Genomic DNA, 52,319 nt, shown 5'->3' with positions numbered 1-52,319 from the left:
CAGTACCTGGCACACCACAAGCTTTTGATAAATAGGAACTGATGATTTTGTGACCACTGAGTGACAGCAGATATTGGAGGTACAAATACTATTGCATTTCTTTGATTTGTATAATTTTAATTAAAACCATCCAGACCTAATTTACTATACTTGAAAGAAAAACATACCTTCCTCTGGAATCTTCCTCTCTTTTCAAATTGCCCAAGAACCTCCAGGTCTCATGTACTCAAAAAGTGGAAGGGGAGGTGGAGGCTCCAACTTCTGCACCTCGGCCAGAAGAACAAGGACGCTGACCCATTCCCACTGAGGTGGCACCTGTTGATAACTGCTCCCACGTGGTCAGAAGGCAGAGTGTCCCGTGCCAACCAGAGCACCACACAGGCCACGTGCATCTTCTGGGGGCTGACTCCAAGGATGGCTGAGGATGGCTGACAGTTTGCTGGGGCTTCTGGGTCCACCCCTTGCGGTCAGAGTCTGGGTCCCTTTTCCTTCCCCAGGATCCACACTGGGGTTGGGGCTCCTTCTTTACAGACCCCAAAACACAAATGGCCTCCTTACGCCTGTGTCTGAAAGTCCCCAGAAAGCTGCTCCCCTCTGCCACCCCCAGACCCACCCTCCACAGTAAACCCCAGTGCTGAGTCACCTAACTGAGGACTACCAAGGTAACTCTTGCACAGAACAGAGGGAAAAAAGATGGTCTATATGGGGCGTCCTGCCGTATTTTTTTCTTCTCAGTAACTAGGCAGCGGGGAGAAGCCAAAGTGAAGCCGGCATCCAGCGGTGGAGTCTTTGCCTTTTCTCTTTAAGCTCCAGGTGCACCAGAGGTGAGCAGGGGATGGGAGGGTTTCATTTCTGTAGCCGCAGGCGTCAGGCTTCAGAGCCTTAGCTCTCAGCCAGGATGTCTCTACAGTTCAATGGATGCTTGCTGACTGACTGAAAGCACAGTGATCTCTCTGAGGGGGTGGGATCAGGCGGAGATGCTGGGATGGGCAGAGAAGGGGAAGTAGACCAGGGAAATGGTCAGGGGTAAGGGAGATAGGTCTGCAGAAGGGCCGGGAGCAGCCTTGTAGGAGCAGAGGAAAGAGGGTGCAGTTCTAGGGTGGCCTGAGGGTAAGGGGCAGTGAGGGAAGCGGCCACTAGGGTTGCTGCAGGACACCAGAGGCATCTCTGGGAAACCTGTGGAACCTGCTGGATGCCTCCAGGTGCGCAGTGGGGGCCGGGGAGCAGAGGCCTTATGGATGTAGCAGCACCGGAAGGGCAGGTGCATGGGGGGTGGTCCCCGGGGGAGTTCAAAGGCAAAAATCAATATGGCAACTCCCTCTGTGAAGAGACCACTGGGTATGGTCCAAACTGATTCAACAGCAAGCACATTGCCCTTGACAATGTCCAGAGCCCAGGTTCCCACCACCTAGAGGCCGCACCAGCACTCTCTGGGCCCATCTTGGTGCCCTATGCCCAGACGCAGGCCCCTGGAGGCATAAGCAGCCTGGAGCTGACCTGGGCTTCCTCAGGAGCAACGGGTACATGGAGTGTCTGAGAGGCACAGGAGCAACAGCCAGTGCCCCCTGCAGAGGACTACTGGGGTCACGGACTTCAGACCTGATGACCTGGGCTCAAATCCCAGCTCTGCACCTACCAGCCGTGTGACCAGGTGCCCTCTCTGAGCCTCAGTCACACACTGCCTTAACAGTTGGGCCTCATGGAGCTGTTTATGAGGATTAAATGGGAAAACATAAAGCACTTAGCACAGAGCCAAGGACATGCTGAATAGTATAATAGCGGCCTCCTTTGGCATTGTGCTGGTGCAGGTGTGCCGAGGAACTGGGCAGGGGTGACAGACACCTCTTCTAACCTAGTTCCTTTCCAATAACCTAATTGGTGTCTCTCCCTCCCCCAGGCAATTGAAAGGAGGAGGCTGGGCTCCAGCCCCGGAATATGGGAGGTTTCTCACCGTGGTAGGGAAATTGCTGGGTTGGGGGTGTGGGCAGCCACAGTGACCGTCTCTCTGCAGGACGGATGCGGCTTTGCTGACAGAGAGTCTGCGGCCTGGACATGCCAGCGGTGCAGGTCTGAGGTCAGCACTGGGGAGCCGGGCTGGGCCCCACCAGGGCGAGACATCTGCTTTCAATCAGCTGCCCTTCTGCCCGAGAAGGGAATGGGGGCTGAGACCTCCCCCCAGCTCAACTTCTCACCACACAGAATGGACACTGAGGGCAAAGGAGGCAGGAGAAGCTCTAGGGACCCAGGTCAAAGAGATAGAGGTTATTTTTGTGAAGCCACTTAAACTAAATCCTTCAATAGCTCTCTTTTGCAAGGCCATGCCCTGTCCGGCCATTCAGCCCCCCAGCCTCCCCCCACACCGCCCTGGCTCATGCTGCCTTGTCGCAAGCCTCTGGCTTGTCCCCCACTTGAGGGCTTTGCACTCACGACCTGGGGGCCCCTGCCCTGCCCTGCCCTGTGCAGGCTGACCGGTCATCCTTCAGCTGAAATCCCGCTTACTCAGGAAAACCTGTGGACCCATGCTCCATCCCTGTTAACAATCTTGTTGAACACAGTTTGCTTTGTACCTATGTGTTCATCTGCATGACTACTGAATGTCTGCCCCCCACCCTACTCTAGACTGTAAGCCCCATGCATGCAGGAGCTAAGGCTGTCTTCCTTAGGACAATATCCCTAAAATTCAGAGCAGGGCCTGCCACAGAGTATGCCCTCAATAAATACTTGCTGAATGAATGAATGACTCAAGCCTCTAAATATTTATAGTAGTTTCCTTCTGTAGTCTTCAAAGGTTTGAGCTCCGCTAGATCCCTGCAGGATAATCAGTGCTTACACCCATTTGACAGGCCCAGGTGAGTTAATGACCTTGGCTCCCAATCCAAGCTGACTCACAGTATCAGGCTACCTTTGTCTAGGAGGAGGAGGAGGGGGGATAAACTGGGAGAAGAGAGGCACGTGCCACAGAGTCGGAGACCAGAGAGGGGGCTGGGTGAGAGCCCAGCAAAGGGTGGGGGTGCCACGGGGCCACACACCAGCAGCCAGGCCCATCACACCCCGTATCAGCCAGTGCAGAATCACTCCCCATCCTGGAGAAAGTCCAGGAAGATGTCCAGTGGGGATGTGCCCCAGCCACTACCCCCCATCCCTGCCAGTTCTCACACCCTACTCCTGAAATGGCCGTGCACTAAGTGGGCTTGCAGTCAACCACCCCAGGGTCAAACCAATGTGCTGCCTCTGACAGCTAAGCAATCTCAGACAGTCTAGTCAACTCTCTGAGCTTCAGTCTCCTCAAATGTGAAATAGTACCATAACAGAGCTGGCTTTAATGGGCGGAGGTGAAGCACCCATGAGCCCATAAAAGTTAAGCACGCAGCACTAAGAATTGGGTCTCTATGTTTCCACGGCCCCCACTGGCTCATGGGGACTATCCATCAGGTATTGAGTGGTCTTGCTCTTGGTGGTAGACAGGGCTTATTCCCCTATACCTGGGAGTGCCTTGAGGACAAAGACCCTTGCATCCTGCAGGCTCCCAGGCCAGCCCAGACCCAGGTTGGGCTCTCAGCTAGGTGCATGAACACATGAGTGTTTGTTTGGATCCAGAGTAAAAGCTCTGCAAATTTCCTGCTGATGACAAGAGCAGGAGAGCTGGGGAAAGGAGAGCTCCTCTTCTGCCACACCCAGGCACTGAAGGATGGGGGTGCAGAGGGCAGAGCTGTGAGGAGCAATAAACGCCAGAGAAGAAGAGGACAGAGCATGACTGGAGTGGGGGCAAAACCCAGAAAAAAGGCTGCGTTGGAGTTCAGGAGGCCCTGCAGAGAGCAGATTTGGCCTGGGACTGAGAAGTGTAGCCTCAGAGCCTGGGAAGAAAGGACAGGAGGCCTGGGAAGGCATGGCAGAATTAGCCTGGACCTTGATCTGTGGGTTGGAAACAGGCTGGGTGTTCTTTAATAGCACCTGCTTACCACAGTGCCTGGCACACAGCACATGCTTAATAAACACTTGTTAAATGAATGAATGAAGAATGAGATTTTCCATAACTTCTGTACTGGTCTCTCCAGCTCTGTCCATCCAGCTGTTTGTATAGCCTTCCTCAGAATGCCCACCACAGGAAGCAAACTCTAACCCACCCACTCCCACTTGGAAGCTGTGGACACATCCCCCACCATCACAGGCAGTGGCCACACAGGGCCTGGGCACCCAATGAGACACCCAGACCTTTCCTGGTGGGCCTGAGCCATGTGTTTTGTTTTGTTATATATTAAATTTGAATTAATTGCTAACGTTTAAAAATAAATGTGCCCATGTAAAAACCCAGACTGCCAGCTTCTCTGTAAGAGCTAGTTAGGTGACATATTACTCTGGGCCTGTCCCCCCAACCTGGGACAATGACTGAACAGAGGGGACAAGGCCTGCCTTCCCCAGGGTATCCTCTTTCTGCACTGGCATCTTCATGCCTCTCCTCCTAGTCTGGTCCCTGCAGACAGCTGAGTTTAGGACCCCTGCCCACAGGCTAAAATCCAAACTCCTCAGTCAGGCCCCCAAAGCTTCAGTGGTGACCCTCAGGATAAGCTTCTCATCTCTCCCCACTGTCCTTGTCCCCAAGGTTCTGGCTACCCCATGCTACATCTGGTTCTCCAATCACCAGTGTTCTTTTATGCCTCTGAGTGTTTGCACCAGCAGCGCTATGGCTTGTGGTGCCTGTCCCCACTGTGGGGACTGCACTGGTGCCTACCTGGTCTTTGGTGCAAGCTCAAGCCCTCCTTAGCAGTGGAGCCTCCTGCAGCTCCTCTCTGGGCCACCACAGCCCCCAACCCCACAGCCACCCAGGCATAGGACTCCCCACACTCTGCATTGCACCACGGGGCCGTGGGCTCGGGGGCATGGAATCACGTCTTATTCTTACTTTATCTCTGGTACCCAGCACAGGGCCAGCCTCTGGATGTAGAGCACGGCCTCCTGGGCCCAGCTCAATACATTCCTTGAAAGAATGAATTAAATAGATGCCCTTGGTTTTGTGGATGGCAGAGGCATAAAATATCCGTAAATAACCCCAGAGAAATTGAGAAGCCTTTGTTTTATGGCTTTTTCAAGGGCTACGTTTTGTCACATCTACCCTCAGCACGCACAAACAAACACACACACACATGCTCCTGGCAGTCCTAAGACAAACCCTGCTTCAATCCAGCCAGCTCTAGAAAAATAAGAAAACGAGACAAATGTTATTTTGAAAGACTACTTCTCACTTCACACACACACACACACACACAAACACACACACACACACACACACACACACACCATGTCAACTACCATCAAGCACCTCCTCCTCTCTCACTCCCAGCGGGAGGCCCACACCTCTTCCATGTTCCAAGCCTTTTCCGACCCCTGTCCTACCAAGACAACTGTGTCCTGAGTTCTCGGCATAAGCCTACTCCTTGAACCCAGCCTGCAAAACTATGAAGTTGGACAACCCAGGCCTGAGTCAGTGATCAAACTTCAGAGCTGAAAGGGACTTCAAGACCCAAGTATTTTATGAAGGGGAAAGAAGGTCAGCCACGTCATATCTAGAGGGGCCTGATGGTCAGGCCTGGCTGGAAGGACTTAGCTCCCAGAGGAGGCGAGAGAAGGGCCTCCAGGAGAGTGAGAGCATAGGCACTGAGCCATTCCTGACTGCAGCACTGGTACACCTGCTGGAACTTCATCTCTGCAGCAACCTGAGCAGAGCGGTTCCCACTTACAGATGGGGAACCAGTCCATGAAGCCAGCTCCTATGTGTGGCCAAGTCTGCCCTTCATCCGCTTGGCTCAGAAGCCACATTCTTCACTACCATGTCCCAAATATCAGGACTGGTGTTCCCTCAGTCTGGCTGGGATGGTTTTGCCAGGGCCCAGGATAGAGGAAACGGGAATAATACACCTATTGCATCGCACTGTACATGGGAGGGCCATTCAATTGCATTGTCAAGATAGATTTGTGTATTTAGTGAGACAATTTTCCTGCAGACCAAAGCAGAACATTTGGAAGAAGGAGCAGCTCTTTCTTGCTCCCTTCTCAGAGACTCCATTTGGGCTCAGGCGGGGCAAATGGAGCCAATGAAATAAGGTTTCATGGAAGTCAGAGCAGGCACTGTCTATGTCATCTCACCAGCCCTGCTTTAAAGAAAAAGTAACATAGAAATTAAAGTGAAAAGACCTTTACATGGAGAAGTAATTTGCATGTGTAATATAGGAAGGTGCTCCTTAGGTATGTTACAGGATTACTTTAAATCATTTGACTTATGCTCCAAAGTAACTGTAATGTTGGTAGTATAACAAATTCTGATGAATAGCTTTAATTGCATGTTTAAAAGTCTCATCATGTGTTCACATGCTTAAATCCGGGTATCAGAATTTAAGCAATTCTTGAAATGTATCGTCTCCTTAAGATACTAATTACAAAAACAAAGAAAAAGAAAGAAAGAAAGAAAGAAAAAGCTCAGGCATCTCTGGGGAGTCATTTGCCACTGAGGCATATTTCCAGGGGACAGACCCAGGTCTGCCAGCCTCAGCCCTTACCCTTTCTGTGCCCACTCCCAGGCTCGGGTTGCCCCAATGGGGCAGGAGAGCTGTGCCCTGAGGCAGAGAACAGGGCAAACCAGAAAGGCTGGAGGATATTCATGGTTAGAGACAAGGGGATTTTTCAGAGCCCAAGGTCTCCTTCCCCACCCACTAGGGTCAGCGGGGGTACCAGTCCTCCGACAGGACGCGTGGCCACAGCACTGGGAACCTGGGCTCCCGGGTGTCAACTTCGAGTTCTTGTTGACTTCCTCAGACTCTGCCTCCTGCCAACCCCATTCATCACCTTCACTTGCCAATCCCTTAGGAATGTGGCAGTCTCTTAAAAGGCAGCCCTGGGTTAAAACAACAAATAAACCTGGAAGCCTCTAAGTCAGCTGCAGAGGCTCAGACAGGTCAGGAATCAGGGGCAGGCTTCCGGCCTCTCTCCCTCTCCTCCCACCCCAACACCTGCAAGCTCAGCACTACCACCCTCACCCCACACACATTCCCGAACAAAGTGAAGCTGCTTTTAGATTGGGGGTGAGTGTCCAGAAGCCCGAAAGCTACCTCCCTTCCCCAGGACACCCCCTCCCCACCACCCATCTATGGCTCTAACTCCTACTTAGGACACACAGGCCCATATTTGAAGAGTGGTGTCCAGCCCTCCACTCTCCAATGTGGGGCTCTGCAGACCCCCTCCCAACCTGCCTGGAGGCCTACACCTACCCTCAAGGGAATAGAACATGGGTCTGGCAACATTTCTTCAAGGAAGTAGGGAGGCTGAAGGATGGGCAGCGGGGGTGTGGGCCAGCTGAGCAGCTCTAAGGGTGAGCCCCATTCTGTCCGCCCCACACTGTACTCCTCCATCTCCTCCTTAACCCCCAGTGAAGTCCCACTGGGCCTGGCCTAGGGCAGGTTCAGTGCTGCCTCAGGGACCATCTGCTAAAGGGAAAAGGGACCCACACCTATAAGTGCCTATAAACAAAGGGGAAAATATGCAAACACCCGGCCCATTCACCAGAACAGAAGAATCCACAGCTGGACAGTGGGGTGCACACAGGTGCTGACCACACTGCTGGCTCAAGTGAGCTGGGCTGGCCCAAGGAAGTGCCAGCTAAAGAGCTAAATCAGAGGCTGTGGCTCCCACTCCAGGGCCCCAGGCCTCTAGGGTTCCTTGAACCACTTAAAATATTTCAGAAAACCAATGGATACTCTACATTTAGCCATGGTGAGATTTCTGGGATTAACAAAAATTCCAGTGCTTTGCTTTTGGCTGGAGTTACATCAACTCAATGCAGAAACATTGGCTATCTGAGCAGATAAATATTTGAGGTTAAGTATACATGGATCAGATGGAGAAAACAGAAAAAGAACTAGTAACTTGGCAACTGCTACTTAACAAAACCTTTTCAAACATAGAATTTGTAATGAAAGAGCTAAGAAAATGAATTTTAAACACATTTCCTTAATACACAAAGAGCTTCTACAAATCAATGAGAAAAAGATTAGCCATCTCAAAAAATCCCTCTGCACGTGGGTTTCACAAAAAAGAAAGAAAAAGAAGTTTAAATAGCCAAGATATATTTTTTTAAATGCTCACCCTCACTTTTAAAGGCATTTAAATTTTCAAAATTTAAAAATTTTTACCATTTTTCATCTGTCAAATTAGCAAAGATTTAAAAGTTTGATAGTATTAATGTTGGTGCTAATATAAGGAAATGGGCACTTTCATACACTGTTAGTGGAACTATAAATTGTTACAGTGTTTTTGAAAGTCAATCTGGGAACACATGTTCACATTTTAAATACACACATTATTAGTCAGCTGGCAATTAATCTACAAACATAGTTGTTCATCTTAGAACTGTTTGCCTTAGCAAAACCTAAGCAGCATAAATCTCCATTAAAAAAGGAACTGGTCAGTCTTATCTTTACAATGAACTTTTTGTAGTCACTAAAAAAAAAAAATGAGTAGATCTACAGATATCAACATGAAAAAGAGGTCCAAGATCTGACATTAAGTGAAAAAAGCAAGCTGCAAAATAACATGGTTACATTATGGTTATGATATGATCCCACTTGTATATATTTTTTACAAAGCACATACAGTGACTTGTAGCTATATGTGCTTCTCTATATATATAGAAATACCTTAGGGATAACTAAGAAGTTGTTAAGAGTGGTTCCTTGGGGAATAAGATGAGGCAAGGGAAAAGGGTAGAACATTTCTAATTTTTACATATCCTTCTCTGCTATTATGGTATTTACTATAATTTTTATTATTTTAAATTGCTTTTTTTCAATGATTGCTGGCAAGAAAAAGGTGAGTGTCCCAATTTAAAAGGACTGGATGATTGCTGAGAAGGTGTCAGCTTTGGTGTAAATGTTTGTGTCCTCCTACCCCCAAAATCCGTATGTTAAATTCCCAATGCCCAAGATGATGGCATTAGGTGGTGGGGCCTTGGTGAGGTGATTAGTGACCATATAAAAGAGACCTCAGAGTGCTGTCTTGCCCTTTGACCATGTGAGAACACACCGAAAAGGTACCATCTATGAACAAGAAAGCATTTCCTCACCAGACACCAAATCTGCCAGGGCCTTGCTTGTGGACTTCCTAGCCTCCAGGACTGTGAAATAAATTTCTGTGGTTTATGAGCTACCTAGTCTATAGCATTTTGTTATAGCAGCCTGAATGGACTAAAACAGAAAATTAGTACCAGGAGTGGGATGCTACTGTAAAAAATACCTAAAATGTAGAAGTGGCTTTGGAACTGCATAATGGGTAGGGGCTGAAGGAGTTTGGAAGTGCATTCTAGAAAAAACCTAACCATTGCCATGAATGGACTGTTAAGAGCAGTTCTGGCGTGAAGAGTTGTAGAGAAAGCCTCAATCTTCTTAGAGGTTACCTAAGTGGTCATGAACAGTCTATTGGTAGAAATATGGATGATAAAAGCCATTCTGATAAGGTCTCAGAAATGAGGAATGTTTTATTGAAAACTAGAGGAAAGACGGTCCTTATTAGAAAGTAGTAAAGAACTTGGCAGCATTATGTTTGCATCATTGTGCTTTTGTGGAAGGTAGAATTTGTGAGCGATGCAATGGGATATTTGAATGAATAAATTTCTAAGCAGCGTTGAAGGTGCAGCTTGGCTTCTCTTGAGTGCTTATAGTAACATTTGAGAAGAGAGAGATGATCTGAAGTTAGAATTGTTAATCAAAAGGGAAGCAGAATTTAAAATTTTGGAAAATTCTCAACCTACCCATATTGAAAAGAATGAGAAAGTGTGTTCAGAGAAAACACCAAGAATGTGGCCCCACAGTGATTTGAGAAAGGGATTGGGATGGATGGGCCATCTCAAGGGAAGCCAGGTGCTATTGATGAAGGCAATGGAAGGCTGTCCCCCAAAACATTTTGGAGATTATCAGAATTGTCCCTCCCATCACAGGCTCAGAGTGCAAGGGCCTGGGGGACAGAATGATCTCAAGGCTCCACTCCCTGCACTTTAGCACAGTACTAGTTGGACACCCCAGGTATGGCTCCAGTGGGCCTAGGTACAACACAAGCCAAGGTGGCCACCCCTCTGGAGGGCATAGGTGATAAATCTTGGCAGCTCCGTGAAGTGCCATCCCTGTCAATGTGCATGAGCTATGGGGGCGTGGCTACCTTCACCTAGATCCTGAAGATTGGAGCCTCCAGGAGCCTCAGTTATGTGACCCAGGCAGAGAGGTACGGCAAGGGTGGGGCCTCTACAGAGAGTCCCCACCAGGACAATATCTAATGGAGCCATGAGGGTGGGCCAACACCAAGATCCCAGACCACAGACCCACCAGCATGCAATTCCAGCCTGAGTGAGCCACAGGCACCCAACAATAACCTGTGAGAGATGGAACATAGGCAGTGCCCAGCAAAGCTATGGGGGCAGGGCCACCCGGAGCTCTGAGGGCCCAACCCCCACCCCAGTGTCCAGAGGGCAGAGCATCAGCCAGAGATTATTCTCCAGCCTTCAGATTTCATGTTGTTTGCCCTGTTGGGTTTGGATTTGGTTGGGACCTGGTATCCCTTCTTTCCTTCCTATTGCTCCCTTTCGGAATGGAAATGTCTATCCTCCACCTGTCTCCCTGATTGTATTTTGAGTACATATAACTTGCTTGATTTCACAGGTTCATAGCTGGAGAGAAATTTTCCTCAGGATGAATCATACCTTGAGTCTCACTTATATCTGTTTTAGATGATAGTTACATGAGACTTTGGATTTAAACTTAAAGTTGATGCTAGGATGAGTTAAAACATTTGGGACTATTGAAATGAAATCAGTATATTTTGCATGTGAGAAGGACATAAATTTTGGCAGGCCAGGGCAGAATGCTATGGTCTGAATGTTTGTGTCTCCCCAAAATTCATATGTTAAAACCTTAACCCCTGATCCTGGCTAACACAGTGAAACCCTGTCTCTACTAAAAATACAAAAAAAAAAAAAGAAAAAAAAAATTAGCCGGGTGTGGTGGCAGGTGTCTGTAGTCCCAGCTACTGAGGAGGCTGAGGCAAGAGAATGGCGGGAACCCAGGAGGTGGAGCTTGCAGTGAGATCACGCCACTGCACTCCAGCCTGGGCGACAGAGCAAGACTCCATCTCAAAAAAAAAAAAAAAATCTTAACCCCAAGGCAATGGTATTAGGCATAGGACCTTTGTGAGGTGAGTAAGTGCTCTGATAAAAGGGATTAGTGCCCTTATAAAAGAGATGCCAGAGAGCTGTGTTGCCGTTCCACCATGTGAGGACACAGTGAGAAAGTGCCTTCTATGAACTAGATAGTAGGCCCCCACCAGACTCCAGATCTACCGGTGTCTTCATTTTGGACTTCCCAGTCTCCAGAACTGTGAGAAACAAATTTCTGTTGTTTATATATTACCCAGTCTATGCTATTTTGCTATAGCAGCCTCAACAGACTAATGCAGGGACCTCTGGAAGATGTGGGAATGGCTTTACTGAGACCAGGGAAGGGAGGTAGTTCAGAGGATATTTTGCAGAGGAGGGGAGCCCTGGAGGAGCAGGCCTCTCTTCCATCTGCAAGAGGAAGTTCATGGCTGGAGGTCTGCCCTCTCAGCTACTCCATCCCACCCAGACAGAGGAGACAAATGGAGAGTGGGAAAAGAAGCCAACCTTTGTTTTTATTTATGTATCTGTTTTAGAGACAGGATCCTTTGCTGTCCCCCAGGCTGGAGTGCAGTGGCATGATCACAACTCACTGCATCCTCAAACTCCTGGGCTCAAGTGATCCTCCCACCTCATCCTGAGTAGCTGGTACTACAAGCATATGCACCACCACGTCCAGCTAATTTTTTTCTTTTTGTAGATACAGTGTCTCTCTTCATTGGCTAGTCTCAAATTCTTGACCTCAAACAATCCTCATGCCTCAGCCTCCCAAAATGCTGGAATTATAGGCGTGAGCCAATGCACTTGGCCGGAAGCCAACCTTTAAATACCAGCGCAAGGCTTGCAAGGGCAGGGTGATGCCCCCTGGGGGTCTGGCCCAGCCCCTCCTCCTTTCACCCTATTTCAGGGCCCCTCCTTCGTCAGTGACCCAGACCTAGACAAAATCTCTGACCCGCAAGAATAAAATTTGCATAAGAACTTCCTAAAAGGAAAAGTGAAAAGCTGTTTGAGAAAAGGTTTCTGACCAGAAGATCTTACAGCCTGGCCAGAGATGCTAGGGCCAAGGGTAGAGTCCCCTGGGAGAGAAAGACTCTCCCAGGTGGTCTTTGTGGCACTATCAGCCCTTCCCACCCACCCCTGCCCTGCACACTCCTTAACTTCCATCTTTCGGAGGCAGAGTGGAGTCACATGGACCGGGACTAGCATGTCAGCTTCTATGCTCTTTACCAGGGCTCTCATGCCACTTCTCTGACCCTCAGATGCTTTAACTGTAAAGAGGGGATCATAACACCTTAAGGGTTGATTTGAAAATTGGAAATATAAATATCATAGCACAATGTTTGTCATAAGACAAGTGGTCATGGAAAAGCATATAGAGCTGTATCTTTTCACCGATATTATCTAAACACAGCCCCACTCCTGTGCCTTTGCTCACGCTGGTTCCTGCATGGAGATGCCCCTTCTTCTTCCCCATCTGGTAAAATCCCACCCATGTTTCAAGGCCTAGATCCAGCAGCAGCTTCGTCAAAGCCTCCGCAGCCCACACTGTGCAGGGGTGTTCCCTCCTCCTCGGGGCGTCCACGGCACTGTGTTCATAGCACCTTCCAGCCATTGCCAGCTGAGTCACGGAGTTGTTTACTCTGTGGCCTGGGGACCCTGAGTGTAATGGTGCCTTGGCCTGATGCTCTTCTGTCTTCATGTCCCTGTTCTTAGCACAGGAGCTGCTGAATAATGCCAGTCAAGTACCAACATGCATACCTTGTCATCAGCCCGACAACCTTTCCTCGTTCTCTCTAGGGAAGGGAGTGAGCAGAGGAAAGAGACTCTCTTTAGCCACATTCCTGGATTTGGTTTGCTTCTAAAGGAGCTGGGGTGCCGGAAGGCCCAATTCACCTCACGGTGCCATGGGTTCTTCTACTGGGAAGGAGGGGCTGGGAAAGCAAAGGCAAGGGGGCACAGCTGGAAAGCAGCACTAGTGCCAGGGAAGGGTGTATGCCCACCCCAGGGCTGTCCAGGTCAGGTCACCAGACCACGCAGCTTCAGTGGCCACAGACCTCCCCCGGTCCCCCATTTATGCACAGCTGGCCTGTTTCCTCTGTGCCTGGTGCTCCTCCCCACTCTCCAAGAGACACCCAACCCAGGTCTCTCCCTGGACACAGCCCTGACGGGAAGGCCTGAGCTAAGGGAACGTGAGCGTGTCCTGTCCCCTGCTGGTCACTGTAGGGAATGGCTCCTTAACTGGAGAGGCGGGGAAGAAGCAGCCAGGGGCTGCCTGGCTGGCCCCGTGGGATCCACCCCAACCCCATATTTCATCGTTCTGGTTCAAGTTCAAACTTTTTGCCTTAGCAAATTCCCCCAGGACCCGGTTCCAATGCCTCTTTCCAAATCTATTTCCTACCACTCCATCCCAAAGCCTCAGGTCCAAGTAAACCAGCTGTTCTTTGTCCCTGTGTGTCCTGACTTCCAGCCTCTATACAGGTCATCCCTCCTGCCAGCAATGCCCTTGCCTTTCCACTCTGCTTCAAGACCCAGTCCAAGTTCCACCTCCTTGCTGACTGCATAGCCCTGGCATCCTCACCCTTGTCCCCTGACACTCATTGCCCAGAGTTCACTCCAGCCACCTGTGGTTTGGGCCCACCTTAGTCTCATCTGAAACTAAGCCAAAGAATGGTGTCACATTGGGATGTGCACAACCTCAGAGTTTCAGTACAGGCCCCAGAACACAGCTGGTGCATAATCAGTGCTGGGCAGGAAAGGTGATCGCATTCCAGCACTCATGTTTCCATGCCATCCACCAGCCTTTGGGTAGTCTTCTTGCAGAGGCTGGCAGCGTCCCTTGGGAAGGGAGAAGGATGGTCTCTGTGTGGGTTTCTGACCAGCCTCCAGGCCCCTTGCCCTCCCAGTACTGGTGTCCAGGAGTCACTGGTCTGCCATGGAGAGGCAGGAAAGAGCGGAGAGTCCCCCTAATGTGCAGCCAGGTAGGAGAGAAATTTGTGTCTAAGGGATGCTGACCCCTCCTCCAGGTTTCCAGGCCACTGTCTCCATTCCCAGCCACTTCTGCTCTCCTAACTTCTGTTTCCTTTCTACCTTCTTCATTCATTTGTTTACTTATGTACTCAGTCAGCAATCACCTATTAGGTGCCAGGCACTGGCCTGACTGCGGGTATCACATACAAAAAACGTAAAACCTGCTCAAAGTAACATCATTTAGTGGAAGAGAAAATTAAGGTATTCACCAATGTCTTACATTAAGGTTTTGGACAGAGATATAAGAAGAGGTGTGCTGTCTCAGATCACAACCCCCGAACCAGCTGAGGAGTGAGGGGAGTCCAGGAAGCCTTCCAGAGGCAGAGATGATTGAGGTGAGATAGGAGGGAAGAGGAGGTTTTGGCCAAGCAAAGAAAGCAGGGAGGCCGACGCAGCAGCAAGGTGTGGAGAGGCAAAGTGCTGCAGGTGCCTTCAAGGAGCTTTGGGTTGTCTTTGCGTCTGGGTTTGCAGCAGAAAGGTGAGACCTGGTAAGGCAGCAGAGGCAGAGCTCAAATGCCATGTGCAAAGTCAAGGTGTATGATTTTCTTTTAAAGCTTGGGAGCAACTGAAGGATTTATAAGCCAGGGAGTGACATGTACAGATCAGAATTTTAGAAAACTCTGTTGGGCAAAGCTGGAGAAAGATCAGAAGGGAGTATCCCCTGGAAAGGAGATGGCGGGAAAGGCTCGAGAGGGTGTGGGGGAATAAGGAGCAAAGGATTGTGGTGGGGGGTCTGAATTAAAGCAATAACAACAGAGAAGTAAAACAGTCAGCACATTCTGGAGATTTAAGGAACAAAAATAGAGGACTCAATGGCTGCACGTGGGGAGTGGATAGAGGGACCAAGGACTGAGATGGGGACACAGGGGAAGCGCGGTGTTGTGGAGACAGCAGCCCCAGTCTGCAGCATGATGCACTTGAAATGTCTTAGGGACAATGGCCAAAGGTGGGCAAGAGATGGTCATGTAGCTGGATTAGAGATGCAGAGACAGGGTGTTGGAGGCATCAACACAGGCATCTTCGGCTCCCAGACTGTAGCCAAAGCACTCGCTGAGGGGCAGTAGGCGAGGGAGAGAAGGCAGGTCAAGTGAAAGCTCCCATTCTTTCTAGGAGCTCCATGGCTATTCACTGAGGGTACAGAGACAAGAACAGACGAGAGGCAATGCAGTTAGTGGAAAGCCATTCACGTCAGAGGACGTGGGTTCATGCCAGCTCTTCTAAATACCTGACCATTTCTTATGTCTCCAAGCCTCAGTTTCCCCATTCATGAAATGGACTAGTTTGGGAGGCCAAGGCAGGAGGATCGTTTGAGGCCAGGAGTTCAAGACTAGCCTAAGCAACATAGCAAGATCCTGTCTCTACAAAAAAAGTTTAAAATTAGCTGGGTGTGGTGGTACACCCCTCTAGTCCTAACTACCCAGGAAGCTGAGGTGGAAGGATCACTTGAGCCCAGGAGTAGGAGGCTGCAGGGAGCCGTGATCACGTCACTGCACTCCAGCTTGGGTGACAGAGCAAGACACTGTCTCAAAAAAGAAAACAAAAATGATAACCATAAAGCATATCACATAGCTCCTAGCAGAGAGCTACTACCATGAACAACAAGCACGGAGAAGCTACAAGTTTCCAGAATCTTCCAAGTCTGCCAGTGTCCCCACTGGAAGTCCCTTTGGACCTCTCTATCCATCAGTCATATTACCAGCTGGATGAGCAAATGCAGGCTGGACCCAGACATCTGTGCAGCTCCCTTTTGCTTCCCTGAATGGCACCGGCTGGGAGACCCCAGCTCTGTGGGCTCTGTCCTTCCCAGGCATGGTGTGGGTGGGTGGACGCCATAGCCCAGCCCTCCTGATCCCCCGCCCTCCTGACCTCCTGCCTTGCCCTCAGGACCTTCCCTGGAACTGCAGCTTGCTGGGGGAAGGAAGTGCACAGCTGGAGCCTCTGCCCCTGCCCTGTGCCTGCATCCTGGCGGTGTCCTTCCCACCACTCCACCGAGTAGTCCCAGACGGATGAGGTGGGTTGGAATGGAAAGTGAGATTCAGAAGTCAGGGCGCCCATTAGAATCAAACTGCCCAGCTCCTCTCTGCAGCGTGTGGTTGGCGGGCGGGAGAAAGTGCCCCAATCTGGGACCCACACAGGCACACTTCAAAGAGGTCATCCAGTGAGGTGGCCACTCTTGGCCTCAGTTTCCTCATTTGTAAAACACCAGGTTGGGTCAGGTCATCTCTGAGGTCCCTCCCACCTAGATTGCAATTCTACATTGTCCTCTCCCGTCCTGACTGCGATTCACCATTTCCAGCAGAGGGAGCCCGCACCTCTCAGCAGACAGCCAGGAACCAGTGCCGCTGGTCTGGCCAAGGATCTGGAAGCCATAATAAACATCTATGTGCTGGGCACGTGACATGCTTAGTGCAATGCCTGGCCAGGTCACGTGTTCCATAAATAGAGGCCATGGTTGTCTCCATCTCATAGATGAAGAAACTGAGGTTCCAAGAGTTTAATTTGAACCCGGGGGCTCTGGCTCTGATGGTGCTCTGGGCGGCTCCAGGAGGGTGCGATACCATCTCTAAATATCTGAAGGGCTTACCATCAGAGACGGGCACATTGCAGGGACGCTCCAGGAAGGCAGGTCTGCGCTTGGCCTACGGAAAAATGTTCTAATGGTCAGAGCTTGCCAGTTGAGACAGGGCCTGCCTGGGCTGGCTGTGAGCACCCTGTCTGAGGAATGGCCTCAGGGCATTGGGAATTGAGGGATGGTGGGTCTCCTTTGTCCCCCTCCAGTCCAGAAGGTCACATTCTGAGAGGACGGAAGGGCCAGACACAGTGGATGCCTGCCTTGAATCACAGAGGTCACCGCCCTACCCATGGTCTCCCAGCTGCCTCGGGGCTAGAGAGGCCCAGCATTTTCTCTGAGGGCCTCTGGATCTCAGATCACTGGCAGAGGGGCGGTCCCCTACCCACTGTTCCACAGTTGCCTACTTCCACTGGGGACAGTTCTGGAATTCTGGGTAGGCCTCTCAGGGCAAGATCTTTGGTGGCCTATGTTCTTCACAGGGCGGGACCCCTTCAGCCTGATGGGAAGGTCAGCAGAGTCACAGGCCAAGCTCACCAGCTCCTCTTGGGAGCCCTTTGGGCTGTCTGCACAGGCCTCTATATGGACACATATTCCTGGCACAGAATCCACTGAGGGGCAGAGTGGGGGAGGCCAGGGCTCCTGGCTCCAGCTGCTGCCCACTTTCAGAGAGAGCACTGTAGAGCAAGAGTCTCTGGAGTGACACTGCCTGGCTGTGACACAGCACACCCCTGGGGCACCTAGGAGGCTGGGTGGGGAGAGCAGGGGCAGCTGCAGGGATGACTTCTCAGGTTCAAGCTGGTTGGGCGGCAGCCTGGCACTGGTCACTTCTGGGTGACACTTAAGGCAGGACATTGCCAACTGGAAGGCGGTAGAGCACGGGCTCCCATTAGAACCACTGGGAGATTATAAAAATTTAGATTCTGGAGCTCCTTCCTGAAACTCCTAAATCAGACTCTCCACGGATCGAGTCTAGAACTTTGCATTTTCAACCAGGCTTCCCAGGCAGTCCCATGGAGCCAGGCATTTGAGAAACTACTCTAGAGAGATGAAGATGCAGTGAGCCTGGGCAGCCTGCTATCCGGGGTGGCAGAAGAGCCGGGGGAAAGCCTGCCTGGGGAAGAGGTGCCTCAGAGGGATCAGATCTATTCTGGGCAGCATCACAGGGACGGCTGGCAGCAGAGGAAGGCTTTACAGGGAGGTCGACTTTCAGGAGCCTGTTTATGGAGCCTCTCCCCTGCTCCAGACATGTGACCAAGTTGTCTTATGTAAACCATGCAGTCATCATCAGCCCTTTTGACAAATGATGTACCCGAAGTTCAGAGAACTCAGGTTCCAAGGCCACATGGCTAGGAGCCAGAGATAGGATTCACACCCTGTGTTCCTGACGCTGAGCCGCTTCCTCTGCACGATGGAGAGCGCTCCCCATGGCCTGCGTTGCTGGGGAGGTGATGAGCTTCTGGTCTGCAGGGGGAGTCTTGCTTTGTGCTGACCTGGGAATATGTGTGGGGTGTGGTGCCAAGAAACCAAGGAGGGGCTCCCAGACTCCTCCATGCTGGCTTTGTGCACACACCTACACACACAAACGCACACACACACACTCACACACACACACACTCACGCACACACACACACGCAGACACACACCTCCCCGAAGCTCAGGAAGGCTAGGAAAACTCAGTACCAACCGGGATGAGGCCTGGCTCTGGCCTGACACCTAGCTCTGGCCTGAGACCTAGGAATTCCTCAGGGACATAGCCCAGAGCCTCTGGGACCACAAAGAGGCCACACATCAGACAGAGGGGAGCTGAGCCCTCCTACTGGCCTTCCCAGTCCTGGGGCCACTGTTCTCACCCTTTGACAACCCCTCGGGAGCAGGACAGAGTCCCAGGGCTGCAGAAGGAGTTCCTTTCTGGGACATTTTTGTCTTGTTTTCTTACTTGAAAAACTACCATTTATTTTGTGTGGGGTGACGTGGGAATGGAGATGCACTGATTACAAAAATAGCATAACATGTTCTTTGGGGAAGAGTTGGAAAATATAGAAAAGCACAAAGAAAGTAAAACCACAAAGAAGTCCCCTCATCCCAACACAGACACACGTCTAAAGATAACTAACATTCTTTCTGCTCCTGTCTCTTCTTCAAGACAGGCTGCTTGGGTGCAAACCACAGGTCTGCTATTTTCTGGCTGTGTGATCCGGGACAAGTTACTTAACCTCTCTGTGCATCTCTGTGCCTCAGTTTCTTCATATGTAAACCGGAGATGAAAATAACAGTGCCTATCTCAAAGGGCGGTTGTGAGCATTTGATATAAAGACTTAGATGGGTGTCTGTCACTGAGCAACTGCTGGATAAATATTTATATTTACAAGGTTAACATTTTCTGTTTAGATTTTCTTTACAACTTTTCTTAACAAAATTGAGTATTACCAACTTGTAAGAAGCTTGTTTCACCATATACTACATCATAAACGTTTCTATGTTTGGGTATTTACATAATTGCAATGTTTCCTGTTTAGATGTCTATGATTACAGGTTTCATTTAGATTTTTCTGTTTCATTTTATATGATTTCAATTTCCCCATTTGTTTGTGTGTTTGTTTGTTTCACAAAACTAAGATCTACATTTTGTAACTTGTCTTTTTCATCTACTGCTAATGGGGAGCTTTTCCACATCACTGAACATCCCTTCACTACATGGATCTGAATGGCCGCACTGTTGGTCTTGGGAAGTGGTTTAAACTGGGGGCAGGAGCAGAAGTGTCTGAGGGAGCGGGCAGCATTGGTCAGGCCCTCTCCCCTCCATACCCATGGCTGCTGGCCAGGCCCGGCCCAGGAAGAAGACTCAGTGCCACCAGCTCCTGGAAGGGGGCCCAGGGCATGGTCCTGCATGGTGATAGGACTGCCTCTCCCTGTCTCTCCCCACTTGCCCCACAGACTGAGCTGGGCCCAACTAAGCCCCTCCCCTGAGATCCCCAAGGGCTTGGGTTTCCCAGAGGCTGCTCTTTCCTCAGCAGCCACCTCCCAGCCTGGCCCTGGGTTCCTCTCCTCCTCTCCAGCCCAGCTCTCCTGAGAAGCCTGCTCCAAATCCCAACCCAAGGCTGGCCTCTGGTGAAGGGCTTTCCAGATGTCCTTGAGGTCCCTTCCTCCAGGGCTGTCAGGGCAGTGGGGCCAGGGTAATCCAGGCTCCTGGGACTGCCTACCTGGATGGGATGGGATGCAGAAGAGAGGGAAAGAGGAGGGGGCGTGTGTAGAAGTCACCAAGGGGATCCAGGGCTGGGGAGGTGGAGAACCAAGGCCCAGAATCAGGAACTGAGAGACATCTGGACCGACACCAGCTGCCAGGGCAATGAGGAAAAGGCAGGAGAATTCAGAGCCCTGAGCACTGGCTTCAGGTTTGGGGTTTAAACAAACGGAGGCACCCAGGAGAGCTAGGAAAATGGTGGTGGGTCTGAGACCCCAACCCCAGTCCGTCCCCAGACAGAGCAGCTTCCAGAAGCACGTGAGGCCTGGCCTTCTTTCCTGAAAACTCAAGCCACTGAGCCTCTTGTAATTGTGGGACTACAAATCACCCACCTGCCTTCAAATCACCCACTCGTGCTTCATCTGCCTTTATCGGGCAGGGCAGGCAGGTGGACGGGTGGGCAGCATGGCAGAGTCTAGCCCAGGCCTGACCAGAGGCTCCAGAGACAAGCCCGCCTTCTCCCCTGCCCTCCCACACAGACTGCCCTCCTGCCATGCACCCAGGATCTCTGTTGTCTCATCTGTCTCTGCAGTAGCGTGTTGTTCCCACTAGCCGTTATGCCAAGATGTCTTCCATCCTGAACACATCTGAACAAGTTTCTGGTATCTCATCCCTGGCCCATCCCATCCCCAGCAAAGCCTCCCATGCCCTCTGTCTACACTCGGCAACTCACTCACAGCCCACCTCCTCGCCCTCACACTCTTCAGCCGTCCCAGCTGGCTCCAGCCCCTACCACAAACACACAGATGGTAGCCATGCCTCCATCTCCCAGCAGCACCTGGCCCAGGCTCCTTCCTGAAACACTGTCTTTTCCCAGCTCTCCTTGCTGTTCACTGGCGGCCCCTTGGTCTCCCCTCATCCTTCCCAATCTCTTAATGTTGGAGCACCTAGGTTGAGTCGTGAGCCCACTTCTCTTTATCTATACACTTTTGCCCATGTGGTCTCACGAGTCTTAGGTCTCTGAATGTTATTCATGTATTTACAGCTGTCAAGTATCTACTGTTTTCTACACTGCAAACGTTCCCCGCATCATTGAATCATCTTTCTCTACATGCTTCTGAATGCCTGCAGGTGGTCATCCCGCTCTGCTGAGCTTCTGACTCACACCTGCCCTGGCCTTCCTGCTACTTCCACCCAGAGGCCCAAAACGCCTCTCAAACTAAGGCCGTGCAGAATGGAACAGAAACTCTTCATCTCCAATCGCCTCCCAATCCCTTTCGTCTTCGGTTTCTCCATCTCACCAGATGTCACCATAACCCACCCGGTTGTCCAAGCCAAAAACCTGGGTCCTAATAGGTCCTCTTTCCCCTCTCAACCCCCATTCTAATCCATAGCATGTCCTGTCCGTTCCACCTGCAACCGAAGTCTCCATCCTCACGGCCCTGCTGTGTCCAAGCCCCACCGCCCTCCCTGCAGCAGCTGCTTGTGGTCTCCCTGAGTCTGTCCCCACTCCCACCACAGCCCATTCTCCCCACTCCAGCCAGAGTTGTGACTAGAACACAAATCCAATCATGCCACTCCTCTGCTTAAAACCCCTCCGTGTCTTCCAACTGCCCTTGGAATAAAAGCCAGGCTCCTGGCCATGGTCTACAGAGCCCTGTGTGCTCTGGCCCTGTCCACCCCATCTCGGTCACCTCTCTGCCAGCTCGTTCCTTCCCAGCTGCAAGCCCTTTACATAGATGGTCTCCTCTCCCAGGCTCCTTCCCATCCCTGGCTCAGCTTGAAGCTCCCCTCCTCAGAGAAGCCTTCTTCGACATCATGCTTCCAAAACACCCACCCCCATGCCATCGTCCACTTCACTCTCTTTATTTCTCTTGTGTCACTTGTCAGGACCCTGATTATCTTCAGATGCATTTGTTTCTTCTACCTCGGCACGTTAGCTCCAGAGGGGAGGACATCATCTCTCTTGTTTATTTCTCCATCTGGCTCATAGAAGCCACTTACCCAGTGTCAGGGCTGGGGAAAGCAGGGGCAGGGATGGGGGCTGTCTCTGTGATTCCCCAGCAGCCCCAGGGCCAGGTGTCAGTCCCTGGACAGGACCACCATGACTCAGGGAATGCAAGGACTGGCCCTTAAAGGACACACAGGAGTTCAGTCAAGGGGTGAAGTGGGCAAGGAATTGCAGGCAGAGGGATTGCAGTCCTACTGGATGAAGCAGCCTGGGGAGAAGATGGGTTGTCAATCAGCCCCTGATTGCCATTGAGGCTGCGCCTCATCCACGCAGTCCACCAGCAAGAGGTTCTGGCTGGACCCTGCTCTGGGGTCTGGTTCTGCGGGTGAGGCGGCAACCACTTACCTCTGAATGCCAGAGCCCTGCCCTACCTCCTGCATGGTCATCCATGAACACGGAGCTCTTTTCCCCAGAGCCCTCCAGAGTTTCCCAGCTCTGACCAGGGCCTGCTCTGGAGCTTCCAAGGAACCCACCCTGCTTCCTGGCCCAGGCCAGGGTGGTGGGAGGGGTTCCTTGGCCCCTTAACCTAAAGCCTGTGCACCTGGGTCCATCCGACGCCCCACCCCACAGAAGCCTTTCTCTGTATATGTTGAGAACCAGCAAGCAGCAGGGTCTTCCAGAAGACAGAAGACCCAGCAGCCTTCTTGTTGCTTCTCCGTGCAAAACCATTCAATGGCTCTACTCACCACCAGGTGATGAGGGCATACATATGCTGTCATCTGCCACCACCTCCCTTCTACACACACATGTACACGCACACACACACGTGCATACACACAGTTTACGCCATACCCATCTTCTCCCCAGGCCGCTTCATCCAGTAGGACTGCAGTCCCTCTGCCTGCAATTCCCAGCCCACTTCTTGGCTGAACTCCTGTGTGTCCTTGAAGGGCCAGCCCTTGCATTCCCTCATCTGAGAAGTCCTTCCTGACACCCCCAAGCCGAGTAGGGTTCTTTCTGCCTGCATACTACAGTGCATGTGTTTACAAGGCCTTCTCTCCTCTAGACAGTGGCAGAAAACAATCTGGGTCCTCAGGGACCTGAAGGGGGCCTGTCCCTCCACACCTGTGGGTATTTCTCATCAGGTGGGATGAGAGACTGAGAAAAGAAATAAGACACAGAGACAAAGTATAGAGAAAGAACAGGGGGCCCAGGGAACCCGCACATTCAGTATGTGAGGACCTGCACCGGCGGGGGTCTCCAAGTTTCCTCAGTATTTATTGATTACTATTTTCACTATCTCGGCAAGGGGAGCGCGGCAGAAGAGTAGAATGAACAGGGTGATGGTAGGGAGAAGGTCAGCAGGAAAACATGTGAATAAAGGAATCTCTGTCACAAATAAGTTCAAGGGAAGGTACTGTGCCCAGATGTTCACGTAGGCTAGATTTATGTTTCTCTTTACCCAAACATCTCAGTGTAGCAAAGAGTAACCGAGCAGTATTGCTGCCAGCATATCTCGCCTCCAGCTACAGGGCGGTTTTCTCCTATCTCAGAATAGAAGGACTTCGGCTTTACACCGAGACATTCTGTTCCCAGGGGCATGCGGGAAACAGAGACCTTCCTCTTATCTCAACTGCAAAAAGGCCTTCCTCTTTTACGAATTCTCCTCAGTACAGACCCTTTACGGGTGTCAGGCTGAGGGATGGTTAGGTCTTTCCCTTCCCACAAGGCCATATCTCAGGCTGTCTCAGAGGGGGGAAACCTTGGACAATACCCAGGCTTTCTTGGGCAGAGGTCTCTGCGGCCTTCCGCAGAGAATTGTGTCCCTGGTTAATAGAGAATGGAGAATGGCGATGACTTTTACCAAGCATACTGTCTGCAGACATATTGTTAACAAGGCACAGCTGTAAATCCCTTAAACCTTGATTCAATACGGCACATGTTTCTGTGAGCACAGGGTTGGGGCTAAATTTACAGATTAATGGCATCTCAAAACAGAACAATTTTTCTTTGTACAGATCAAAATGGAGTTTCTTTTGTCTTCCTTTTCTACATAGACACAGTAACAGTCTGATCTCTCTTTCTTTTCCCCACAGGGACCTTAGTCTCATGGGGGTATCCCCTTCAATGTGATACATGCAGTAACAGAGGGACTCATGTACAAGGCGTCTGGAAGCCACGGGCCAGCTCCACCAGCCCTGGGCAGTGGGAAGGCTACTGAAGGAGGCTTACTGGAGACATAAAGGCATAATGCTTCCCCCAGGGCATTCCAGACACAGAACAGTGGCTAGCCAGGTACCAGGGCGTGACTCTTCAAGGAATTACAAGCCATGCCCCAAGCTGAGTATAAAGTACAAGGGGCAGGGAGTTGGGGGGAAGATAAGGCCAGACTCAGAAGCAGGAGACTTGAGTTCATCAAGGACTTCAACTGCCCTGAGAAGGAGTTTAGGTTTTGTCCTGTGAGCAGTGGGAAGTCAGTGAGGGGTTTTAGGCAGAGGAGTGGACAATCAAATCTCCAGTTAAGAAAGCTTCCCGACCAGCCACCGGGAAGGATCAATGAGAACAAGAGTGAGGCGAGAGCATGGGTGAGGAGACTGCCACAGGGTCAAAGATAGAAGGTGTGATGGGGTCTGAGGAAGACAGTCGCAGTGGGGTGGAGAGGAGGGGGGACCCTTAGGGCTTACCACAGAGCTGAGTCTGCTAGGAAGGGTAGTCCATCGGGTGCGAGGATTGAGGGAGGACTCAGGGAGGACTCCAGCTCCCTGCTGGAACACATGGCTGGTGGCTGGTGCCTTCCCTGAGATGGGAGCATGAGAGGGGAGATTGTTTGCTGAGAAATAATGAACTAGCTTGAATTCCAAGGTGTCTGTAAGCCCTCCAGAGGGATCCTAGCACCTCTCACAGTGCCTAGCAGGCAGAAAGCCCTCAATTCTACAGGAAGCTGTGTAATGAATGAACGAATGTGGTCCCACAGCCTTTTAACCCACAATTTCAAGGATATGTGCTTCGAGTCCTGCTTCCTGGTGTCTCAGCTGGAACTCCTTTGCAGAAGAACTGCTGTGGCACCCAGAGCTTTGTGCAGAAGCTTTAGTTATGGCCCCAGGTCCCCAGGTATGGGAAGCTTGGCCTCTCCCTGTTCCCTGAGGGGGCTCCACAGAAGCAGAAGTCCCCAATACCTGGCCCCAGGCCCCAGACCCACCCAGGTCACAAAGGGTTTCTGTCTGAGGAGACCCACACTGCTCCCAGGGGCATCCCTAAAGGGCACTGCAGACAGCCAGGTGCTGCGAATGCCACTCGTTGTTTTTCTGCCCCTGCCCATCCTGACCCAGGGGCCCCCATTGGAGTCCCTGCTGTGCTCACACTGACTTGAGGAGGGGCCTGTGGGAAGGATGGGCCTGGCCTGAGCTGGGCAGAAATGAGGTTTTGCCTGAACCCCAAGCTAGGGCTGGGGTGAAATATGACTGTGGCCTTCATGGAGCTGGGGGAGGCAACCAAGGTACAGGCTATGTATCCCAAAAGAAAGTGAAGGGCCACAAGATGGAAACCCAGGGAACAGAACCCCAGGACTGCTTCCCATGGGGCCATGGCTGGGTGCCGGCCTCACAGGCACCTGATCGCTGCGCCCCAGCAGCTGGCTACACGCTGGACTCTCCCAGAGACACACACAGCCCAGTCAGGGAAGGCATCTCCCTAGGAACTGACCTGTGGACTCCAGGCCATCCAGGGCAGCGTTGGTTGGGTGGTGATGGGAGAGAAGGCTGAGATCTCCTGGGATAGTTCCAGGGAAGCTAAAGATGGGAGTGCTCCAGCCCTCAGACTCCACAGCACACTCCATCACAGGGCCCAGCACTGGGGCCCTGCACTCTGCTCACAACGGTCCGAGGCTCACCGACACTCCCCTGCCCCCGCCTCCCCTCCTGCCCTGCTCCCTGCTTTCTGTTTACACCTGGCCTCACTGGTTAGACTGTGAGTTCCCAGAGGGCGTGGGAGCCTGGCCCACCCTGAGTGCCAAAAAAGAGTTTTCAATACCATGAAGTGCAGGAAGTGGGTAGGTTCATGACTACAGATAGACGCAGGTCTCTGTTTCCCATCTTTGCTGAAGCCGGCCAGGCATCCACCAGGGGTCTGGGCACAAGATGGGGTAGAGAAGGAAAGAGAGTAGAAGAGCAAGAATGGGCTGGTACAGGGGCTCCTGCTGGAAGGGACAGCAGCAGGGACAGAATGAGGGCCCTGCCGGAGGGAATCTGAGTCCTCCATGTAATGCCCCATGTGGCTCTGTGCCCCAGTTCCCATCTTCTCTGAAAAGATCCATGTCTTGCTCACAGGCACCACCCAGGCACACAGGATCACACATCTATGGGTGCCACCCACGCACAGGCACAGCACACACACCAGCCCACAGCTTCCCCCAAGCCTGGAGTCTACCTCCTGCCAGCCTGTGCCCTCACCACAGAACCCAGACTCTGGGCCATGCATACTCTCTCCTTCTGGTCCCAGGCCCATGCCTGATGCTGATCTGTTCCCCAGAGTAGGCACGCAAAAGGCAGAGGGAAGAGGGGGCCACACCCCAAGGCTAGAAGTGGGGAAACAGGGAAGCAGTAGCCTCTAGCTAAGCTGGGGACACCTGTCAGCACAGACACTGCCTCAGGTCCAGGTTGATGTTGAGTGGTTAGTGGCCAGGAGGCCTCCCCACCCGCCAGAGTCCAAAGAACACAGGCGTGGTTGCCTCTGTAACCTCATCAAAGGCAGGCTCTGCCTGTGGCCACTAGCAGAGAAGCTGCTGTCCTTCTGCCACCAGCACCGGACCACCTGCTCCAAGACCAGCCTCCTGGGAGAACCAGGCACCTGGTCTTCACTGGCACCCAGGTAAGGGCCTGGCCCCCAGGGAAGATCGGGGCCCAGCCCAGTCACAGGGGATCCCAGGGCAGGTGGGGGCAACTTAGTGGCTTCCCAGGCCAAGTCTCCAGCCTGTTCCCAGCTGCAGCCCAGGGGATCAAGCCCGAGGAGGGGCTTGGGACTCAGCAGCTGGCTGGTGGGCTGGAAAGCAGAGCAAGGTCCAGGTTCCGGAAGGACCTCTGGGATGCTTGCCCCAGGGTGTGTGAGGTGATGGCCTTCCCTGCTCCAAACCCCTACATCTAGGGCTTAAAGGGGGAAACTGGGCTGTCACAGCTCCCCTACCCCTAAGGGGCAAGGCAGGCCAAGCCAGCCCCCTCTTCCCTTCCTGGGGTAGGGAATCTTTGGAGGCAGCTGTTCCCCACCTTGACCTACCTACCCACAGGGCCCTACAGGGCCCACCCTGGTGCTGAGGGAGTGGGGAGTGGGGCTGACCAGGGCCAGACCTCACTTCCTCTTCTGCATGGAGAGCATGGAGAAGCAGGAAGTGTTACAATGGGGGTTGGGGGAGGCTGGGAAAGGGGAGCAGGCTTCTAGCCCAGCCTTACCCCTGGAGAGAAAAGCGGTCCTCTCAAACAAGGAAACCAGAGATCCAGCCGTCCCTTCCACATTCCCTTTATTGTTCACTGGCAGCTTATTTCCTTCAACACTGAGTCATCTTATCAGATCCTACGTCATTTTCACAACAGTCCTAATAAACAAGGGTGTGGGTTGCTCTCTTACATGTTACCCGGGGTATTCCAGTATCTCTGCACAACTGAGGTGTACCATGAGGACCTGTGGATATCCACAAACCTCATTCAGATTAACACATACCCTTGACCTGCACAGACTAACTCCACTCCCAGCCGGCACACACACACCACATTTAATTCCACTCCATTTCAACATGTATGTTCTCTAGACTCCCTCCATGACTGCGCACAGCCCAGTGGCAGAGGCATGTTTACAAACCATTAAAACATGAAGCTTGCAATCAGACAGATCTGGGTTTGCTCTCTATTAAGCACTCATTTGTGACCTCAGGCCTGTTACCATCTTTGAGCCTCAGAGTCCTCATATGGTAAATGGGGACAATACCAGTACATGCCTTGTGAGGTTGTTTTGAGGATTAGAGTGACTGAAGATAAAGCTGTTAAAACAGTGCTAGGCACACGGCACCAAGTAAGTGGACGGCAGTCAGGAGGAACTGATAGGATGCTGGTAAGGGGCTTGGCACCAGGCTCACAGCACCGTGGTGGCTGATATGACTATCGTTGCTGGAGAGAAATGTACAAGGTCCAGTGCAGCATTCCAGCGCAGCTGGAATTTAAAGGGTTGGGGCCAGGAGAGGACCTGGGCAGAGGATACAGAGTACAAAAAGCAAAGAGCCAGGAGGCCTGGGGAGACACTCGTGGAGGTCAGCTCACTGGCGAGTCCTGCAGTGCCATCGTAAGTACACACACGCATGCATGCAGTCTTCCCAGAGGGTCTACAGCTGAAGAGCCAGCATCAGTGTCCTCTCAGTTTGCAGAACTGTAACAGGGTTGAACAAGAGGGCCTACTCTGGCAGAGTCAGCTACAGAACCCTCAGCATCTTTCATACCCAGGCCTAAGATAGGATCTGAACGCAGGTCCCTATCCATCCAGGTTTCCTGGGCTCCTTGGCATGAGCTTTATTGGCCAAACAATGGGAGGTCTGAGCCTTCCCTGGGGCCCAGCCATGCTGTGGCCTCCCTGGCCCTCCCTTCCCTCAGCCTGGGGCCTCCAGGCCCAGCCAAGACGGAGGGCTCCTCAGTGGAGGACACTGGCTGCAGATGGCTCTGGAAAGGGCCCCTGGAGCCAGGGGCTTTGGGTCTGGTCCCAGAGGCCTCCAGTCAGAGCAATAGCAACTGTCCTGCCCTGCTGTGCCTGGTTCCCCTTTCCCCAGCTCTGAAGGCTGCCTCTGGTTCACTTTGGGTTCTAGGGAGCCGTCCTCAGCAGCGTCAACATGTCAAGGCCCAGCAGCAGAGCCATTTACTGTAAGCTCCTGGCAGGCCCCTCTCCCCTGCCCTCCCACTGAGCCCCCTGAACGTCCCATCCTCCACTCCCTCTTCCTCACAACAACTGCCCCCAGCAGTTGCCTGAGTCTCACCTCGCTCTTCTGCCTGCTTCCCACCCCTTGCTCTGTGCCCCTGTAGTGCACCGGAAGGAGTACTCCCAGAACCTCACCACAGAGCCCACCCTCCTGCAGCACAGGGTGGAGGTGAGTACTTCTGCAGCCCTGGGCAGTGTCCAACTAAACCCAAGTGTTCCTGTGTGCCCACTGCCCTGCCAGAACATGGACACCTCACACAAGTCCCTGCCCTGGAAGCCAACAGCCTGTCCCAACCATGTCCCATGGATTCAGATCCAGCAAGCCTGCCAGAGCATCTGCTCAGTGTCGGGGAGTAGGAGGGGTGGTCGGAGTGGGCAAAGCAGGCCTGGCTGGAGGTTGAGCGGGTGGGTGTCCTGTCCCCAGACAGGAAGAAGTAGCAGCGGGATGGGATAGGAAGCACTCGCAACCACCCACCAACCTACCCTCACCTGTCTCCCAACTCCCTGCTGCCCGAGTCCCCAGGGCACTGCTCCATTGCCCAAGACCTTGCATGGCTGGAGGCGGGAGTGTGTGAGGTCTTTGGGCCCTGTGGAGGATTGAGATGGCCACTGTTGGAGAGGGGAGCCACGTGGGCCCAAGCCTCCAGGGTGAGTGTGAGCAGCTCCAAGGCTGCTCCAAGGCTAGAAAGGAGTCTCTGGCTCTGCCAGGGAGGATGACGCAGGCACTGCAAGATTTAGGTGCCTGAAGGGCTGTCGACACCAAGGTGAAGGCGAAGCACAGGCTATAAGGGCGTGGTGGGGAGAGCAGGCACAGGGTCAGGCTGGAGCTCTGGGGTAGAAGAGCTCCACTGTTAGGACTCCAGTGGAGAACAAGCAGGGAGGGAGCTGGGGAGATGGTCTGGAGGTCCCACAGGGCAGCAGAGGCAGGGCTCCCACAGCCAGCTGAGGAGAGGCCAGGAGGACTCAGCTTCTCTGTAAAGTGAAGGTTGAGAACAGGCTTACTTTAGGCCCAGCAGGCAGAGCAAGAGGAGACATGTTCAGGAGGATGGAGTTTGCTCACGATGCCAGGGTCCCCTGAACATGCTGGTAGTGTGAACACAGGGAGAGGAGCTGGGCCCTGGGCAGGGGTGGGGGTCAAGGGGCAGGAGGCAGGCTGCATCTCCCCCTCACAAGAAGCCTGGGTGGAAGGGGCCTTGTGAAGGCAATGTTTGACTGGGAGAAGGGAGGGGCTCCTAAAGGAAACTGGATAACAGCAAAAAACTCCTGAATGGTCAGCCTAGCAGTAGGCAAGGACTTGAGCAGAGACTGAGATCACAATGGATGTCTCCAGGCATGAACCAGGGAGAAAGAGACAGGAATTCTGGGTGAGTGAGGAGGAAGACTGGGCTGAGACTGAGTTCCCAAAGGGAACAAAGGAAGCCAGGGACAGAATCTGAGGGTCCTGTATCCCCTCCAGAGGAGCTATTTGTTGGGTGGCTGGATCGCACATCCACCACCACCCAGCTGCCTCACCTGGCCTGGACTAGTAAAGGCCATGCCTGTCCTTCCTCTAGAGTCCTCAAACCCCTCCTGCAGCCCCTCAGACTCAGACTTGGAGCCCCCATCCCTGGCCCCAGTGCTTCGACACCGGCCCTCACATTGGCCCTGGAAAGTTGCTTTATCTGATGCCTAGAACCTCCCACCTCAAGGGGGCCGAGGACACGTCTTCTTCCTCTTCTGCTTTTCTCTAGCCAGCATGCCTGTGGTCCCCCTCTCTGAGCTTTCTCCCAGTCCTGCCCCTCTCCCTGCAGCACTTGATGACATGCAAGCTGGGGAGTCAGAGAGTCCAGGGGCCCAAGGATGCCTTGCAGAAGCTGTTCGAGATGGATGCGCAGGGCCGGGTGTGGAGCCAAGACTTGATCCTTCAGGTCAGGGACGGCTGGCTGCAGCTGCTGGACATTGAGACCAAGGTCAGCCCTCCCAGAAAACCCAGCCATAGCCAGCGTGGGCTATGGGGAAGCAAACACTAGCTCTTGAACTCCACCCTCCATGCCCCAAAGGGCAGCCACCCTCCCCAAATACAACACACACCCAGGCCTAGGAAGAGACAGGGGACAGAGGCACAAGAGTCAGGTAGATGACACCCCAGCCCCAAGTCACCAAAGGGCTAGGACGAGCTGGTCAGGAGCTCCCAGAAGCCACACCTGGCTCTTGGTGGCCTCACAATTGACCTCTCCACCTGGCCCAGGAGGAGCTGGACTCTTACCGCCTGAACAGCATCCAGGCCATGAATGTGGCGCTCAACACATGTTCCTACAACTCCATCCTGTCCATCACCGTGCAGGAGCCAGGCCTGCCAGGCACCAGCACTCTGCTCTTCCAGTGCCAGGAAGTGGGGGTGAGTGGTCAGGGGTGATTGGTCAGGGGTGGGGTTCATCGACTATCACCCCACCACACACACACACACACACACACACACACACACACTTAGCCTGCCTGACTGCTGCTTCCCAGGCAGAGCGACTGAGGACCAGCTTGCAGAAGGCTCTGGAGGAAGAGCTGGAGCAAAGGTAGGCAGCCTCGGCCCAGCCCACCTATGGGGCCTCCCAGCTCAGCCTCGAGGGCCAGACCCTGACCCCATATTTTGGGGGACCCAGAAGGTTGTGGCCCAACCAACCTGGGCCTGGACTGAGGAGGAGCCGGGACAGAGGTGGTCATAGGGAAGGAGCTGGGCCCAGGGGGCACTAGAGATTGTCCTCAGAGACTGAGATAGGACCCGAGAGGGCCCAGAGGGTAGGCAGATGAGGCAGGGTGGAGTCAGGGGTGGGTCCAGAAGGAGACCAGGGAGCAGGCGGTAGGACTCCTGGAGAGAGGTGGTGGTGTCCCTGGGTCCTGGAGCAGAAGTGTGGGGAGGGCCTCTCTCCCAAGAACCTTGTCAAAGATGTGGCCCCTACCATGTCCTCAGCAGACCCCAACTTGGAGGCCTTCACCCAGGCCAGGACAGATGGAGGGGGCCTCCTATGGAAAGGCCACTCCCTCTGGAGCAGGCACTCTCTCTGGAGCGGGGGCTCCCTCCAGAACAGCCCCACCAGAGGACCCTAGAGCACAGTAAGTTTGAGGCATGGGGGCAGGTGGAGGAGAAAGTTTCGATAAAAAGTCAAAGATCTAACATCTAGATCCATGGTCCCCTTACATTGCAGGCCTCCCGCCATCCCCAAGGCCCCTGCCACACTACCCCAGTGCCCGAGAATCAAGTGTCTTTACTCCGCCTCCTCCAAGGCGGCCCTCTTCCCCCGAGGACCCAGAGAGGGACGAGGTAACTGCAGGTGGTCTTGAGCTTGCTGAGGCTTTCTGGGCCTGGGAAAAGGAAGGACACCAACCCTCCCTCTTTTTCTAGGAGGCCAGGGTCCCAGGATGGCCAGGGCCTGGGCCAGGAGGCCAGAGAAGCTTGTTTATACTCCAGGCCCGGCCTGAGGCTGGGGCTTGTGGTGGGGAGGGGTGCGGGAGGCATGTTGGGAGTTCTAGAGCAGGCCCAACTGCCCATTCAAGGCCATGCGTTTTTTGGGGCCCAGGAAGTGCTGAACCATGTCCTAAGGGACATTGAGCTGTTCATGGGAAAGCTGGAGAAGGTCCAGGCAAAGACCAGCAGGAAGAAGAAGAAATTTGGGAAAAAAAGCAAGGACCAGGGAGGTGAGTACTGAGGGCCAGGAGAGAGGAAGAAGGGTGTCTTGGGGTGATCTGTGGCCCACTGCCTTGCCCCTTCTCCCAGGTCTCACCCAGGCACAGTACATTGACTGCTTCCAGAAAATCAAGTACAGCTTCAACCTCCTGGTAGGTGGCTCCCCACAACTTCACCAGGCCTCTCCTCTTCCCCTTCCTCCCCACTAATCCTCTGCTGTCTGGACTCAACCATCCCAAGCCTTTTTCTTCTCCATCTACTCCCCCTAGAACCTCCCCTCCCCTCTTGGGACTTGTGGGAAGTGCCAGCCTTCTAGCCAAGGCATAAAACAATTGTGGTGCCCTGGTGAAGATGGGGTGGGGTGAAGGGTGGTGACAGGCATTGCCCTGTGTCCCCAGGGAAGGCTGGCCACCTGGCTGCAGGAGACAAGTGCCCCTGAGCTCGTGCACATTCTCTTCAAATCCCTGAACTTCGTGAGTCAAGGGAGGACAGGGTGGTGAAGAGGGACAGGCTGAAGTCAAGAAGGAGTAGAGGGAGGAAAGGAGGCTGGTGGAGGGGGACGGGGGAGCAGGGGCCAGGGTGGAACCAGATGGGCTGGGGTCAGAGCCAAGGATGCCAAGGCTCCAAGGGAGACAGGAAGGAGCAGCAGGCCCAAGGCAGATGGGGACACTTGCAGGAATTAACATCCTACGATTGCAAAAGTGGAAAGCCAGGGACTCTGGGCCTTTCCCACCCACACTGGGCCCTGTGGGAGCCTAGGCTTCCTGACATTTTCCATCTCTCCCCTAGATCCTGGCCAAGTGCCCTGAGGCTGGCCTAGCAGCCCAAGTGATCTCACCCCTCCTCACCCCTAAAGCCATCAACCTGCTACAGTCCTGTCTAAGCCCACCTGAGAGTAACCTTTGGATGGGGTTGGGCCTGGCCTGGACCACTAGCCGGTGAGTGAAGACAAGGCCTGAACTGAATTGGGGGTCGGGCATGGAGGCATCAGGCAGGACATCAGAGGTGGCCAGGCTCTACGTTGCCACAAACCAGAAATATTTCAGAGCTACTCGGGGGACTCTACACAGAGCTCCCAACTTCTTATTTGGCTAAGTGCAAACAGTTTATTAACAAAAGAAAAGTGCACATTTGCCACCACCCACTACTGAAACATGTTATCTCAGAAAAAAGAACAGTTTTTCCCAAGAAAAGGGAGATGGCAACCTTCTACTAAAATATTTTCTCATTTTTGTCAAGGACAAAGTGAAAACTTTGTCTCAATCCAGCCCCAAATTTAAGAATTACTGACGTAAGAGATGCTGCAAATGTAATATCAGTAAGACTTGGCAACCAATGAGCCAGGGGTTAAGAAAGAAAGAGATACTCCCTGCAGGGGTAACTGTGAGATGGGCAGCTGGACAAAAAAGCCAAAGGAGGCCAGTGCGGTGGCTCATGCCTGTAATCCCAGCACTCTGGGAGGCTGAGGTGGGTGGATCACCTGAGGTCAGGAGTTCGAGACCATCCTGGCCAACATGGTGAAACCCCGTCTCTACCAAATATACAAAATTAGCTGGGTGTAGTGGTGCATGCTTGTAAACCCAGCTACTTGGGAGGCTGAGGCAGGGGAATCACTTGAACCCAGGAGGCGGAGGTTGCAGTGAGCTGAGATCGCCCCGCTGCACTCCAGCCTGGGCAACAGGAGGGAAACTCCATCTCAAAAAACAAAACAAAACAAAAAGCCAAACGGATGAGAGCCAGGGGAGTGGGAGGAACCAGCTTGGGCACGCTGATCTGAGGCATCCTTGGAACATTCCGCAGAGGCCTGGTGGCTGGGCAGCTGAGAGGGGATGCACGGAAGTGATGGCTGGAGGCACAGCTACTGGGGAGCACTCCAGAGGGAGCCCCTGAACGTACCTTGACAAGCATAGTTTGTTCTATTCCATGAAAGAAGAGGCAAGGGCCTTGGCAAACTTCTACATGGCGAATGCAAAAAGGGTTAAGAAGGCAGAAGAGTTAAGGAGAACCTGAAGAGCAGAGGGATGAAAACCAAGAGAAAAGGCTTTAGAAAAGCAGAAAAGCCAACAGGGACATGAATCTTTCCTTGGAGTTATTTGCCTAATAACCACTTTTACTTTGTTTGAGACAAGATCTCACTCTGCCACTCACGCTGGAGTGCAGTGGCGTGATGATCTCATCTCACTGCAGCCTCCACCTCCTGGCTCCAGCAATCCTCCTACCTCACCTTCTTGAATAGCTAGGACCACAGTGTGCCACCTGTGTGCCACCACCATGTCTGTCTATTTTTTGTATTTTTTAATAGAGATGGGGTTTCGCCATGTTGCCCAGGCTGGTCTTGAACTCCTGAGCTCAAGGGATCCGCTCACCTCAGCTTCCCAAAATGCTGAGATTACAGGCATGAGCCACCGCACCCCACCATGATCAGTTCTTTTCAATTCAGCCCCATTTACAAAATTTTGTGTCCAGTTTGTCTGAAGACATGAATTATAGTTCAAAACTATCTATTTTTTATTATGGTATAATATACATAGCATGAAATTAACCATTTTTATCATTTCAACCATTTTAAGTGTCTGATTCAGTGGCATTACATTCATTAACAATGTGTGCTACCAACACCATTATCTACAGTACTTTAATAACTTTTTCATCATCCCAAATAGAAATTCTGTACCCATTAAATAATAATTCCCCATTACCCACTCCTCAGCCCTTGGAAACCTCTATTCTACTTTCTGTCTCTATGAGAAATATGTTGCCTGTTCTAGGAACCTCATAAAAGTGAAATCAGACAATATTCATCCTGCCGTATGTGGCTTGTTTCACTTAAAATAATGTCTTCACGATTCTTCCATGTTGTAGTATCTATCAGAACTGCCTTCCTCTTTATAGCTGAATAATACCCCGTTGTTATGAATATGACACATTTTGTTTATTCATTCATCTGTTGATGGACACGTGGGTTGTTTCCACCCATAACAATCTATTTTTATGCACCCTCTGTGCAGTCACTAAAATGAAATTACTTATCAGTTCTGGACCTCCCATCTCATACCAGTGTTCCCTTGTCCAAAACCCTGGGACTAAGAGTACCTCAATAAGCCAGTCTCACAGCTCTTGGGGCTGTGCTGGGCTCTCACTGTCCGTGGGAATAGCTCTGGTATCTGTCTAGCACTAGCAGGAGAGGAAAACAGAGGTTCTACAATAGACTCAAATAAGAGGGCCTCAAATTCCTTCATTCAGCCACTTTAACATTGAATAATCATGTCGAACACACTATTTTGTATTTCAAAACCCAGCCTTACTTCTACAATTTCAGTCCTTATAAAAACAGATTAGCACATATAATTTTTCAAATACCCACAAAGATGCAAAACAACTTCAGTGTTCATAAAATGATGTACAATTGATAAATACTTCTAAATGTAATATTAAGTCAGATGTGCCCTTAGATGTTTTCTAATTTCTTAACATAACCAGAAATAAATGAAAGAAACATAGAAAATAGAATACCTAAAGATATGTAAAAACCCTCAAAAGAGTTCAATTTCAGGCAAATTATATTTAGATAACTTGATTTTTGGCAAATTGACCCAAAGCTATAAGTAACACTGAATGTTGTGGTCATCCAGAAGAACAGAGACCATACAAGGCCATTGGATTTGGCAATCAGGATTTTAAATGGACTAGTTTCAATAAAGTAATGGCAGAAGTAGAAACCAGGTTGCAGGAATAATGAAAGAAACAGAGATAAGAATATATAGGCAGAGGATATAGGCATATTCTCAAAAAACTTGGTAAGAAGAAAGTAATAGGATGACAGCTTATAAGGAGTAGTATTAGGGTCAAGACCCAAGCATGTTTCTAAGGCACAGAAGGAACCAATTAAAAAGATTCAGACGAGGGAATCTTTCCTTTGTTCCCATTGAATAAACACTTAATAGCTGCCTCCTGTGTATCAGCCACTGTACTAGGGGTACAGCCCCCAAGGAGATCTATATATAGTAAGAAACAAAGAGAAAAGAATCATGAGCAATGCAGTGTGAGAAGAGCAATAACCCAGGGATGTACCAAGTTCCGCAGAATATTTACTTCTGCCCCAGTGAAGCAAAGAAGGGAAATTCTTCAAGGAAATGAATGGGCATTCCCTGGACAGACAAGAGGAAAATATTCCAAGCACGGCAAGCCTGAAGGCCACAAACAGCATGGTCCTCCTGGGCCCTGTGCAGTGGGAGAGGGGGAGGCTGAGAGGCAAGGACCAGCCCATCCCAGAGTCAACGGGAGCAGCTCAGCTGCAGTCTACTCACAAGGTGGAAATCCACAAACAATTTAGCTAGAAAGAAAAGGATCTGCTGCCAGGAAACTAAAAACAGCCTAGAAAAATACTGCACAAGCCCCCTGGGGTGTTGACCAGCCCAAAAGCTTTTGTAGTTCCACTACTTCAATCCAAACGCCCAATCAGGGCAATGAAGCGTCCATCATGTTCTTACGGAGGTGGTGTATCTTTACCTCACGGGCAGAGGTGAGGCTGGCCCCCAGACACCTGCTCTGTGGGATGTGTCCAGGCTTAGCTGTTTGCTCCTTTGTGGGTGTCGGGGCCTTTCATCTGTGCACATGGACCATGTCACCTATTAGCCAAAAGATTCCTGAGGCTAGGCCCTGTCATCCCCTCCCTCTCCACATCCCACAGCCTGGCATCAGAGTTCACAGAGTGGATGTGAACTCAGCTTTGTTTCTCTCTTCAGGGCCGACTGGACAGGCGATGAGCCGCTGCCCTACCAACCCACATTTTCAGATGACTGGCAACTTCCTGAGCCCTCCAGCCAAGTAAGGGGAGCTTGGCACAGAGCCCTACCCACAGCCCTAGTCCCTGGCTAGTTTCTGCCCTCCCCATCCAAACCATGGTCACACAACTAGTGTGACCTAACACTGGCAAGCCAGCAAATTCCATGGAAACCCAAAAGTCACCACCAGACTACAAACAGGAGATATTTGGGGAGACTCTCAGGGCTGGGACATAGGCTCAATTTCTGAGGCCCCATCTCCAAGTGGTGGGTGGGTGGGTTCATGTGGGCACCTGTATCTGTATACTGGGGGAGACAGGAAAAGGGACAGGAGGCAGCTGTGTGTGAGCTGCTAATGCCTGTGGTCAGATACCCCAGCTCCCTCCCACCAGGCTGGCTGCCTCCTGCTCTTACTCACTCTCTGTTCTGTCCCTTACAGGCACCCTTAGGATACCAGGCCCCTGTTTCCCTTCGGTATGCTTTGGGCTAAGTAGGGACCGTGTGGTCCTGGGGAGGGAGGGACAGGGCTGTTCCTTTGGATCTCTGGCTCTCTATATCTCAAGAGAGCCAACAGGGTCTCTTTTAGCCAGACAAACATGTACAAGGACATCCCTCTCCTACCTTGGGGGAAAATCAGTGTTCTACCCTCCTAGGCTCCCATAGCTTCTTCTCATGAGACTACCCACACATGTTTCTGATCTCCCAAACTCAAGTATAAAGTGCTTAGGGCAGAGCTCAGATGTAGAAAATTCCACTCCCGGAAATGTCTTCAGAAATCAATGACATTTCAGACCCCTCCTGCCGGCAGAAAGCCCCACTCCAAGCCCCACCTAACATTGACCTGCCAGCAAACTCTAAAGAAACCCAAAAGTCACCATCAGACTGCAGGCAGGAGATACCTGGGGGGACTCTCAGGGCTGGGACATAGGCTCAATTTCTGAGGCCCCATTCTCCAGCCATCCTGACTCTGTTTCTTAGGAGGGGAAGTCATAGGTTAGGGAGCACCTCACACTTTCCTCAGGAGAAGACACACAACGATGACCCTCAGCCTGGGGACCCCAACTCCAGACCCTCCAGCCCCAAACCTGTCCAGTCAGCCCTGAAAATGCAAGTCTTGTATGAGTTTGAAGCTAGGAACCCACGGGAACTGACTGTGGTCCAGGGAGAAGAGCTGGAGGTGAGGCTTGGGCCAGAGGCTAGAAAAGGAGGTGGTGGTTAGTGGGAGCTACAGGCAGCCAAGGGTGGGTGGTCCAGGGAGGGGACTGCCAAGGTGGGTGGCCTAGAGAGGGAGAAGGAGGGTAGGAAAGGGCCGGAGGGAGAAAGCCTTGTGTGGGGAGGGCAGGCTGGCTGGACAGAGGCTCAGGGGACTGAGATGGTGACTCTTGGCAGGTTCTGGACCATAGCAAGCGGTGGTGGCTGGTGAAGAACGAAGCAGGACAGAGCGGCTACATTCCCAGCAACATCCTGGAGCCCCTGCAGTCGGGGACCTCTGGGACCCAGGACCGGTCACCCTCTCGGGTACTACCCAGCCTGGACTATCCAGAGCCCTAAGTTGGAGGTGGGGGTGAGGAGGATTCAGTGGCAAGTGGAGGAGATAGTCTTGGTTTGATTTAGACCGTATTATTGCATGCTTAGTGTGTGCCAACTTTATCATGGGGCCAGAGCAGAGAATAAGACCAGCTCCCCGCCAGACCAGAAAGCCACAGAGTAAGAGAAGTGATTTGATGGGAACCTAGAGAAGGGACCCAGATGTTAGGGGCTGTGGTTGACTGTGAGATGAGATGGACTCTGACCCCGGTTCCCCCTGATTCTAGGTTCCAATGCTTCGACTTAGCTCGAGGCCTGAAGAGGTCACAGCCTGGCTGCAGGCGGAGAACTTCTCTGTTGTGTGAGTGCCTGGCCCTACCGGATGTGGAGGGAGAAACTTTATAAAGGGCTAACTAAGGAAACCCAGAGACCCAGAACATACAACCTGGCCTACATTGTACATGACCCCGATCCAGCACTGTCTCTGCTGAGTTAGAGGACAGAGCAGAGGCGTGTTCAAGCCTAGATTAGAGATTAAGTGGGGAACCCTGCTGTGGCAAAGGCAGCAAGGATCAGGGGAGTGGACTCAGGAAGAACCCCAGCTGCCAGCTCAGTCGCCCCTCCCCAGCCAGAAGATTCTCTCCCAGAGCACTTCTTTCAAGCCTGGAAGTTCTGAAATTGGCTGAAGCCAAATGCTGACTTTACTCCTTCACTCCCAGACAGCCTACTCCATGAATTTTTCTGTAACCCCAACCTCCAAGCCCAAAGAGCCCCTTTTCTACCCAAATGCTCAGGCCTACAGTGCTTCCAGCGCACCACTGATGGCTTTTGCCGTTTTGTTCACAGCACGGTGAGGACACTTGGGTCCCTGACAGGGAGCCAGCTACTTCACATGAGACCTGGGGAGCTACAGATGCTATGTCCACAGGAGGCCCCACGAATCCTGTCCCGGCTGGAGGCTGTCAGAAGGATGCTGGGGGTGAGGACACCCGGGGGTCCTGACACCCATTGGGACTGTCTGGTGCTCCTGGGTGAGAGAGAGTGCGAAGTTGACAAGCCTGCCGGCCCAGCCCTGGGGCAGAACTGAGTGTGGCGGGTGCTGGGCACAGGATATTCCCCCAGGGGCTTAGCTTCATGCATTCAGGCTTACCTTGAGGCTCCAAGCTTATTGGTGGCATAAGCTCTGCAGATCCCTCACCTGCCACCAGCCTCATCTGAATCTTTTTCTTTCCTCAGATAAGCCCTTAGGCACCAGCTTAGACACCTCCAAGAACCAGGCCCTGCTGATGCAAGATGGCAGATCTGATACCCATTAGAGCCCCGAGAATTCCTCTTCTGGATCCCAGTTTGCAGCAAACCCCACGCCCCAGCTCACACAGCGAAAACAATGGACAGGCCCAGAGGCTGAAGCAAACAGTGCCAATTCTGGCTGTGTTGGAGTCTCCCCAGTAACCACCTATTTATTTTATCTCTTTCCCAAACCTGGAGCATTTATGCCTAGGCTTGTCAAGAATCTGTTCAGTCCCTCTCCTTCTCAATAAAAGCATCTTCAAGCTTGTCATGTGCCTCCCTCGCGGCTTCTTCTGGGCCTGAGGGAGACCAAAGGCAGGGAGGCAGGAAGGGCTGGAACACTTGGCATGAAAACAGCAGCAAGCCTATATCCATCACTGAGCCAGATTGTTTGAATGTGAGTGGACATTCACACAGCAACCTGGAGCTGGGAATCAGAATTTGAGAATCATGGTCCAAGCTCTCCTGACTCTCTTTCCAAACAAACTCCAAAATAAAGCTATGCTCACCATCTTTTTCACACACGCGTCTCTCAGTATATTCCAAGGCACCCAGCACAGCTGCAGGCACACCACTTCACAGTAGCAAAGAGCACAAGGACCGACAGCTGTGGGCTTTGGTCAGTTGCACCAGCTGGCTGGGTGAACTCCAGCAAGTCATTCCACTCTTTGGGACCCTGTTTTCTCAAGGGTTAAGCAAAGAATCTGGACTGTCCATAGCTTTGTATATTTTTTAGTAAAAGTAGCTTTCTTTAATTTCAAAGGAGTCCCCTCTCTACATACCAGTAGCTATACTTGTATTGATTTAGTCAACAGATAAGGCCCAATGTACTTATGGATTTGAGGGTTCTTAAGATGTTCCCTTAAATCTCTCTTAGCTGAATTTGTCCATGACCCTAACATTGTCTGGGCCCCAGACTGCCCTATTTTTAGACTGCCTATGTCATTCCCTTAAGTTCCTGGCCTCAGAAAATCATCTCTCATAGCTGTTAACAGAATAGGAAAGCAACAATTTTCCTTCACAAAAGAGAGAAAAGGTGAGACCCTTTGGGTGTGACTTGTCAAGGGCAAAAGTTACCCAGAAAAGTTAATTTCTTGGGATGAGGGAGGAGGTATTAACCCATCACCCTCCATTGCCTCCCAGAGCTAAAGGAGCCTAGAAGCAGGGAAACTGTTCATGACCAGAAATAAGTGTTTTCACCTGGTGTTCCCCAGACTTCCCAAGAAGACTGCCTTGCAGCAAGAGGCTGTTTAGATGGCCAAGTGCAGGGAAACTAGCACCAACTGTGTTATTAGACAGATCTAGGTTTGAATCCCAGACCATCTGTGGGACCTCAAGCTTAGAGGAGCAACTCCCCTAACCGCTCCAGGAAGTTTCTTCTAGAAAATGGGCGTAACACCTACTTCCTAACGTTGTTGTGCAGCTTAAATTGGAATAAATTAGCTAACATACGTAAACACTTAGATATTGCCTGGCATGTGATAGGTACTCAATAAACGCTAATCTTAAACCTCAGGTGAATTTGTGACTGGCCTTTTGCTTTCTTGGGAATGAGAGACACAGGCATTATAAATTTCACCTGTCCCTGTGGTTTGTACTCTTTTCCTTTCTTCTGTTTAGCAAAATGCCGTTTTTAAAAGTCCCAACCTTGCTTCAGTTGAACTGATGGGCAAATGTGATTTCCCACACCCAAGCTAGGGGATCTAGGAGCTCAGAGTGCCCTGAGGGCTGTGCTGTGGAGGCCTGGCTAGAACCCTCAGAGCTGCTCAGGACTCCTTCCTCTGTCACTCCTCCACAGTCAACTAGAACCCTATCTCTCCCGAGTTGCCCCTGCTGCAAATCTGTGCCCTGTTTCATTTGCATGGGCCCTGCTGAAATTCAGAAGCTTAGTTCTTCCCATGACTATAGGGGCCTCCTGCAGGTCTCTTGCTCTGTCAAGGTCAAAACCTCTACTTTCCTAAATTCAACCATTGATTCTCCATCTTCATCTTACTTCATCAGCCACACTTGACACAGTTGATCACTTCTCCCTTTAAACATCTTCACTTGGCTTCCGAGGCCCTTTGTTTTCCTCCTACCTCCCTGGCGATTCCTTTTCAGACTACTTTGCTGATTCACTCTCATTTTTCCCTAATCTTTACATGTTGATATGCCAGAGCACCTCAAACCCTTAGACCTCATCTCTGCTACTCGCGCTCCCATGGTGATCTCATTTAGTCTCTGGTTTCAAACGCAATCTACAGAGTGATCACTCCTGTACTTGCTGTTTCCCTTTTCCTGGAGTTCTCCCTGCCTCCTGCAGGTAGGAAGTGATTCAAGATAAGAGATGGAGAGAGCTCTTCTGGCCAGGATAGAGGGTGATTCTGAGAAGGCTTCAAGGAATAGGTGAGCTTTTGAGCAAGGCTACATGAGGAAGGGTAGGCCGTGGACATTAGGGTGCAGGCAGGAGCAGAGCAAACATGCTTGTAAAAGGAACAGCAATTATTCTGTTTTATATTTATATCAGCCCATGGTGGCCCCTACAGCAGAGTGGCTTGATCTCTCACCTCCTTCAGGTCTTTGTTTAAAGATTAACTTCTTCATGAGGCCTTCTATGAACATATCCTTTAAAAACACAAATCCCCTTCCTACTAGGACTCCCCCAATTCCCACCCTGAGACCCCCCCTTCTCGATTTTATTTCTCTCTATAGGATGTGTATCACCATCTGACTTACTAGATATTTACTATATATTAGTTTATTTATTCCCCATTAGAATGTAAACTTCCTGAGGGCAGGGATTTTGTCTGTTGAGTTCAATTCTGTATCCCCAGTACCTAAAACAGTGCCTGTCCATAACGGGCATGTTAAACATTGTTGGACAGATGAATGAGTGAATGAAAAATGGTAGTACCTTTCCTCCTCCAGTCCATGCTACACAAAGAGGCAAGATTAATTTCTCTAAATGCGTGAGCATTAGGAAGTGGGAGGGGTTGGAGAAGGAGGAAATTATAATAAGGAAACCATAAACTACTTAAGCCCATGAAACAAAGGTAGGAAACATTCAAGATAAGAGACCTCTTCTGGCCAGGATAGAGGTTGGTTCTGAGAAGACTTCAAGGAGAAGGCAGACATTTGAGCAAGGCTGCTGAGGAAAGATAGGCTGTGGATATTAGGCTGCAGGCAGGAGGATCACAGGGCAAACACTCCAAGACGGGAAATGCAAGTGTGTGTAGAAGGAACAGCAAGCATTTTTGGGTTGGGCTGGCTTATGAAGTTGTGACGGGCTGACGGCGAGATAGGACTGGAAAAGCACGTTGGGGTCAGGTTGCAGAGGTCCTTGACTGACAGAGAGGGGAGCTTGGTCTGTGGGGAATCCTCTGCTCTGTGTGGTCAGAGGCTGGTCCGACTCTCCCGCCTTGCCCCAGTCTCCCTATCCCACATTCCAGCCCCGGCTGGCTCGGTAAAAACGGCGCGAATCTCGCTCTCCCTGGGTAACTAGGGTCCCAACTGCCTGGCTAGTGTTGCTTTTCGCGTCTTCACTGACACCATTAATGAATGAAGTCTGGCTCCCACCCGTGGGGAAGGGAGGAGCCTCAACCTCCGGTCCGCTTGCTCGCCTCCAGCGCTCCCGCCCGTGTCCCGCCTCGGCTTGCGAGGCCCTGAACCCCAACACCGACGGAAGTCGCGCCTGCGCACGGCCCTGTGGAGCCGCGGAGGGAGGGGACGGAGAACGGGGCGGAGGCGGAGTCAGGACGCCAGCGCGTGGGCCCCGCCCCCTTATGTCGGGTATAAAGCCCCTCCCGCTCACGGTTTCCCCAGTCCGCCAAGGCTCGGAAACTCTTCACCATGTCGTGCGAGTCGTCTATGGTTTTGGGGTACTGGGATATTCGTGGGGTGAGTGCTGTCTCAACGGTAGAGCCGCTCGGTCGAAGAGACGGACGCGGAGACGGCGGGTCTCTGGGTTCGGGGTCTCCGGTAGGAGCAGCTCTACGCGGGAGCATTTTCGAGCTGCCGAGCCACAGACGTCGACCCCTGCCCAGCCTCTGGGATGGCGGGCCCTGTGGGGAGGGGCCGAGGAGACCACGCCGGGGCCGGGCTTGGGGGGCAGCTTAACCACCGGCCCGGCAGGATGCAGGGGCTCGGCAGCCCTGGAGCCGGGGACGTTAGCGGGCGGGCGTTGGGAATGGGTGGGAGCTGCGCAGTCGCTGAACCGCTGTTTCCCCCAGCTGGCGCACGCCATCCGCCTGCTCCTGGAGTTCACGGATACCTCCTATGAGGAGAAACGATACACGTGTGGGGAAGGTAATGCCGCTCTGCGTGCCCTTGTAGCCAAGCTGGCCCTCCACCTGCCCAGGTCTTCTTAGGCCCAGAGGGTGGTGGCGTCGCGCCAAGGCCGGGTGGGACGTCTGCCCCAGTCTGGATGGATAGCGACACATCTTTTATCTGGAACTCGTAGTTCTCTCTTTAACATAGCCCAACCGCATCTTAATGCTTAACCAAATAGGGCTCAGAGGCTCAATGGTTATGCGTTTGGGGCCCGGGAATTTGAGGTATTGGGACTAAGTCATTTCTTTAGATCTTTCGCTCTTGTCAGGTGAGGTATTAAGGAGGTTGGGTCCCACTTAATTCTGTCTCTTACAGCTCCTGACTATGATCGAAGCCAATGGCTGGATGTGAAATTCAAGCTGGACCTGGACTTTCCTAATGTAAGTGGCTTTAGTAGAGGTGGCGGGCAGAAGGGAAAGCCTTCAAGTGTATCCATCCTTGCCTCTTTCCTGCCTGGTACAGAAGGATGCAAAATAGGGGATCTTAACCTGGATAGAATAAATAGAATTCAGGGGTCCTTCAACTGGATGGATATGTATTTTCATTCCCATTAACCACTAGCAACAGTGATTTCCTTTTATTGTGAAGAGAGACAATAAGTGACATTGGTTATTAGCCATGTCTGTCACTTTGTCACTAGTAGAAATCAGGTATTTTCTTTTTTGTGTGTTTTTTGTTCTTTTGTTTTGAGACAGGGTCTCTGTTGCTTAGGCTGGAGTGCAGTGGCACAATCGCAGCTCACTGCAGCCTCAACCTCCCAGGCTCAAGCAGTCCTCCCACCTCAGCCTCCCAAGGAGCTGGGACTACAGGCACAGGCCACCATGCCCAGCTAATTTTCGTATTTTTGTTAGAGATGGGGTTTTGCCATGTTACCCAGGCCGATCCTGAACTCCTGGGCTCAAACAATCCTCCCACCTTGGCCTTCCAAAGTGTTGGGATTATAGGCGTGAGCCACTGTGGCCAGCCTGAAATCAGGTAGTTTTATATTCTATTAAATGCATTGCAGATATTTTAAGTGATATTTATATACGTGTAAATAAATATATACATATGTTATTTACTTTGAGACTATGTTAGTCATTACATCTGCTTACTATTTAATGCATTAATAAGCATGTTACGCTATTTGAATTTTTTAAAATATTTTTTGGTTGTGTAAATATTTTGCTTCATGCTTTTAACAACTTTATTCTGAGAAAAGGTCCATGGCATGCACATACACCCACACATACACACACTGATTTAAGAACCCCTGTCTAGAATCTCGTGGACCCAGTTGCTGCCTTCTACTTATTTTCTTTTTTCTCCTAATGCAGCATCTTCTCTTTCTTGTTCACTGCCCTGCAAGTATTCTTTTCCCCAGGAGAGAGAGGTAGGGAATCAAGAGAGAGGTAGGTTGTTCATCTGGCCTGTCCTTTTCCTTTCAGCTGCCCTACCTCATGGATGGGAAGAACAAGATCACCCAGAGCAATGCCATCTTGCGCTACATCGCTCGCAAGCACAACATGTGTGAGTGGGGTAGGGCTGAGGAGGGACCCCAGGCTGGTAGTTTGTCTGAGAGTGGACAATGCCAAGGGTGATTTGTTATCATTTGGCCTACAGGTGGTGAGACTGAGGAAGAAAAGATTCGAGTGGACATCATAGAAAACCAAGTAATGGATTTCCGCACACAACTGATAAGGCTGTGTTACAGCTCTGAGCACGTGAGTTTCTTTAGCACACATCTGCTGAATGGAGTATCAGAAAAAGGGGTATTTAGGAACCCAAGGGTTATCTCTGTTTCATTCTGCTGCTGCTACCTTCCCACCAACCCAGATTATTAGAATAAGAAACAGAACTTATAATTTTTGGTTTGTTTTGTCATGTAATTCCGGTTCTGGTGCCTCTTCTTTCCAAACTCCTCCTTCCCACCCTGCCATCCTCAAGTGAAGGCAATGAGAAGCCACCTAGAGAAGGGGCTACTAAATGTCCATCACTGGCCTGTGCCCTGATTAACTACAAAAGTGATCACCACTATTCTCATTCTGTTTTTTCCTCTTAGGAAAAACTGAAGCCTCAGTACTTGGAAGAGCTACCTGGACAACTGAAACAATTCTCCGTGTTTCTGGGGAAATTCTCATGGTTTGCAGGGGAAAAGGTAGGAAGAAGGGAAAAGAAGAGCATACCTTCTCTCTCTGCAGGCTACTACTCCTCAGATCCAAGCATCTTATTGCTTTTCTTCTAGCTCACCTTTGTGGATTTTCTCACCTATGATATCTTGGATCAGAACCGTATATTTGAGCCCAAGTGCCTGGATGAGTTCCCAAACCTGAAGGCTTTTATGTGCCGTTTTGAGGTGATGTTTCCTGTACCTTTCTCTTATAAAAACACTCACAGGCTTCCCTGGGCCCTGTAGGATCCCGTTGTGGTGGATTCTTGCCTGGCTTTTGCCTAAAGGGATCAATGGTTGGACACCTCTAGACCTTTAAGTCTTGGGAAAAGCCTGACTTCTACACCTTGAAGGCACTGTCTACAAAAAGTGGAGGAGGTAGACATAGGCAACATGTGAATGTTGCTGTTTTGGTATGCATCTGTTGGACTGGATTGGGGTCTTTATAAGATTTGGTGTATTTTCCTTTCAGGCTTTGGAGAAAATCGCTGCCTATATACAGTCTGATCAGTTCTTCAAGATGCCCATCAACAACAAGATGGCCCAGTGGGGCAACAAGCCTGTATGCTGAGCAGGAGGTAGACTTGCAGAGCTTGTTTTGTTTCATCCTGTCCCTAAGGGGTCAGCACTCTTTCTTTGCTCTTTTCAATAAATAGCATTTAGGTTACTGGTGTCCAGCTGAATTTCTCTTGGGTATAAAGGCTAAAAGGGAAAAAGAATATGTGGAGAATCATCAAGATATGAATTGAATCACTGCAACACTGGCATCCCCCTACTCCCCAACTGAGTTCAAGCACTGTAGGTTCATGGCCAAGCCTTGAGAGTGGGTACTAGAAAAAGATTGCACAGTTGGAGAGAGCAGGTATGTTAAATGGGACTGGAGTCCCTGTGAAGACTGGGTGAAGTAAAACTGTGGTACTGATGGACTTAACTGGAGTTCAAAAACCATCCTGTGTACACATGGGAGTTTAGTGTGATAAAGGTAGTATTTCAGACTGGTAGTCTAGCCAGTAGAGTTGGGACAATTGCTTACTCATTAAAAATAATAGACCCCCCACTTGACACTATTCACTAAAATCTGGAATTTAAGGCCCAACATTAAACACAGAGCTGTTGAAGTATTGATGAAAATGTAAGAATTTTTGTGATTGTGGGGTAGGAGAAGTTTCTTTAAAGACATAAGAAAAAACCATAGGCTGCTCTGCCTGTGGAGTAGCCATTCTTTATTCTTTTACTTTTTTAAATAATAACAAAATCACAAAGGAAAGATTTACCAATTGAATAGGGTCAAATTCTACAACTTTTCCTAAGGCACACACAATAAATGACAAGTGAGACAAAGAGCACTAGTATAAAGATTATATAAAGACCTGTAAATCATTAAGACAACTGAGTTCTTAAAAATGGACAAAATCAATGAATAATTTGTAAAGTAGAAATGTGACCAAAAACATCTAAAAGATGTTTATAATGCAAGGAACTATAAATTACAACAGTGAGAAACCATATTTCCTTCTATCCGATGAGTAAAAAGTTTCTAAAGTGTTGGCAAGGCTTGGGAAAGTGATATGCATTTCCTGCTGGTCAACTTGTAAATTAGTATAGCTACTTTGGAGGACAATTTAGCAACATCTGCTAAAATTTAAATCATATCCTATGACCCAGCAATTCCATGCTATAAAAACTCATCCATGGCTGGGCTTGGTGGCTTACACCTGTAATCCCAGCACTTTGGGAGGCTGAGGTGGGAGGATCACGAGGTCAAGAGATCGAGACCATCCTGGCCAACATGGTGAAACTCCGTTTCTACTAAAAATATAAAAATTAGCTGGGCATGGTGGCATGTGCCTATAGTCCCAGCTACTCAGGAGGCTAAGGCAGGAGGATTGCTTGAACCCAGGAGGCAGAGTTTGCAGTGAGCTGAGATCACGCCACTGCACTCCAACCTGGCTACAGAGCGAGACTCTGTCTCAAAAAAATAAAAAACCTCATTCAAAGAGGCATATACTAAGATGTTCACTGTGGCATTATTTGTAATGACAGATAAGCGGAAACCATGTAAATACCTGTCAATACTATGGAGTACCACGTGGCAGTGGAAGAATGAGACTGAACTGTGAACTAACATGCAAAGATCCCCAAAACAGGCCAGTTGTGGTTGCTCACAGCTGTAATAACCACACTTTCAGAGGCTGAGGTGGGAAGATCACTTGAGGCCAGGAGTTTTAAGACCAGCCTGGGCAACATAGTGAGACCCGTGTCTCCCAAAAAAAATTTTTTTAGCTGGGCACAGTTGCTCATGCATAGTCCCAGCTACTCAGGAGGCTGAGGTGGGAGGATTGCTTGAGCCCAGGAATTTGAAGCTGCAGTGAGCTGTGTTCTTGCCACTGCACTCCAACCTGGGTGACTGAGCAAGACGCTATCTCTTAAAAAAATAAAAAAGATCTCCAGGCATAGAGAAGAGTCTGGAGGGAAACACCAAACTCATAACAGGCTTACTGTAGGCAAGTGGGATAAAGGCCCAGACTCCATGGTGGAAGTTAAAGGGCATTTCCAAGTTAAGGCTAAGACTTGCTTTTCTAACTAAGAGAATGTACTTATGCATTGCTTGTGTAGTAGAAACTAGTTTTAAGAAAAGAAAGCAAACTTAAGAAACACTGACTCCTTTGGAGATGACTTGGCACCACTCTCCGTTCACAGAGCAGAGTCCGAATAGTCTTCAGAGACAGGCCTGTAGGCCAAATTGTCATCCCCTATGGACCAGAAGCCAAGGATCTTTCTAGTGATGGTTAGAGGGCCCAAATGGCAGGGATACCCAGTGATGTCAGGAGGAATAGTACAGACAGAAGGTGCTAAGCAGACAGTTCAACTGCCATGTTTTGCCACCCCCTGTGAGCAGGGATTAGGTGTTCAGGCCAGTTTCTTGGGCATGGGGAGCCTTTGGCCAGAAGAGGTATAAAGCTCAGAAGTTTTTCATTCTGATAACTATTGATATAATTTTCATAGTGTGAGGGAGTGGTATGCTTTAAGGAAAGGCCTTGTGTATTTAAGGGAGGCCAGAGAAATTGAGGATGTCCCTGGGGCTAGATCAGTGCTATGACCAGAAATCAAAAAGGGAATGCATTATTTATTGCTGTGTAACACTATTGAGAGAGGAGGTAGTTAAGGGATGGATAGGCACATAGAGAGGGAGGGTCTCAGGAGAAGGGATAGAAAGGAACTATGTTCATAAGAACAGCTGTGGGACAGCCCCTATACTGCCTCTACAGTTAACAGGAAAAATGTAAGAACTTACCCTTAAGCTAGGATGTTGCTCAGAAGTGACCATCCCAACTTTGGTGCAGGCACAATAAATCAACCTAAATTTCCCCAATTTAACCCAGCTCATTATAATGTCATTAAACATGACATTAGCATTGTGGTTTTAGCACCCCCATGGGTTTTGCTTAGGCACTCATGGGTAATAACCAAGATGGAGTCACTTTGGCAAACCTTAGGCATGCACAGCTATAGTACCCCAAGGAGAAAATGTTACCTCTCCCATCTGGGCAAAACCCACAGAAGACTTCCTGGCTTCTGCCACATAAAAGACACAGAACACAGATGTCTTACTGACAACCTGCTTTCAAGACCCCTGTCTTTGCTGAGAGCTTTCCTTTTTCCCAGTAGATTCTACTCTGCCCTACTCACTCTCCACGTCCATGTGCCTTATTTTTCATGGTCATGGGACAAGAGCCTGAACCTTGCCATACTCCTGGGGCAAAGGAAGACTTCTAAACTATTCCCACAGATGTAGCAGCCTAAAACAATACATGTTGATCGTCTCCAAGTTTTGTGGATTAGGAGTCTGGGCACAGCTGAACTGGGTCCTCTGCTCAGGGTCTCATCTGAAAACTGCACTCAGTGGGTCAGCCAGAGCTTTGATCTCACCCCCACGCTCAGTGGGGGAAAGATCTGCCTCCAAGTTTGTGTAATTATTGATAGCATCAGTTCTTTGTTTCTTGTGGGACAGAGGTCCTCCATTTATCATTGGCTGTCAGCTAGAGCCACCTTCAGCTCCTTGCAAAAGGGGCCTTCTCAACATGACCACCCATTTCACCAAAGCTAGTTAAAGGCGTCTCCTGGAAGAAGGAACACTACAGTCCTATGTATTCTAATCACAGCAGTGACATCCCATCACCTGTTCTTATTCTATTAGAAGCAAGTCACTGGCCCCACCCACACTCAAGGGCATGAGTACTAGGAGGTGGGATCATGGGGGTCATCTTAGAGTCTGCTCACCACAAGAGAAGAAGGAAGGAAACGGGAGATTGGTCCTGCAGTCCTATGAGAAAAATATCCCGGGAAAGACAGATGACAAGAGAAAGCAGCAAGGTAGGGAATGAGCAATTTGCAAGGGAGAAGTTTTAAAAATTCAAGTCTGCAGGTGAAATGTATTTCACATGAATTCCAGATAGACAGATCACGTAGGCAAATCACATGTTTCAATTTTTTTTAATTATTATGTTTGTTAGTGAAAATCCACTCAACAGTTATGTAAAACCTGGACCTTACTGGTCCAGAAAGCAGGGAACAGGGAACACTGAGAGGAACAGACCCTTTCCACAAGAGAGGTGGATCCCCAGTTCTCAATAAGCTCCCAGTTCTAACTCTAATATGGGCCAAGAAAAGAATGCTGTCACAATGGCTGCCTTCAAGCAAGTGGCAGAGGTAGGGGAGTGGCTGGGAGCATATCCAAGGCACAGAGGCACAATAGTGATGGGTTTATACAAGTAGCATCATTTAAAAGAAAACTTGAAACAGGTGCATTAGATTTGGTGGAGCAGTTCCCCAAAGTGTTAGGGAAACTCATTTGTATTCATTGTTGCAGGTTGAGCAACTGGGCATTTCTAATTCAGAAAGAAATAGCTTATGTGATTAAAGGAAAGTTTGTTTTAGAGTTTTTTCACTGTTATAGGGAGAGAGGGACAGGTGTAGTCATGGACACAGATCTGCCTTTAAAGCCAGTTTAAGAAGCACTTATGAAAACACTTGGACTGTGTATAGAAATTGCACATTCCTTATCCTTCAACTGCAGTACAGGTGGAGCAAATGAGCCACACAGAAAAAGAGGACTTAGAAAGTTCAGATGGTTGGTGGGGGAAGGGAAGAAATAAAATTCAGTGGGTGATTTTTCTAATGTGTAAATTTGTTCACATCACTCCCCTGCTTAAAGATGTTTAGTGGCTTCTAAGACCTCGGGGGGGCGGGGGAGGAAACTGTCTTCTCAGGCTTACCTTCACAACCTCACCTCTGCTCACTTTCCAGTGGCATCCTTGGCATGTGCCCTCCCCCTGCTGTCCTGGAGAACTGGGTCCAGTCCTCCCTTTATGAATTTCCAAGGGAGCAGCACTATATGGTGCTCAGAAGCATGGACTCCAGAGCCAGGCCATCTGGGTTCAGATCCTGGCTTTGCCCCAGGTAAATGGTGGCCTCCTGTGCTCAGTGTCTTCTTTGTTAAATGAACCCTCTCTCACAAGGTTGTTATGATAAGGGAGGAGACCACCCCTCATATTGTCTTGTGCCCAATTTCTGCCTCAAAGAAAAAGTAGGAGTTAAAGAAAAGACAGAAATGAAATCAGTAGTCAGACAGCCTGGCGCTGCATTCCAGGCCTGGTAGTTAAAGATCAACCCCTGATCTAACTAGTTCTGTTATCTATAGATTCTAGACATTGTATGGAAAAGCAATGTGAAAATCC

General features: G+C 50.8%; 2 protein-coding genes and 1 long non-coding RNA gene across 9 annotated transcripts; 2 read left to right on the top strand and 1 right to left on the bottom strand.

The window, feature by feature from the left end:
• Positions 1 to 14,377: 14,377 nt before the first annotated feature.
• On the bottom strand, positions 14,378 to 23,609 carry LOC116269232. Its single transcript, XR_004176700.1, has 2 exons — positions 16,797 to 23,609; positions 14,378 to 15,340 (listed from the first exon to the last, which is right to left on the bottom strand). It is a non-coding gene; the product is annotated as an uncharacterized LOC116269232 (long non-coding RNA).
• A 2,973-nt stretch (positions 23,610 to 26,582) lies between these two features.
• Positions 26,583 to 40,393, top strand: EPS8L3 (EPS8 like 3). 6 transcript variants are annotated; one of them, XM_003892342.5, is made up of 19 exons: positions 26,583 to 26,783; positions 28,756 to 28,810; positions 28,970 to 29,034; positions 30,656 to 30,814; positions 31,093 to 31,242; positions 31,359 to 31,414; positions 31,813 to 31,952; positions 32,045 to 32,160; positions 32,417 to 32,534; positions 32,614 to 32,675; positions 32,922 to 32,996; positions 33,313 to 33,461; positions 37,269 to 37,350; positions 37,747 to 37,781; positions 38,286 to 38,484; positions 38,697 to 38,825; positions 39,122 to 39,195; positions 39,681 to 39,813; positions 40,071 to 40,393. In XM_003892342.5, the coding sequence occupies exons 2-19, from the start codon at positions 28,780 to 28,782 to the stop codon at positions 40,080 to 40,082; spliced, it is 1,785 nt and encodes a 594-aa protein (XP_003892391.2). In that variant the 5' UTR covers positions 26,583 to 26,783; positions 28,756 to 28,779; the 3' UTR covers positions 40,083 to 40,393. The 6 variants fall into 6 exon arrangements, with proteins under 6 accessions (XP_003892391.2, XP_009213080.2, XP_009213070.2 ...); XM_009214816.4 differs by having other exon boundaries at positions 31,810 to 31,952; XM_009214806.4 differs by lacking the exon at positions 26,583 to 26,783 and adding an exon at positions 26,798 to 28,241 and having other exon boundaries at positions 31,096 to 31,242; positions 31,810 to 31,952.
• A 3,341-nt stretch (positions 40,394 to 43,734) lies between these two features.
• On the top strand, positions 43,735 to 47,248 carry GSTM3 (glutathione S-transferase mu 3). 2 transcript variants are annotated; one of them, XM_017945621.1, is made up of 8 exons: positions 43,735 to 44,000; positions 44,333 to 44,408; positions 44,748 to 44,812; positions 45,860 to 45,941; positions 46,035 to 46,135; positions 46,474 to 46,569; positions 46,657 to 46,767; positions 47,054 to 47,248. In XM_017945621.1, exons 1-8 carry the CDS (start codon positions 43,953 to 43,955, stop codon positions 47,150 to 47,152), a joined length of 678 nt encoding a protein of 225 aa, XP_017801110.1. In that variant the 5' UTR covers positions 43,735 to 43,952; the 3' UTR covers positions 47,153 to 47,248. The 2 variants fall into 2 exon arrangements, with proteins under 2 accessions (XP_017801110.1, XP_017801112.2); XM_017945623.2 differs by having other exon boundaries at positions 43,854 to 44,081.
• Positions 47,249 to 52,319: the final 5,071 nt, after the last annotated feature.

Source organism: Papio anubis, chromosome 1, assembly GCF_008728515.1.
Source record: "Papio anubis isolate 15944 chromosome 1, Panubis1.0, whole genome shotgun sequence".
Classification (NCBI taxonomy): domain Eukaryota; kingdom Metazoa; phylum Chordata; class Mammalia; order Primates; family Cercopithecidae; genus Papio; species Papio anubis.
This window is presented reverse-complemented; position numbering and strand designations above follow the sequence as displayed.

What these genes read in the sequence shown, in the direction of transcription:
- EPS8L3 (XM_009214792.4), top strand. Translation starts at nt 28,080, where the DNA reads ATGTACAAGGTCCAGTGCAGCATTCCAGCGCAGCTGGAATTTAAAGGG. An exon ending in TCTTCAAATCCCTGAACTTC is followed by an intron (nt 32,997 to 33,312) that starts GTGAGTCAAGGG and finishes TCTCTCCCCTAG; the next exon opens with ATCCTGGCCAAGTGCCCTGA. An exon ending in TCCAGGGAGAAGAGCTGGAG is followed by an intron (nt 38,485 to 38,696) that starts GTGAGGCTTGGG and finishes GACTCTTGGCAG; the next exon opens with GTTCTGGACCATAGCAAGCG.
- GSTM3 (XM_017945623.2), top strand. Translation starts at nt 43,953, where the DNA reads ATGTCGTGCGAGTCGTCTATGGTTTTGGGGTACTGGGATATTCGTGGG. An exon ending in CGCTCGCAAGCACAACATGT is followed by an intron (nt 45,942 to 46,034) that starts GTGAGTGGGGTA and finishes TTTGGCCTACAG; the next exon opens with GTGGTGAGACTGAGGAAGAA. An exon ending in CATGGTTTGCAGGGGAAAAG is followed by an intron (nt 46,570 to 46,656) that starts GTAGGAAGAAGG and finishes CTTTTCTTCTAG; the next exon opens with CTCACCTTTGTGGATTTTCT.